The 70,585-nt window shown below is 55.7% G+C and overlaps 1 protein-coding gene across 4 annotated transcripts; it reads right to left on the reverse strand.

Annotated features, from left to right (window-relative positions):
- Positions 1 to 5,061: 5,061 nt before the first annotated feature.
- On the reverse strand, positions 5,062 to 52,941 carry LOC129053148 (serine/threonine-protein phosphatase 2A regulatory subunit B'' subunit beta). Of its 4 annotated transcripts, none has more exons than XM_024241572.3 (13): positions 52,335 to 52,931; positions 28,793 to 28,978; positions 15,480 to 15,583; positions 15,131 to 15,233; positions 14,444 to 14,518; positions 14,073 to 14,159; positions 13,271 to 13,427; positions 11,821 to 11,869; positions 11,221 to 11,310; positions 10,792 to 10,967; positions 9,610 to 9,728; positions 9,437 to 9,543; positions 5,062 to 5,349 (listed from the first exon to the last, which is right to left on the reverse strand). In XM_024241572.3, the coding sequence occupies exons 1-13, from the start codon at positions 52,656 to 52,658 to the stop codon at positions 5,199 to 5,201; spliced, it is 1,728 nt and encodes a 575-aa protein (XP_024097340.1). In that variant the 5' UTR covers positions 52,659 to 52,931; the 3' UTR covers positions 5,062 to 5,198. The 4 variants fall into 4 exon arrangements, with proteins under 4 accessions (XP_024097340.1, XP_054400242.1, XP_024097341.2 ...); XM_054544267.2 differs by lacking the exon at positions 52,335 to 52,931 and adding an exon at positions 43,676 to 43,783; XM_024241573.3 differs by lacking the exon at positions 52,335 to 52,931 and adding an exon at positions 40,491 to 41,323.
- Between the last annotated feature and the right edge of the window lie 17,644 nt (positions 52,942 to 70,585).

Below are 70,585 nucleotides of genomic sequence, written 5' to 3' on the forward strand. Positions count from 1 at the left end.
CCCCTCCCCGTCCCTCCTCCCCCCCGTCCCTCCTCCCCCCGTCCCTCCTCCCCCCGTCCCTCCTCCCCCCGTCCCTCCTCCCCCGTCCCTCCTCCCTTTCTCTCCCCGTCCCTCCTCCCCGTTCCTCCTCCCTCTCTCCCCGTCCCTCCTCCCCCCCTCTCCCCGTCCCTCCTCCCCTCCCTCCCCGTCCCTCCTCCCCTCCCTCCCCGTCCCTCCTCCCCTCCCTCCCCGTCCCTCCTCCCCCCCTCCCCATCCCTCCTCCCCCTCTCCCCGTCCCTCCTCCCTCTCTCTCCCCGTCCCTCCTCCCCCCTCTCCCCGTCCCTCCTCCCCTCCCTCCCCGTCCCTCCTCCCCCCCTCCCCGTCCCTCCTCCCTCTCTCTCCCCGTCCCTCCTCCCCCCCTCCCCGTCCCTCCTCCCTCTCCCCGTCCCTCCTCCCCCCCCTCCCCGTCCCATTTTTCCCTTGAGTCCTTGGGTGGTCCTGGCCACACACCTACCTGGCTGGCCCCATCCTCTCCTTCAGGGCAGGGACAGCCGATGCCCCGCACCGCCCCCATCGCTTTTCTGCCTCTGCTCCTCCGCACATAGGCCTGGCGTCCCTTGGACTCCTGTAGGCCCAGCCATAGTCTTAAGAAGTCAGTGTGTCCCACAGCCCTAAAAGGTTGGGGTACCCCCCGGCTGTCATGTTCAGGGCACCCTATAGTCCTAAAGGGTCGGGGTACCCCACATCCCTGATGTTCAGGGCACCCCATAGTCCTAAAGGGTTGGGGTACCCTGGATGACGGGTGGTCAGGAGGGTCAGGGCCCGGGTGGACGTCCTGTCATCCCACCCTGTGGGCCATGCCCTGTGTCCCTGACTCTGACATTGGGTGAGGTGAGTACAGAGCAGGTTTCCGTGGCACATTTATTTGAGACAGTGTCTCGCTCTGTTGCCCAGGCTGGAGTCCAGTGGTGCGATCTTGGCTCACTGCAACCTCTGCCTCCCGGGCTCAAGGGATTCTCCTGCCTCAGCCTCCCAAAGTGCTGGGATTACAAGCATTGAGCCACCATGCCTGGTGGGACCCCAGTTTTCTATTTAAAAAAAAAAAAGGCCAGGCGCAGTGGCTCGCATCTGTAATCCCAGCAGTTTGGGGGGCTGACGTGGGTGGATCACTTGAGGTCAGCTGTTTGACACCATCTTGGCCAACATGGTGAAACCCCGTCTCTACTAAAAATACAAAGATTAGCCGGGTGTGGTGGCAGGCGCCTGTAGTCCCAGCTACTCGGGAGGCTGAGGCAGGAGAATCGCGTGAACCCAGGAGGCAGAGGCTGCAGTGAGCCGAGATTGCGCCACTGCACTCCAGCCTGGATGACAAGAGTGAGACTCTCAAAAAAAGAAGAGGCGCAGCATGGAGTCTGCCTTTCTGGAATCGCTGTAGCCAGGTGGCCACCTCCCTAAGCCCCGCTTCCTGCCCTTGGCCTCTGAGTCTCCTGCGAGGTTTGTGTGAGTTCTTGGGGGCCGAGGCCCTGGCGAGGAGGACGGGGGCTCAGGGGCCTCTGTGACCCGGGGGAGGGGGTGCTGCGTCCCCCTGTGGCCGCACCTGTGGGCTGTCGGCCGTAGGTACTGCTCAGGCCCGTCTTGGTTGCAGGGCAAGGGCCTGTGTGCTGGGGGCTGAGGGACCAGGTGCGGAAGCCCTGTTGTGGGGAGGCCTGTGGGGGGCTTGTCCAAGTGGGACCTGCTGTGCCTGCACCGCTGGGGTCTTCCTTCCTGACAGGGCCTCACCCCCTCCTCTGGCTGCTCCGTGAGGTCAGGCAGCGCCGCGCTAGGGTAGATGGGGTGGCTCTGTCCCCGCAGAGGGGCTGTTCTCTGGGGCACAGGTGTGCAGGACACCCCCCTTGTGGTCAGACCCACTCGTGGCGGCCAGGGCTGCTGTGGGAGCTGATACTGGGGTGGACACAGCTACGCCACGGTGAGGACACGGTCCGGGGGAGGCTGCAGCCGACGGCCAGGCCCCCGTGCGGAAGACCTGGGGCAGCCCCCGCCCAGGAGCTGCGCAGACACGTCCTGGGGCTGGGGGGTGTGGCAGGGTGCTGTGCCACTGAGACCCGAACAGCTGCTCCCCAGGCTCTGAGTGGCGTGTGTGGCAGCCAAGGCTGAGGGAGCTGTGACTTCTGCACACAGTGCCAGGGTGGGGGGCATCCCTGCCCTCCCAGGGTCTGCCCGTGGGTCATGGGGAATGTGGTTCGAGGCCCCTGTTGTAGCCTCGCGGCAGCGTCTTGCCGAGTGAGTGGCCTTGTCTGCAGGCTTCAGACCCGGCAGGGTCGTTTGTGCCACGTGGGGTCTGCCCCGGCCCAGGGGCCGCATCTCTGTCAGCCGCAAGATGTGTGTCTCAGGGCTGCAGCAGACGGGGCTTCTGTGCCATGTGGGGTCTGACCCCTCGGCCTGGGCAAGGCGGCCCGTGGGCACTGTGCGGAGGAAGACCTCCGGCCTCTGCTCCTTCCTCAGCTCTATGAGTCATGAAGGCCTCCCCCTCCCCCGGGAGCCGTGTCTCCTCTAGAACTGCTGGGCGCGGCTGGGTCTGGCTCTGCCTCATTCCTGCATCTGATGCCCGTCAGTTCTCCCCCCCAACTCCCCCTTCTCCTCCGTCTCCCCCGACCCCTCCGTCTTGTCCATCTCCATGTCCTCCATCTCCCCTTTCTCCGTCTCCTGTCTCGTGGCTGTCCAGGCCCCGTCCCTCTGCAGGCTGGGTCCCCCCTTGTTCTGGGCAGGGCTCTGGGTGCCGGTGTGGTGCCAGTGCTGGGAGCCTGTGGTGCCCGTCACCCCTGCTGCACCTCGAGCAGCTGTGTCCTATCCCACGAGGAGGTGCCCTGGGACCTCAGGGCTTCAGGCCATGGCTGGGTCTGGCTCTGCCTCATTCCTGTATCTGTTGCCCCCCAGTTCTCTCCCATCTCCCCGTCTCCATCTCCTCTGTCCCATGTCTCATGGCGGTCCAGGCCCCGTCCCCCTAGCAGACTGGGTACCCTTATTCTGGGGAGCCCGTCTCTGCCGCCCCTCAGGACAGCGCTCTGGATGCCGGTCTGGTGCCAGGGCTGGGAGCCTGTGGTGCCCGTCATCCCTGCTGCACCTTGAGGAGCTGTGTCCTGTCCCACGAGGCGGCGCCCGGGGACCTCAGGGCCATGGCTGGCGCCTTTCATGGTCCTCCCGGAACAGAGCTCGTGCTGCTGCTTCTGGGTGAACCCGGAGCTGCCCCCGTGAACACTCTTGGGTGTGACAGCAAGGGACCCTGTGAGGGAGGGGTGGGGTGGGGTGGGCTGGGTCCCTGCTCGGGGATCACCAAGGAGTGACAGTCACGAAATGCAGGCGACCCGGGACTGTCATTCAGAGGGTGAGGGGCCGAGCCCTGGAACATCGTGGCTTCCGGCAGGACGCTGGCCCCGGTCAGGGTGACCCGGGTGCTTGTTTTGTGGGGTCCCTGGACCCCCTCACATGTGGGCTCTCGGGGGAATGGGCCCCCAGACCAAGTAGAGGGCACGACTGCTGGGCTCTGGGTCTCCCTGCAGCGCCGCCGTCCACGAAGACCCCACCACACCTTCTCCAGCAAAGGCGTGGGTGTGCACGCCCGGCCCCGGCACAGCTCGGGGCATCTGGGGCCGTGGCTGGGGAAGGACGGGGCGCTTGGGGAATGCGGTGGATACGGGGATGTCGGAGGATGCTCGGGCTGTGCAGGGGCCTCACCAGGGACGTGGGTGGGGGACGCTGTCTTTCATGGCCCCAGGGAGGCCTCTGACGTCTCAGCCTTGAACCCTAACTGGGGGGCTCCTAGTGTCAGTGTGGGAGGCTCAGGGCACCGGTCAAAGGTGAACCCCCCACTTCTGGCCCCTCACTCCTATGCCCATGGGCTCCCACTCATAGGTGTGTGTGATGGGGGGAGGGTGTCGAGGTGGGTGGGGCAGACGTGTTCTCTCAGACGGGCTCCCCGGAGCTCGGGGCAGGGGCAGGCCGTGGCTCCCGGTGTCATTTCCCTGCAGCAGTCACAGACTGCACCTGTCCTGTGGTTGGGGGTCCTGACCCTTCACAGACCGAGGTGGGGGCATCCGGGAATGCAGGGGAGCACCTGGTGACACTGAGGACACCTTGGGGGCAGTGGCCATTCCCCTGGGAGGTGCTGCCGCGTCTACCCACCACCTGGAGCCCCGCCAGTCTCTCCTCAGGGATCCCAGGACCACCCCGTGAGTCCACCTCCTTTACAGCCACGGCTACCGGTGGATGAACGGGGTGTGTGTGCTGCTCTCGGGGTGGTCCCGGCCCTGCCACCTTTCCTGGGGGAGCATTTTGTCTTGTGTGAGGATGGAGTCGTTCCCATAGTCACCACCTGTGACCCTCTCCTGCCTGCAGAGGGAGCAGAGCTGGGCCTGGGCTCATCCGCGTTGGGAGCCCCTGGGGGGCTCGGGGCTCCTCCTGGTGGGGCCTTGGAACCCCCTCATTTAGGTGTCGCTGCATGTGGCTCCCAGGGGTGGACGTCCAACTCCGGCACGGGCTTCCTTCCTTCTGGGCTCGTTTGTGGAATGCGGCCTGGGTCTGGGGCTCTGGGAGGGAACGGCCCGAGGTGGGGAGGCCCCCCCGGCTGGGGAGGAGACCCTGTAGAGAGGCCCAGGCTGCACCCCCATGCGTCTGGCGTGGCCGCGGTCCCCATCCAGTGCCGACGTTTGTAAATCCCGAACGGAGCCCACGCTGAGGCTGAGGGAGCTGAGCCCATGACTGAACATCCGCCAAACATTCAGAAATACAAGCGTGATCGCCAGAAGCGCTTTTGTACATTTATACAAAACATTCACACAGGCTGTGGCGGACGGTCCCGTCCAGGACGGACGAGGCGCCCAGGAGCCGCCGGTCACTGTTGCGCCCACACGGACCCTTTCCTGAGAGATGCTGGCCCCGGAACTGAGGCCAAGTCAACTCGGCAACGGCAAGTGCCGGAGGGTGTCCGTGTGGGAACCCGTCCCGCTCACGAGCGGCCCTACGTGTCCCCCGGGCACGGAGCTGTAGGCAGGTCCAGCTGCCAATCCACAGCAGTAATCAAGACGCTTCTGTGAATAAATAAAAATTTATCATTCCATACAAACGCACTCATTTTCCACAAAAGACAACAGTTTTTACAGGAGTCCTGGTGGTGGCCGTGGCATGTGTGGCGTGGCCCCGTGGCAGCGTTCTCACAGGTGGTGTCACAGTGGCTCCAGGTCCTCGTCCCCGCACGCATACTCGTACAGGTCCATGGCGCCCAGGGGCGAGGGCGCCTCGAAGAAGGTCCTCTGGGCCAGTGGGGACCGCAGCGCACTCAGCTTCTGCTCCACAGGGCTGAGCTCGGCCTCGAACCTGCAACAAGAGGACAGTGAAGACGTGGCCAGCAGCGTCTGGGAAGCTGTGGGGAGTGGGGACCCAGAGGTTGGCTGCCAGGTCGCAGCCACTGTGCAAACGATGACCACGAGGAGGACGGACACACAGGACAGACGGCCCAGGGTGGGCCGCGGGGGCCCCGTGCTGCTTGGCAGGAATCGGACGGGGCGGCTGATGGGGGAGCAGGGGTTAAAATGCACGTCCGTGGAACCTGTGGGTCGGGAACCAAATGGTAACCAGAAAGTATTTTGAGCTGCAGCAAAACGAGAAGGCCGGGCTGCGGTGTCAGTGGCCCAAGTTGCTGCCTGAAGATACTCGAGAGAAGGGAAACAGCAGAACAAAGGGGAGAAAAACCAGTGGTGGTTGTGGTTCCTTGAGAAGTTCAGGGAACCTCACCGTCCCCTCGCCTCACTGACCACACACAGACACGTCGGTATCAGCAGCGTGAGAGACGCCATCACTGCGGACTCTGCAGACGTTAATGTCACAAGCAGGAAATACCAGCAATAACTCACTGATGTGAATGGGCAAGTTTCTGCAACACACAAACCAGCAAAGCTCACTCAAGGCTACGCGGGGCTCAGGCCTGTAATTCCAGCACATTGGGGGACCGAGGTGGGGAGAACCCTTGAGCTCAGGCATCCAAGACCAACCTGGGCAACGTGGCGAAACCCCGTCTCCACAAAAAATTAGCTGGGTGTGGTGGCGGGTGCCTGTAATCCCGGCTACTCGGGGGGCTGAGGTGCGAGGATTCCTTAGGCCCAGCAGGTGGAGGCTGCAGCGAGCTCAGATCGCGCCACTGCACTCCAGCCTGCGTGACACAGCCAGACCCTGTCTCCAAAACTCAACAACGAAGAGAGATGACTTCAGCCAGTTTCTGATAAGGTCACGGGATTTTAGTGAAAAACCTGTCACAAATGGCTTCCCTGGCCAATTGCAAGTAGGTCCACGAAATTCAAGAAAATGCCGCGTACCTGCAGTTCTGGGGGGGACGCAGGGGGAGACAGACACGTGTTAGGGTGATGGTGGTAACGGCTCTGTGGATACGGATGGACGTCAAAGCTCACCAAGCAGCACGCGCCAAACGTGGGTTCCTGTACATCTGTCGTAGCACGATAAAGGCAAACAATAACCACCCAGGCCCCAGCACTGTGAGAGGCCGAGGCGGGCGGATGACCTGAGGTCAGGAGTTCGAGACCAGCCTGGCCAACATGGCGAAACCCCATCTCTACTAAAAACACAAAAATTAGCCAGGCATGGTGGCAGATGCCTGTCATCCCAGCTACTACGGAGGCTGAGGCAGGAGCATCGCTTGAACCCGGGAGGCGGAGGTTGCAGTGAGCCGAGATCACACCACCGCCCTCTAGCCTGGGTGACAGAGCAAGACCCTGTCTCAAAAAAAATAATAAAATACTACAGATGATCTCTGCAAAGACAACCCAATAATATGTAAGGATAACATACGACTCAGATCTATCCTGGGAACACAAGGCTGGCTGAAAATGACTCGCTGTAACTCGCTGTATGGGCAGACACAGGAACCACGGAGCAACAGCATCTGAGAAAACGCGGCCCCCACTGTGGGAAACCCTCCGCAGACCAGGCACAGGCCGGAACATCCTCGCCAATGAGCGTGTTTACCGCTGCGTGAGGGGAGACGTCCCCCAGGACTGGGAACGAGGGCGGCACACAAACCTCACTCAAGGCTCACTCAAGGCTGGGCGTGGTCTGCCCTGACGTCCACATCAGCCTGCGGGTTCCAGGCCGTGCATCGGGCAAGAGAAAGTGACGTACACAGGGGTGAAAAGAAAGTAATGTACACAGGGGTGAAAAGGAAGACGAGAAACAAACCCACTGACAGGCATGGGCTGTCCACGGAGAAAACCCCAAAGAACCGACAGAGAGCTTTGAGATCTAGTAAGTGTGTTTCATAAAGTCGCAAAACACAAGGTCAATAAATTCTATATGCTACCAACGAACAACTGGAAACGGGCACCTTAAAAGTAGCGTTGACCACAGCAAAACCTCAGAAACACTCGAATACAAGTCCCACAACATTCACATCAAGTCTACACAGAAAGCTACAAAAATCCTGCCGAGAAACACGGACGGCGCCTGTGGACTGGGCCTCCCGCGGCTATGAACACGGCAGCTGGGCCCACAGGGATCCATTCGCTCAGCGAGATGTCGTCACAAGTTCAGATTCTGTGTTTTTTTTTTTTTGAGATGGAGTTTCCTTCTTGTTGCCCAGGCTGGAGTGCGGTGGCACGATCTTGGCTCACTGCAACCTCCACCTCCCGAGTAGCTGGGATCACAGGCATGAGCCACCATCCCGGGCCTTTTTTTTTTTTTTTGAGACGGAGTCTCACTCTGTCACCCAGGCTGCAGTGCAGTGGCGTGATCTCGGCTCACTGTAAGCTCCGCCTCCCGGGTTCCCGCCATTCTCCTGCCTCAGCCTCCCGAGTAGCTGGGACTACAGGCGCCCGCCACCACGCCCGGCTCATTTTTCTTTCTTTCTTTTTTTTTTTTTTGTATTTTAGTAGAGACGGGGTTTCACCGTGTTAGCCAGGAAGGTCTCGATCTCCTGACCTTGTGATCCACCCCCCTCGGCCTCCCAAAGTGCTGGGATTACAGGCGTGAGCCACCGCGCCCGGCCAGAAGGAGCTTATTCTTACGTGTTTTCATACAAAGGCAAAGAAACCAGAATAGCCGCCATAGCGCGGGACAGAAGAGCATCGAGAAGCCCAGCACAGGATGGCAAAAGTGACCACATCGCTCCAGCGTGCACCACGGGAGGCTGGTGAGGACCAGAGTCTACGTGGTCACAGGACCAGCGCTCACCACGACGTCACAGTCCAACACACATTCCCACAGGACGGCAGAGCACGGACGGGCTGAGTCTAAGATTCACACAGGCAGCCAAACACCAGAATGGCCCCGACAGTTCCACACGGCACCCAAGTTGGAGGCTTCTCACTGCAGTCAGCTCTGCAGCGGGAACGGACGGACGCGTGCGGCCGTGGAACGGAGGAAGGTTCAGGAACGGAGCCCGCACACGGCACAATCACGGTGCCGAGGCGACGCTGCAGCCTTGCAAAGCTGGTGCTGGGACAGTCGGACACACCCACCTACAAGGGGAACCTGAATCCGAGCTTCACACCTCACAGGAAGGTTACTCAAGCACACCCCAGACCAAAATGCAAAACATCGCGGAGGAAAATCTTTGTGGCTTTGGATTCAGGAATGAATTCTTAGACACGACACCAAAAACACAGCTGTAAAAATAACCAGTCAGCGTGTCTTCCTCTAAATTCAGAACATCTCTGAGACACGACGTGAAGAGGGTGAAAACATACGTCACAAACTGGGAAAAGGCGAACACGTCGCAAATAAAGGGCCTGTATCCTGAAGACCCGAAGAACCCTCACACTCCGTGAGAAAGCAACCAGCCCATTGCCTCTTGGGGCCTCCGAGGCTGGAAGGCCGAAGTGGGCCCCGGAATGGCCACGGGCCCTGCAGCCTCCCCAGCAGGTGGCAGCCGTGGGCTAAGGACAGACATTGCTGGCGAAATGCGTCTTGACTCGGCCTCCCCATGCTTGGCCTGATGTGCGAAGCCTCGGACCCAGGATCACAAAACCCCACGCAGGGGGCGATGGGCGGGGGGCTCCCGGGTCCCGCCACCGAGCTGCGGTAAACAGGTGGTGCCGCAGGGAGGCTGCACCGAGGCCCGCCCCTGTCATCGGCTGTCCTTACTCACCGGCCCCGTGTCAGGTCTCACCCCACCCTGCCGTGTCCACGCGCCCCACCTGACTGGCCCTGCATCCCCCCAGCTGCACATTCACCCGTCCCCGCACTCACCCGTCCCCGCACTCACCCGTCCCCGCACTCACCCGTCCCCGCACTCACCCGTCCCCGCACTCACCCGTCCCCGCACTCACCCGTCCCCGCACTCACCCGTCCCCCCACTCACCCGTCCCCCCACTCACCCGTCCCCCCACTCACCCGTCCCCGCACTCACCCGTCCCCGCACTCACCCGTCCCCGCACTCACCCGTCTCCCCACTCACCCGTCCTCCCAGGGCTCTCCCGCAGTCTCCTCAGCCACCAGGATGTCGTACTCCTCGGCCGCGTACTTCTCCCAGTCCGAGAGCTCGGGGCCGCTGCTGTCACCGTCCTGGAGGAAGCACACAGGTTACGTACGCAGCAGGTGCGGCCCCGCCCGCGTGCCCACCGCACTCACCCTGAGCAGGGAGATCTGCTCTTTCTGCTCATGGTCGAGGTACTTCTCGATGTTGAAGAAGGTGTCGAAGAAGACGTTGGCCAGCTTGCAGCGCTTCAGGTCCCGCAGCGTGATCTTCCCTGCGGGGAGGGGAGCGCGTCCAAGGCGTGTGAGCCCGGCCTCACCTTCGGGGCCTGGGTGTGAGGTGGGGGGTGCGTGCGTCCGGTCACACGTGCTTAAGGACGTGGCACGAAGCTCCGGGCTCTCACGCCACGTGTCTGACGTGAAAAGTGGACACACGAGCATCCTGGTTCTGCGTGGGGACTGAGGCATGGGAGGCCGTGTCGCGGAGGCAGTTAGGGGCCACCTGTGCCCCAAGGACGCGTGGACTGGGACGTGGCGCAGGGAGGCGCGGCCAGCAGGGGCACCCCTGGATCTGAAATTACAGAGACCAGAGCTCCCCGTGCAGACAGAGACCAGAGAGTGTCCTGGGGACACTGAGCAGCAGGAGGAGCCCCACGGCCAGGGAGGGGCAGGACTGCAGGGTGCTGCCCGGGCTCCAGAGCCATTTCCAAAGTGAAAGCCCCAGAGCTGGATTCTGAGATGCAGAAGGAAACTAGGCAGCGTGGACGCTGAGGCTCCCCTTTGCCTTAGAGGGCACCAGGGGTGGGTGGGAGGAGCTGGGGCAATGGTGCGGGGGGAACAGGGGTGAGGGGAGGAGACGGGGGTGAGAGGGGAGGAGACGGGGGTGAGAGGGGAGGAGACGGGGGTGAGAGGGGAGGAGACGGGTGGTGAGAGGGGAGGACCGCCCTGTGCAGCATCAGCACGAACGTGGCAACTGGTCCCTCAGCCCGGTGCCGACATCCCCAGTGAGCCCCGGCCCTGGGTTCCCCAGGTCACCCTCGGGGAGTGTCGACGCCCCGAATAGGAGGTTCTTGCACCGTGAGACTGGGCACCTGTGCTGCTGGCCCTCGTCACAAACTCAGAGTAGGAGTGGCCCTTTCCCAGTGTCCCCTCGCAGCAGGACAGCGCCTCACAAGGGGACGTCACCTCACAGGGGGATGTCCCCTCACCCTGGGCCGTCCTCTCTCCCGTCCGTCCCCTCACCCTGGGCCATTTTTTCTCCTGTCTGTTCCCTCACGCTGGGCTGGCCTCTCGCCCATCCATCCCCTCACCCCGGGCCGTGCCCTCACGGGGCATCACCTTCGGTCCTCGGCTTGACCAGGTCCAGCATCTGGCAGAGGCAGTCCTGGAAGGGCAGGGCCTCGATGGCCATGCTGTCCAGCCTTCGGCACTGCTCCTCGTAGAAGTACTCGAGCTCGAACATGGACAGGGCGCCGTCCCCATCTAGGTCCATGCAGCGGAACCAGTACTCGATGCTGTGGCACGGCAAGCTCTGTCAGCCCCTGCCCTGGGCCCTCCCAGCCCGTGACCTGCAGCTCCTGGGGCAGCCCCCCACCAGGCGTGTGCACGCGTCCCCCTGTGCCCTGCAGCCCCCCACCAGGCGTGCACGCGTCCGCCTATCCCAAACAGCCCCCACCAGGCGTGCACACATCTGCCTGGGGACACACGTCACATGGGTGGCTCCCGGCTCCTCCACCGGAACAAACGCACGCCGCAGCAGGAACCCACCTGGTTGGTGTTTTTTTGTCTTCCTCAGAGATCAAAAACCAGACAAAGTCGGCGTAGCTGATCCTCCCTTCCTTCTGCACTTTTCTGCCTCTAGATCCAAGGCCAGGATGGAGAGGCGAAGATGCACATCAGGGAGAACTTCACAGGAATGGAGCCCCTGCCCACCTGCCTCGGTGAGAGGAGCCCCCCGGGGCCCGGCCCTCCTCCTGCCCCTCCAGGGAGGAGGTGGAGGCCACGTGGCCAGAGGGCTTCCCCCAGATCCAGGCGGGGTCAGGAGCGCACCTTCATTACTGCTCACTCAGGCCCAGCGCCCGACAAGAACCCCTGACCTGGCGCCTGGGTCACCCCCTTCCTCAGACCTCACGTGACACAGAGTCTTGTGCCACCACCCCCCCCATAGGGTTTCACGTCACAGAGACACGTGCCCCCCTCCTCGGGGCCTGGGGTGACAGGCACTCGTTGTCGTGGCCCCCTCCTCGGGGCCTGGGGTGACAGCCACTCGCTGTCGGGACACGACAAGCTCATGTCAGGAAACGATGAGGAGATGGAGCTGGGTCCTCGCAGGGAATGGCTGCCGTCAGGTGCCTGAGCCGTACGTACCGTGTGACTGCTCCTGAGAAGATCCTGTCGATCATCTTGGTAGAAATGGCTGGAAAGGAAGGGGTTGATGGGCAGCCCGCACCATGCCTCGGCCCCGACATCACCACCCCCTCCCTAGAGCCGAGCCTGGATGCAGCGGGGACTGAAATGCTGAGAGGAGGCCTGGCTCTGGGAGAACCCCGGGGCCCCGATGCCCCTGCACAGGCCCCTCCTGAGTGCCCGCCACGCTTTCCCATCGAGCGGAGCCAAGTCCAGTGTGAAATCCACAGAGCGCAAAGCTGACCGCGGTTCCAAGACCCACTTGTAAAGAGCAGAACATTCAGGCCGCAAAGGTTCAGCTTCCAGAGGGAGAGAGAGACCTCGAGCGCGATCACGAAAACAAACACGTTTCAACCAAAACTTCACTAACAAGAGGCAAGAGTGAAGGCACCGTCGCCGTCAGCTGAGGTCCTGGGCGGCCATCCCTGCGGTCACGGGTGTCCCTGGGATGCACGGGGCCAAGGTATCCCCCACTTCAGGCCGCAGTGCGTGAGAAACAGCCCAGCCCGGCCGCACACCATCCTGCCCTGGGACTGAGTGGGCTCCACGGGAACACGGAAAGCTGGGGCCGGGCCGGGGGTTCACAGGGACAGTGAGAGCCTGGTTCTGGGCCGATTCCCAGCTGTGCAGGTGCTGGCTTAGGCTACACGGCCGGTGCTGTGGAGCTGTGCTCTTCTTGTGGCTAGTTAGGGGCCCAGGGCGTAGGTGGCTCCCCGAACTGAGTGCAGGACAAATCCAGGGAATGCCACCTCTGCCCAGGTGCGCGTCCGATGCACGCAAGACGGGGATCTACTGCAGCCACGCGTGCAACCAGGCAGGTAAGTCGACCACACGCAACAGATGCCCCCGTAATTCGGAAATCCTCTTGGTCATACGGTTTTCTTGGGGGGAAAAGCACACTTAAAGGGATCCTTTAGAAAACTGAAGCCCCACAGGCCACAGGCCGGTTTGAGTTCCCGGAAGTGTTGATGACTCTTAGAGGAGCCGGGAGGCAGTGGCTGCTGTGAGGACACCTGGGCGGCACCAGCTCCCGGGCAGGTATTGGAACGACCTGTAAGCCTGGGGCTCCACCTAGCCCGGGATTGGATGGAAACTGCTCCAGGCCTTGGGGGCTGGAACCTGGAGCCCCTGAGGGAAGGCGTCTGGTCTGCACGCCCTTGCTCGGGTGTTAACAGCGAAGCCCCACAGCGCTGCTGGCCCTGGGGCCGGGTGCAGCTGTGGGAGCTTCAGGACCAGCGGCCCACACTGACCCTGTGGACGCCCGCAGGCAGAGGCCTCAGCAGAAGCGCACTCGGGGACCCAGACACGGGGCAGCGACCGGGGAAGGAGAGGCAGCTGCAGACCCAAGAGGCCCTGAGAGAAGGGTGCGCTCGGTGTCCCCGCGCCCCGCCCGCCCCTCTGCCCTGCGCACCGTGGTCATTGTGCCGCGCCAGGTCGTCCGCGTCGATGAGCAGGTCGTGGTCCGTGTCCAGCTCCCAGAACTTGCAGTAGATGACGTAGAAGTGCTCGTAGGAGAAGAATTCGGTCAGCTGGTTGATGTCGGCCTCCTCCTCCAGCAGCGCCACGTTCTGCCAAAGGACCCAGGCGGCCTGAGCGCGGGGCCTCTGCGGGGACGCCCCAAGTCCGCGTGGCTGCGGGCGGGGGCAGGGAAGGCGGGGCGGGGCCGGGCCACTCCGTGGGTGGGGGGGACTGGGCAGCTGGGGCTGGGGGCGCTCCGAGTGGGGGCAACTCAGCGGTGGGGGGAGCCCCAGCATGGGGGCGGCTCCCTAGGCGGGCGTGGGGGTGGGGGGCAGCTCTGGGGCAATCAGGGCTCGGCTCCCCCTGAGGGTGGTGCCCAGTACGGCCCACCCGCCTCCTAGATCAACCATAGGGACCCCCAACCGCAGGCGGCGCGGTCCCAGTGCTCGCAGGCCTGAGGGTGCGCTGGGAACATGGTGGAGGTGGGGGTGGGGGGGGGAGGGGGAGGGGGGGAGGGGGAGGGGGGAGGAGGGGGGAGGGAGGGGGAGGGAGGGGGAGGGAAGGGAGTGGAGGTGGGCGGGGTGGAGCAGGGCCGGGGCCGGGGGAAGGGGGGAGGGGGAAGGAGGGGGGAGGGGAAGGAGGGAGGAAGGAGAGAAGGGGGAGGGAGGGGGAGGGAGGGGGAGGGAAGGGAGTGGAGGTGGGCGGGGCGGGGCTGGGGTGGGGCGGGGTGGGGCCGGGGCAGGGCCGCTGCGCACCTGCAGGAAGGAGCTCCTCCGCAGCTCGGCGCAGGTGATCCTGCCGGACCAGGACCGGTTCACGGCGTAGAAGATCCGCTGGATGACCTGCGGGGGCGCCGTCAGTGCGGTGGGTGCGCGGACCCCCAGGAGCCTCGCGCCGCACGGAGACCGGGAGCCGGGAGAGGGGCGCGGCCACCCCGGAGAACCAGAGTCCCCCCAACACCGGGCTCCCGGGCGGGTGGAGACCCTCCCACGGCGCGGCCGCCTCCTCCAGAAGCTCAGGACCCCCGGGCCCCGCCCGCCCCGCTCCGCAGAAGCCCCCGCGGCGGCCGCTGCAGAAACACCCCCGCCCCGCGCTGGAACCCACGGCCCCTCCGCTGCGGACCCACCGTGGTGATGTAGCGCGAGTGGAACTCGGACGCCTCCTTCAGGAACGACAGCCCCGGGTGCGTGTTCACCACGTCCTGCGGGTGGGAAGACACGAGGCGCGCCGTGTAGACGCGGGCCCTCCCGTGAGGTGTGCGGTGTAGACGCCAGTCCCCCTCCCCCCCACCGTGAGGGATGAAGCGTGCGGTGTGGACGCCGGCTGTCCCGTGATGTGTGCGGTGTAGACGCTGTAGACGCGGGCCCTCCCGTGAGAGATGAGGCGTGCGGTGTAGACACTGGCCCTCCCGTGATGTGTGCAGTGTGGACGCGGACCCTCCCGTGACGGATGAGGCATGCGGTGTGGATGCCGGCCCTCCCGTGAGGGATAAGGTGTGTGGTGTAGACGCCAGCCCTCCCGTGACGGATGTGTGGTGTAGACGCGGGCCCTCCCGTGAGGTGTGCGGTGTGGACGCGGGCCCTCCCGTGACGGATGAGGCGTGCGGTGTAGACACTGGCCCTCCCGTGACGGATGAGGTGTGTGGTGTAGACGTGGGCCCTCCCGTGAGGGATAAGGTGTGCGGTGTAGACGCGGGCCCTCCCGTGAGGGATGAGGCATACAGTGTAGACACTTGCCCTCCCGTAAGGTGTGTGGTATAGACGCGGGCCCTCCCGTGAGGGATAAGGCGTGCGGTGTAGACGCAGGCTCTCACCTGCAAGAAGGGGACAAAGTCCTCCTGCACCAGGTAGTTGCAGCCGGGGCTCATGAGCAGATGGAGGAACTTGGCCGCGTCGTCGTGGCAGTTCTGGAGGATTCTGGAAGGACAGGATGACTGGGCGCCACCCTCACAGAGGGGTGGCTTTCGACCCCGCAGACGCAGGGTGAAACACGTGCGTGGAGTTCCACGTGGTGCGTGGCAGGTGGCCACGGCCAGGCCTGTGCCCATACGCGGGTTTCTCCTCTCACTGCGGCAGCCGCAGGCGGCACCCGTCCTGGCGCCACGGGGACCCGGGGACGCCTCCGTCCTCCCGACACAGCCCCCTGCCCAGCCCAGGACTCACTTTCTCCACATGGCGACGAACTTGTGGACGGACACGGAGCCCGTGCGCTCCCCGCCGGCGCCATAGAAGAGCGGCCCCTTCCAGTAGAGGGGGCAGCCGCAGGCCTGGGGCAGACAGGGCAGGAGTGGGCAGTCAGCGGGGCCTGGACGCCTGCACTCCTGCTGCGCATCTCACGCCTGACCGACCGACGCTGCCCAGAGACCCTCTGCTGCAGAAAGACACAGCACGCTCAGCGAGCCCGTCTGGACGTCTGCAAACTCCACGTGGCTTTCGCTCCGGCCTTCGAACTCATGAGAGCTGAGCGCGGGAGTGCCGGGCACGCGGCCTCCCCTGACCAGAGACCACGCATGGGCACCGCAACCAGAGGCGGCTGCAACCCCAACGTCTGGAAATCAAGCAGCGCATACTAAGAACCAGTAGGTACGGGAATAAATGGCCCCGTCAGCCAGGCGACGTGGTGAATCGGACAGTGACAGAAACACCTACAGCAGCGACCCATGGCAGGTTCACAGCCTTAAATACACGCGTGAGGAAGGAAAGTTTAAAATCGATCATCTACACTTCTACCTCAAAGGAACAAATACATGGCAGAAATGGAACATAAATAGTAACAGAAAATCAACAAAATCAAAACTCGATGATTTGAAAGATTTCTTTGGCTCATGCCTGTCATCCCAGCACTTTGGGAGGCCGAGGCAGGTGGATCACGAGGTCAGGAGATTGAGACTATCCTGGTAATATGGTGAAACCCCGTCTCTACTAAAAACACAAAAATTAGCCAGGCGTGGTGGTGGGCGCCTGTAATCCCAACTACTCGGGAGGCTGAGGCAGAAGAATCACTTGATCCTGGGAGGTGGAGGTTGCAGTGAGCCACGATCATACCACTGCACTCCAGCCTGGGTGACAGACACTGTCTCAAAAAAAAAAAAGAGCAAACACAGATTAGCCATGTCAGCTGTAACTACAGATCCTGCAAACATCAGATAGTGGATGCTCACGAATCACTTTATGCCTATAAGTCAGATGACTGTTGACACAGACTCCCTGATGAACGAGTCAAAAAATAAACTACAATAGAAAATCTGAAAGAGCTGTTTCTGCAAGAAATTGTGTCCATAATTTAAAACTGTCTCACCAAGAAAATTCCAGCCCCCAAAGGCTGCTCCCATGAGTCAACCAAACATTTAAGGAAGAAATCACACACGCGTTCCCCCGGAGAAGAAAAACGAGGGGCGTTTCCCAGTGCCTGTTCTGAGGCTGGCACAGCCTGGACACGGTCAAGGACACAGGAAGTCACAGGCCAGTTACCACTGGAGAGCAGGGACAGAAATCCCACGCAGAACACACAGTACCAAGTCCAACTCGGCAACAACTGAAAAATCATAATAATAATAGGCCAGGAAACCAGAATCAGGAGGGACACTCTTATTCTAATAAAGGGTGCTATGGCCTGAATGCCTGGGTCCCCAAGATCCACGTGTTGAAATCTTCTCCCCCGAGGCGATGGTGTTGGGAGGTGAGGCCTCATGAATGCGATGAGTCCCCTCCTAAGCGACCCCAGAGAGCTCCCTCACCCCTTCCACCCTGTGAGGACACAGCGGGAAGGCGCCGTCGATGAACCAGGCACCACTTTGCCACACCGTCATCTTCCAGCCCGCAGACCTGTGAACAGTAAATGTCTTGCTGGTGACGAGCTGCCCGGGCTATGGTGTTTCGTGACAGCAGCCTGAATGCTCTGAGACAAAGGGCCTCTACGAAACACCCCAGCTGCTAAGACAGCGATGACACACGAACACTTCCTCCCTGTGCTGGGAACAAGAGGACAGTGTCACCGCCAAGGCCGCCTGGACAGCCGAGCCAGGGCAGCAGGCAAGAGAGGGGCTGAAAGATGCCACGACGGGGAGGAAGAGGCAGAACTGTCATAATTCACAAGCAACACACTGTGTAGACAATCCAAACGTTTACCAAATATGGGAATTAATACGTATCTTCAGCAAAGTTGCTGGATCCAAGGACAATATGCAAAAATAAATTATTTCAATATACTGGCAACAAACAACTAGAAAATAAAATGTTCAATAATGCCATCTATCAAGAGCATTAAAAAAAAATCAACCTACGAAGAAATGGAACAAAAATCACACACAGTGTCTACAAAGCAAACTGCAGGGCACGGCTGGGTGAAATCAAAGACGACCTAAACGTGGTGAGGTGGACCTCACTGCTGAGTTCACAGACTGCAATTTCCTCCAGACGACTCTGTTGACCCAGAGTCCACGCGATCCCCACCCACAGAGTCCAGCAATCGCCATCCACATGCACCGAGGCCTGTTGTTTTGGGGTTTGTAGTATGCACGGACAGGCTCACGTGAAAACTTACCAGGGAACACAAAAGAACTCACAGGGGGACCAAGTTGTGGATGTAAGTCCCACCACCCGGTTTCAACCGTTCCTGGAAAGTCAGAGTAATGAAGACTGAGTCTCCGTCAGGCACCGGTGGTCTAAGAGAGCGAGGGAAGGAAGTGAGTTGGGACAGAGCCCCGTGGAATACCCACAGGGAAACCCACTTCACACAAACTGAATACATGAAAGGCCAAACAGCAGCCCTCCTGGAAAGACACGAGGGACGCTGCACGGCTCTGCTGAGGCCAAGGTTTCTTTCACGGGACACACGTGCACTCCCTGAAGGAAGAGAGCGGCGCGCTGCACCGCCCCAGCACAGGACTCAGGGTCAGCTACCGGCCCCGTGAACACAATGACAGGACAAGACACAGAGGGAGAAATGTCTCTGCAAGGCGAGATTCTGACGAGGGACTCAGAGGCAGAATTTCAAGCATCAGTGGGAACGAGGCCCAAACACAACCCAGTCTGGACGTGCACTGCCCTCCAGAGAGGGGCGCACGACGGCCGTAGACAAGGGGAAGCACCCAGCACTGGCGCTGGCGAGGGCAGGGTTCACGGGGCACCGAGAGGTGGCAACAAGAACATGACACGCGCGGCTGAGACAAAAAGGACTGAAGACACCAGGTGCCACAAGGCTGCCAGGCAGCTGGGTGTCCTCTGCGTTGCTGGGGGAACTGGGACGCCGCGCAGCTGCCGGGAAAGCGGCCCACGGGGCGGCTGAGCATAAAGCTCCATGGCCCGGCCAGGACATCCATCCTCCCAGAAGCACACCAGTGGGAAGAGGGCCCCTGCCCATGAGAGCCTGCACGGATGGGGACGTCGGCTGCTTGATTCACGGCGCCCCAGGGGAGAGGAGCCGGACGCCAGAGCAGGGACTGGAGGAATAAACTGTGGCAGAGTCGTCCTCACAGGTGCAGGGCGGGAGTGACCACGGGGGGCGTGGGGGGACTGTGGAGGGGGCTGCGCGCCACAGCGGGGATTGCCGTGCAGCTATGGGAAAGGATGCTCTCCGGCTGTTGCACCTGTGGATGACTCGAAGGCAGCCGTGTGGAGCTGGAGGGACCAGGCCCTGCAGGACGCACGGGCACGTGCCGGCTCCCATGACGAGGATCCTGACGGAGCTCAGTCCTGCCCACCTGGAAGGGTGTCCTGGTGCGGTGGGAGGGAACGAACTGGGTGCAGCACTGGGCCCTCGGGCTGGTGCTAGTCTCACGCTTTTGACCTCATCAGACCGTTCTGGCTCACGGGCCATGCAGATTTCAGACCCCAAGCACTCAACACCCAGGGATGGGGGGATGTGTGAGCCTTCAACCTGTGCTCCTCACTGTGTGCAAGACACACCGTAATGACCCAGTGGCAGGGATGGAGCATCAAATCTATCCAGTCCTACAGGCTAGCGTCAAATCTACCCAGTCCTACAGGCTAGAGTCAAATCTATCCAGTCCCACAGGCTAGCGTCAAATCTATCCAGTCCTACAGACTAGAGTCAAATCTATCCAGTCCTACAGGCTAGCGCCAAGTCTACCCAGTCCTACAGGTTAGCTACAGGGTGATCCCTTTTTTGTTTTTCAGTCACGGTCTTGCTGTTGCCCAGGCTGGAGTGTAGTGTGTGATCATAGCTCAGTGCAGTCTCAACTTCACGGGCTCAAGCAATCCTCCCACCTTAGCCTCCCAAGTAGCTGGGACCACAGGTGCGCGCTATGATGCCTGGGTAATTTTTTAAATTTCTATAGTGAAGTCTCACTATGTTCCCCAGGCTGGTCTGGAACCCTTGGCCTCAAGCCATCCTCTTGCCTTAGCCTCTCAAAGTGCTGGGACTACGGTATGACACGCAACCAGAGACAGCTGCATCCCTAGTGTCTGGGTGATTGCGCAGGCTGGTCTGGAACCCTTACCCTCAAGCCATCCTCTTGCCTTAGCCTCTCAAAGTGCTGGGACTACGGTATGACACGCAACCAGAGACAGCTGCATCCCCGGCATCTGGGGGATGAGAACTGAGCGTGGGAGTGCTGCGCACACAGTTCCCCCACCACACCAAACCCGAAAATTACCTCAAAATGAATTAGCTCATAATTTTAAAAAATTCTGAAGTAAATGGAGATAATCAACTCTAAAATGCAAAAGATACAAAGGAAAGCAGTTTTACCTGAATGTTACAAAATCCTTATCGGAAAGGGAATAAAACATCAGATAACCTGATTTGATTTTTAAAAGTCTTTTCATGATTGACACACAGAAAGACCGACTCCTCGTGGGGCCCGGCAACGCAGCGGCACGCCCACCCGCACAGCCAGGACAGGGAACGAGGCCGCCAGCCCTGACAGTCCCTTCCGCCTGTCTGCACCCCGCTACGGCGACGGCCCCCAGGCCTCCTCCCCGTGGCTCTGGTTCACCTTTTCCAGGACACGGCAACGGGACCCGGCCATCTGCAGACTTTTAGGCCTGGCTTCCCTCGCTCAGCACACGCGTGTGGGACTCACACACCTTGCTCTGTGTGGACCGTCTGCCCCTGTACTGCTGAACCCTATTCCATTATGGCTCTGCTGGCCTCAAAGTAGCTCCCTAAGCAGGAAACACCACCGGCCCCAAGGCCCACATGATGGTGCTGCTGCGGGGGGACTCGCGAGGCGGACAAAGGCCCGAGCATCTACATTTGCACAGGGCACGCCGACACCGACCGACGGGTGTGACAGGAGAAAGGAGGACGCCACAACCACAGCTGGCAAGTTCAGCATGAGTTCCTTGGCGGGTGACGGAACAAGAGGACGATCTGCAGAAACGTAAAGATGTGAAAACGCTGCCGAGCTATGTGAGCAAATGACATCGCGGAGCCGGAGGAGTCTTCAGGGTCACGTGAACCAGCGGTGGGCTTTGGCTCGGAGCCCCCACCCAAGTCTCATGGGGAACTGTGATCCTGAGTGTTGGAGCAGGGCTCTGCTGGGGGGTGACTGGGTGATGAGGGTGGACAGCCCCCTTGCTGCTCTCGTAATACTGAGTTCTTGTGAGATCTGATGGTTTAAAAGTGGATGGCAGTGGCCGGGCGCAGTGGCTCACGCCTGTCATCCCAGCAGTTTGAGACGCCGAGGCGGGCAGATCACCTGAGGTCAAGAGTTCGAGACCAGCATGGCCAACATGGTGAAACCCTGTCTCTCCTAAAAATACACAAATTAGCTGGGCGTGGTGGCCCATGCCTGTAATCCCAGCTACTCGGGAGGCTGAGGCAGGAGAATTGCTTGAACCCGGGAGGTGGAGGTTGCAGTGAGCTGAGATGGTGCCACTGCACTCCAGCCTGGGCAACAGAGCAAGACTCTGTCTCAAAAAAAAAAGAAAGAAAAAAGAAGATAGACAGCCTGTGTCTATTGAAACAATTCATGCTGTCTTTAAAAAACCTTCCCACAGAGAAAACTCTGTCCCAAATGGTTTCACTGATGAGTTCTACCAAACATTCAAATAAAAATAACACCCATTCTAAACAAATGGCTCCAGAAAAGTGAATTCTAAAGGACATTTTCCAAGCAACTCCCCAAGGCCAGCATCCCCCTGATGCTAAACCAGACCAAGCTATCACAAGAAAAGGAGACAGCAGGCCAGTCCTTCATGAGCGCAGACGCCAACGCCTGTGAGGCCTGGCCATGTGGACCCAACACATAGGAGAAGTGTGACACCGTGTGGTGGACCAGGGACAGGGGGCTGGGGGCTCACCCAAAGACCAGGGGCTCACCCAGGGACCGCGCTCACCCAGGGACCAGGGGCTCACCCAAAGACCAGGGGCTCACCCAGGGACCAGGGGCTCACCCAGGGACCAGGGGCTCACTCAAAGACCGGGGGCTCACCCAGGGACCGGGGCTCACCCAGGGACCCGGGCTGCCTTCACACTCAGACGTCAGTCACCTAGGTCAAGACCAGTCCTTCATGACTGCAGACGCAACCCCTGCATGGCCGGGCAATGCACAGCTAATGCATAGGAGAAGCGTGACATGCTGCGGTGGACCACGGACCGGGCGCTCACCCAAGGACCAGGGCTGCCTTCACACTCAGACGTCAGTCAGGTCCATTCACCTTTTACAGGACCAAAGGAAAACCTCACTGCCCCCTCAATACAGGTAGAAATACACGTCTAGAATACTGGACAAACTTCAAGGCACATTTATAATTTTAAAAAGTAAAACTGAGGCTAGGCGTGGTGGCTCATGCCTGTCATCATCCCAGCACTTTGAGGCTGAGGCAAGAGGACCCTTCCAGCCCAGGAGTTCCAGACCAGCCTGGGCAACACAGCAGAACCCTGTCTCTACAAAAAAAGAAAAAAAAATCAGCCAGGTGTGGTGGCGGGTGCCAAGTAGTCACGGCTACTTGGGAGGGCTGAGGTGGGTGGATCACTGGAGCCCAGGAGGTCGAGGCTGCAGTGAGCTGAGATCATGCCACTGCACACCAGCCCGGGGGCAGAGTGAGAACCTGTCTCAAAAAAAAGCAAGAGCTCCCAGCAAACAAGGAACCAAAAGGGAAGGGGCCTCCTGAGTCTGATGAAGGACGCCAGCCAGGGGCGCTGTGTCAGGGACGACTTGAGCCCGAGGCGGGAAGGGGCGTGCTCTCCATGGCTCTCCAGCACTCACTGGCGGGCCGAGCCGTGCAGAAAGTCAGGGAAGAGACACAGATGCAGACGAGAAGAGAAAGGCTGAACTGTGCTCACCTGAAGATGACCTGACCGTGCGTCACAGACTCTGCCGACTTAAAGGTTGAGCTGCTAGAGCCGATGACTGAGTTAAACTCGGTCAGAAAATGCAAAGTCCGCATATAAAAACTAATAGTGCTTCTGAACACTCGCCATCGACAATCATATTAAAGTAAAAAATGCCACATACAGTGTCATCAGAAATAGGAAATGCTTGGGTATCATGTGATGAACCGTGAACAAGACCAAACTACCAGGCGTAGAAGTGAAAGGTGCCTGAAATAAGGGAGAGCTGGACTGCGTTCCTGAGACGGAAGCCTCAGTATGGTCAAGATTCTTCCAAGTTACTCTACAGTCAACAGGATGCTGACGCAATCCCAGCAGGCTGTGGTAGCAATGGAGGGGCGGGTTCTAAAATTCACACGGTGGGAACGAACAACGGTGCAGCCACTCGGGAAGACGGCGTGCAGGTTCCCCAGAAAGCCGGAAGTGGAACGGCACACGCACGGAACGCCACGTGATCCGGCCCTGTGCACACACGCACGAAACGCCATGCGATCCGGCCCTCTGCACACACGCACGAAACGCCACGCAATCTGGCCCTGTGCACACACACGGAACGCCACGCGATCCGGCCCTCTGCACACACGCACGGAACGCCATGCGATCCGGCCCTCTGCACACACGCACGAAACGCCACGCAATCTGGCCCTGTGCACACATACAAGGAATGCCACGCGATCCGGCCCTCCCACCGGGGGTGTGTGTGTGTAGAGGGCCCTGATGCCCGCTACAGCGTGGAGAACCTCGAGCACCACACGCCAAGTGAGAGTGAACAGACACGGAGTCACCCAGCATAGGCCTCCCTTTACAAGCACGAAAAATCCAGAGCAGACCAATTTAGAGACACAAAGCAGGCTGGCGGCTGCCGGGGGCTGGGGAGGGAAACAGGGAGCGACCGTTTCAGGGGGATGCAGCCTCCTCTTAAGGCAATGAGAATGTTCTGGAACTGGATGGTAGTGGTCGCACTGTGCTGTATATGTAACAAACGTCTCCGAGTTCTGTACTCAAAATGGTTACAATCGTGAATTCTGTTATGAGAACTTTACCATAATAAAAAAAGTGCCTGCTGTCTGATTCTGTTTACATAAAATTCTAGAAAATTCCGGCAAATCTATATTGACAGAAAATAGGCCTGAGGTAGCGTGGGATGAGGGCGGGGGGCGCGTCAGAAAGCAGCAGAGAAAAGTCCAGCGTACGTTCCGGCTCAAGCGCAAGGATGCAGGGGCGCCTATCGTCTTGGTGGTGTGGATGGTTTCATGGGTGGGTACGGACATGGAAGCTCACTGAACTGTACCTCAACACGCGCCATGTATCCCACATCAGTTACATCTCAGCAGAGCTGCCCCAAAATGAAAAAAAGACAAACTGATGAGAAAGAAACACATAAGGTGGTCAACACGTCCATCAGGGAAATGAGGAGCGCAGCCAGGACGGGACGCCTGCACATGCGCAGAACGGCTAAAAGCAAAGCGTGTGGCCACGTGCCCACAGGGGTCAATACTGCTGCCTGGAAACGTGTCACTCAGGGCCACCCCGGAAGCAGGGTTTTTTGTTTGTTTTTTTTTTGTTTTTTTTGCCTAGAGACAGAGTCTTGCTTAGTTACCCAGGCTGCAGTGCACTCTGGTGCGATCTCAGCTCACTGCAACCTCCACCTCCCGGGTTCAAGCGATTCTCCTGTCTCAGCCTCCCGAGCAGCTGGAATTACAGGCGCCTGCCACCACACCCAGCTAATTTTTGTATTTTTAGTAGAGATGGGGGTTTCACCATGTTGGCCAGGCTGGCCTCGAACTCCTGACCTCAGGTGATCTGCCGGCCTCGGCCTCCCAAAGTGCTGGGATTAGTGGAATGAGCCACCGCACCCAGACCCTGGAAGCAGTTTTACAGCTTCTTACAAAACTAAACATGTGGACACCAGATGAGGCAGAGCTCACCTCTGCGGTATTAATCACCTCAGGAAAACCCAAGCACGTCTGCGTAAATCAGTGCACAGACACACAGCAGCTTTACTCACAAGAGGCAAAAACCAAAACAACCAGATGTCTATCGACCCCAGAACAGGGTAGAGATGGAGCACACACACAGCAGAAGCTACTCGGTGATAGAAAGAACAAACTGCCCATACGGCCAGGGACAGACAGCCAGCCCCACAGTATCCACGCCCTGGCCAGTCACACGTGAGTGCAACAGTATCCACACCCTGCCAGCCCCGTGGTAACCACACCCTGCCAGCCACACAGTGAACCCCACAGACACCATGCCCCAGTCAGCCACACGGCGAGCCCCACAGTAACCATGCCCTGGCCAGCCACACGCAAGCTCCACAGTATCCACACTCCGCCAGCCACACGCAAGCTCCACAGTATCCACACCCCACCAGCCACACAGCAAGCTCCACAGTATCCACACCCCGCCAGCCACACACAAGCTCCACAGTATCCACACCCCGCCAGCCACACGCAAGCTCCACAGTATCCACACCCCGCCAGCCACACGCAAGCTCCACAGTATCCACACCCCGCCAGCCACACGCAAGCTCCACAGTATCCACACCCCGCCAGCCACACGCAAGCTCCACAGTATCCACACCCCGCCAGCCACACAGCGAGCCCCACGGTAATCACACCCCACCAGCCACACACAAGCTCCACAGTATCCACACCCCACCAGCCACACAGCGAGCCCCACGGTAATCACACCCCACCAGCCACACAGCGAGCTCCACAGTATCCACACCACAGGATTTAATCAATCCTCAACACACACATAGCAAAACATCTCGCTGTACCCTATATGTACAAATATTACTTGTCCATTCAAAATAAAATTTAAAATAAAAAAAAAGATGCTGCCAGGAAGAAGTCAGAAACCACAGACAAAATACTCCAAGAGTCCTCATGTGAAATTCTGAGAGAGGCACAACTACAGCGAACGGAAGCACATCTGTGGGTGGCCCCCGGGCCAGGAGAAAAGAGGGGGACTGATGACGCACAAAAGGAGGCACGGGGGAAACCCAGGGCAGGCGACAAGTGGCCGGTCCTGCCTGTGGGGGTGGATACCCAGGTGTGTGCTTTACCAAAACGGGTCAAATTGTACACTTAAAATCGGTGAATCTTAGTGTGTGTAATTATATCTGAATACAGCTCACAAAACAACATATTCAACAAACTAGAAAAAAATGACAGAAGGAAGTGTATGTAAAAAAGATAACCATAGAAATTCATGAGAGAAAGAACTGGAATAATCTGTAACACTGACAGCTGCTTACTGAAAGAGATATACTAATATTAGTCTGCAGCATGACGGATCAAGAAAGGAACCAGAAACAGATAATTCTGTCAAGAAAGTGTCTACATGATGCAGATACGATAAAGATTTTTTAAATCGTACAAGACAAAGAAAAGCTTTAGAGCAATAAATTTCTAAGTTATGCAAAAAATTGTTTTAGAAAAAATGTAAATCATCAAAATAGTCTCAATAAATGAAAACCTTGAATTAGCCAACAAAGTTTGAAGGAAATTAACAAAGAGAAAAAAGTGTGTTTTCCTGCGGGGGCAGCTGAGGGGTGGAGTTTGGTGGAGGTGAAGGAGCTGATGATCCTCAAACGGCTTCAGAGAAAACACAGAGGAGTGAAAATGATGAAAGGGAGGAAATAATGTATGAGATCAGCCCTGACTCACACAGACAGGAACAGCCGGGCTAGGAGAAGGCACACACGGACCTCACTGCACAGCCACGGCTAAGATCCACGGGGGGAACCCCCTTCATCAAGTACAAACTCAAAGTCCCCTCAGACGTGAGTTCTCAAGCAGCCGCCGGGCAAACTCCACACGCCTGACAACACGCCGTGGGCTGTGACTCCAGGCCCTCACTCACTCACTCACTCACGCGACGGGGAGAAGTTGAAACGGCGCAGGCCTCACGTGGGGAAGCCTGATGATGCCAGCGACACCCCTACTTGTTCGTCCCCTGGGCCGGGGGCCCAGCTCACAGAAAACCGTCCCAAAGGCACACGATGGAGACATAGACGGACACCTGCACCTGGCAGCGAGCTGGGCGCCACCGAGACAGGCTCAGCAGCCTTTCGGGGGAGCTGAAGTTTGCCTGCGGCCCCCACACATGCTGGACGCTCACAGGGTCACCCTGCAGGGCCGGGTCGGTGCGTGCACGGACAGTGGGGCCTGTGGAGGTGTCCCTCGGACTCCCAGCAGTGCAGACACTGCAAGCAACACAACTTCAGTCTCAGAGCTCTCTCCTGCCCCGCTGGGTCACACTCAGGTCACCCTGCTTCTCTGGGGCATCAAAGACAACGAGAAAACTTGCTTTTTACCACCAAAAGTGACATCCAGCCAACGGACCAAGTTCTTTCAAGTCTTAAAGCCCTTACTACCTTAGACGGCCACGAAGGCCACCGCCACTGCACGTGGAAGCAAGGTCACGCCAAGAACTGAGTCCTGGAAGGAAAACGACATGAAGCGCGCACGTGAGAACCAGGCGCCATGGTGGGGAAGCACTGCGGGGGGTGGTGGGGGGGGTGCCAAGGCAAGGAAGCACCGCATGGTGGGGTGACGTGGCAGGAAAGCACCGTGGGGTGGCACCGTGGCGGGGAAGCACCGCGGGGGGTGGGGGGTAGAAACAGCACAAACAGGGACAGACAGAACCTGGACTTATCTGAATGTGTCTGGTTTGTTAGTGTTCACTTTGTAACCATGGAGGTTTTTACATATTTATAAAACAAAACTGTTTAAAATACTTTGAAAACACAATCCCTAATAGAAAAAGGGCGGGGACACTTCTTAATGTGTTCTTTCAGACCCCTATTGCCCTAAAACCAAAACCAGACAAAGGACTCACAAGAAAACTACCAAGCAGTGTCTTCTCTGTGAATCCAGTTGCAAAAATTATTGGAATCCAGCAACATATAAAAAAGATGAGACACAGCGACCATGTGGAATTTATGCCAGGAATGCAAGGTTGGTTTAACATCCAAAACTCAACTCATTTAATAGACTGTATTAATAAGTTAAAAAAACAAAAACCGGCCAGGCGCAGTGGCTCACGCCTGTAATCCCAGCACTTTGGGAGGCCGAGGCAGGTGGATCACTTGAAGTCAGGAGTTCAAGACCAGCCTGGCCAATATGGTGAAACCCCATCTCTACTAAAAATATAAAAATTAGCCGGGCATGGTGGTGCATGCCTATAGTCCCAGCTATTTGGGAGGCTGTGGCAGGAGAATCACTTGAACCCAGAAGGTGGAGGTTGCAGTGAGCCGAGATTACACCACTGCACTCCAGCCTGGGCGACAGAGCAAGACTTCGTCTCAAAACAAACAAGCAAACCCCAAAAACAAAAACCTGCCCACTCCCGAGGATCCCCTTCACAGCTGCAGAGCTGGAGAGGGCTGGGGGGCAGGGGTCTCACCCTGAGGGGCTCACCTGTACCGTGCACCAAGGCTCTGGGGCTCTGACCTGGAGGGGTGGGAGCATCCGCTGCCCAGCAACTCCACCTGGAGGGTAGGAGGCTGGAGACGAGGGCACAGGTCCCTGGAAACACAACCGCCCACCAGGGGTCCAGACACACATCCCTGGTGTAGGTCTTGCCCCGGTAACGCACAGACAACTAAACTGAGCATGCTCGATCTGCGGGCATCCACGCGGTCAGCCTGGAAAGCATGCAGCTGAGAAGGAAAGCAGGCGACGAATGACACACGCAGTGCCACAGCACTCAGGGTGAGTCTAGAAATGGGCCCATAGGGCTGCTGCTGGGGGACAGGGGTCCACAGCCGCCCAGCCTGGGACGGCTGCTCCTCGGGCAGAAAGGGGCACGGCCAGGAAGGTGCAGAATGGCCTCCGAGAGCCCCAAGAGCCAGTGCCACTGGCCCCGGAGGGGAGAGGAGGGGAGGGTGGCACATGACCTCAGGATGAGAATGCAGATGGAATTCCCACTTGCGTTTCAGATGCTTAAGAATTCACACAGCAGCAACCAGACAGCAAACCTCAGACAACAACTATAACCTCAGAGGAAACCTGGGCCACTCCCGCACACGTGTGACACGTACCCGCCTCGGCCGCTCTGCCTCACTCATGCTCGTGTGACACGCACCCGCCTCGGCCGCTCGGCCTCACCCTCACGTGCCCGCAGTACCACCTCGGCTGCTCCACGTCACACGCGTGACACGCACCTTGGCCACCAGGCCCATGTCGTCCATGGTGGCCCTCTCGTGGGGGAACTGGGCGAAGGTGCTCTCGATCTTGCTGATGACGGCATCCACATTGACGGAGTCCTGCGGGCGTCCTCTGGGGAAGTAGAAGGTCGGAATGCTTTGGCTCGTGGCTGGGGACAGAGGCTCTTCTTTCCGCGTCTGAACCTGAAGAGTCGACAGACAGCGCTCAGTTAGAACCTGGGAGCATCGAACGCCTTCTTCACCTGGACAACACAAGGGGCTCTCTAGGGCCGACGGTGCTGAGGCCACCTGACCCCAGCCGGGAGAGGACACACTGCAGTCCCTGCGGGGGACCACACACATACTCCACTGCAGGATCCACCTTCACCCAGGAGGCCACACGATGCAGCCACGGACCCCACTCTGGGAGGCTGCTCTGCGCCACTGAGCCCCCACCACACTGAGCAGGGCCCTGGGGACAAGGGCAGCTACGTGCCCCAGACGCCTGAGAGCCCAGCCAGGACCCACTCCCGATTCCCATGGGCCACACCACTGACCCCACCACACCTGGCAGGGCCCCGGGGAAAAGGGCAGCCGTGCACCCCAGACGCCTGAGAGCTCAGACATGGAGAGGCACAGGCGCCGTCCACAGGCAGCCCTGTCCCTGGAGCCCGGAAGACTCACATTCTGAGAGGCAGAGGCAGGGCAGGCAACCACACAGCCAGGCGAAGGGGTCGACCACCAGGTACTGCTGCGGACACGTCTCAGCCCCTCACCCAGTGCACAGCCCACGCGAACGGGCTCTTGGCCCCACTCAGCACCAGCACCCCCCTCACCCAGTATATCCACAGGCCTCAGAACACCACTCACTCAAGGGTCTCCTGCTTGCATCTCTACACAACCTGCGAGGTGGACATTTGATCTCATCCCGTGATGTTAAAACACCGCCTGAAACGGTTAACGGCATCTGCAACCGTACTGCATCCTCCTCCATCAACTGCCCAAGGGACGGTGCTGCGTCCTCCGCCACCATCAACTACTGAAGGGACGGGGCTGCATCCTCCTCCATCAGCTGCATCCTCCTCCTCCTCAACTACCGAGGGGATGGGGCCACGTCCTCCTCCATCAACTACCCAGGGGACGGGCTGCGTCCTCCTCCATCAACTACCCAGGGGACGGGCTGTGTCCTCCTCCATCAACTACCCAGGGGATGGGGCTGCATCCTCCCCCATCAACTACCCAGGGGACGGGCTGCGTCCTCCTCCATCAACTACCCAGGGGACTGAGTGTGTCCTCCTCCGTCAACTACCCAGGGGATGGGGCTGCATCCTCCCCCATCAACTACCCAGGGGACAGGCTGTGTCCTCCTCCGTCAACTACCCAGGGGATGGGGCTGCGTCCTCCTCCATCAACTACCCAGGGGATGGGGCTGCATCCTCCCCCATCAACTACCCAGGGGACGGGCTGTGTCCTCCTCCATCAACTACCCAGGGGACGGGCTGTGTCCTCCTCCGTCAACTACCCAGGGGACGGGCTGTGTCCTCCTCCGTCAACTACCCAGGGGACGGGGCTGCATCCTCCCCCATCAACTACCCAGGGGACGGGGCTGCATCCTCCCCCATCAACTACCCAGGGGACGGGGCTGCGTCCTCCCCCATCAACTACCCAGGGGACGGGCTGTGTCCTCCTCTGTCAACTACCCAGGGGACATCTGTCAACTACCCAGGGGACAGGGCCGCATCCTACCCCGTCAACTACCCAGGGGACGGGGCTGCATCCTCCCCCATCAACTACCCAGGGGATGGGGCTGCGTCCTCCCCCATCAACTACCCAGGGGACAGGCTGTGTCCTCCTCTGTCAACTACCCAGGGGACGGACTGTGTCCTCCTCCGTCAACTACCCAGGGGATGGGGCTGCATCCTCCCCCATCAACTACCCAGGGGACGGGCTGTGTCCTCCTCCATCACCTACCCAGGGGACAGGGCTGTGTCCTCCTCCATCAACTACCCAGGGGACGGGCTGTGTCCTCCTCCATCACCTACCCAGGGGACGGGCTGTGTCCTCCTCTGTCAACTACCCAGGGGACGGGCTGTGTCCTCCCCCGTCAACTACCCAGGGGATGGGGCTGCGCCCTCCCCCATCAACTACCCAGGGGACGGGCTGTGTCCTCCTCCGTCAACTACCCAGGGGATGGGGCTGCGCCCTCCCCCATCAACTACCCAGGGGACGGGCTGTGTCCTCCTCCGTCAACTACCCAGGGGACGGGGCCGCGTCCTCCCCCGTCAACTACCCAGGGGACGGGCTGTGTCCTCCTCCGTCAACTACCCAGGGGACGGGGCCGCGTCCTCCCCCGTCAACTACCCAGGGGACGGGCTGTGTCCTCCTCCGTCAACTACCCAGGGGACGGACTGTGTCCTCCTCCGTCAACTACCCAGGGGAAGGGGCTGCGTCCTCCCCCATCAACTACCCAGGGGACGGGCTGTGTCCTCCTCCGTCAACTACCCAGGGGATGGGGCTGCGTCCTCCCCCGTCAACTACCCAGGGGACGGGCTGTGTCCTCCTCCATCACCTACCCAGGGGACAGGGCTGTGTCCTCCTCCACCAACTACCCAGGGGACGGGCTGTGTCCTCCCCTGTCAACTACCCAGGGGACGGGGCCGCGTCCTCCCCCGTCAACTACCCAGGGGACGGGCTGTGTCCTCCCCCGTCAACTACCCAGGGGATGGGGCTGTATCCCCCTCCATCAACTACCCATGGGACGGGGCTGCGTCCTCCTCCACCAACTGCCATGGAGGAGGGGTCTGGGGAGAAAGTCCCCATACCAGTGGACCGCAGCTCAGGGCCTTTGCACCCATCATTCTGACTGCCTGGATCAATCCAGGACTGGGTCCAAGCTCCAGTGTCCTCACAGAGAAAACAGCCCACCCTGCTACTCCCACAGGACCCTCACCCCAGGTCACAAGGGTCCCAAAGACAGCGCCCCAACTGTCCCCACCCTGCTGTCCCTACAGGACCCTCACCCAAGGTGAGACTCAGTTGTTTTTCTCTGATCCCCATCTAGGGGAACAGAGGCCGCATCTGTGACCTGCTGCAGAGCAGACTCCCCGCAGTAGGTGCCGACTGAGTGCTCCTTCAGCACAGCTTTACCTGAAGGGCACACCCCTTCCCTGTGAATCAGAACGTAACCTCTGTGTCCTGGGGCAGTAGGTCCCTGCATCTCCCCGAGCCCACGATCCCACAACGCATCTCCCCGAGCCCACGATCCCACAACGCATCTCCCCGAGCCCACGATCCCACAGTGCATCTCCCTGACTCCAAATGCATCTCCCCGAGCCCACAACGCGTTCCCGCAGCAGTGCCTTCCCGTCTCTTGCTGTGGGGGTCCCACTGTGGAGCCTGTGGCTCTCCCCCCTTCATCACGCTGGGTTCACACAGCTCTGCTATTTGGGGTATGGAACTGACCCCGCGAATATTCTGCAGTGAGTCTCGGGCTCGTGTGTTTGGCAATGTAACAATGACCTGGGCACAAAACCAACCTTCCTGCTGAAAACTGCCAAGAACCCTGGACAGAATAGTTCACACACGTCTTCTAGACGGCACCCACAGGCTGGCAGGAAAGAAGGACACCTCAGGCCACAGCTGCCTGGAAGGAGGAACCCGGGGAAGCCCGTGGAGCCTGAACAGGCTCTGCCTTCAGAAGCGTGGGCCGAGCGGGCTCACCTGAAATCTCTCACAGCCTTGCAGAGCTCTGGGGAAGAGGAGGCAAAATGCAGGGTCCTCTGGGGAAGCTCCCAGAACACGTCACCTTCAGTGGGAAGAATGAGCTCCAAGTAAATCCCCAGCGCGCCTCCGGCCCCAGGAATGAAAGGAAAGTTGTAGCCTTCACCTGGAGCTGCTCGTAGAGCTGGGCAGGGGGAAGTTCTCCCCCGAGAACTGACGGCTACAGGTGACTCTCCTGCAGGTTTGCAAACCAAACTTACGTCACCAGGATGATGCGAAAACCCTCACACTGGCCGGGCACAGTGGCTCATGCCTGCAATCCTGGCGCTTTGGGAGGCTGAAGGGGGCAGGCTGCCTGAGCTGACGAGTTCGAGACCAGCCTGGGCAACATGGCAAAACTTAATCTCCACTATAAAAAAAAAGAAAATTGAAAAAATTAGCTGGGTGTGGTGGCGCATGCCTGTAATCCCAGCTACTCAGGAGGCTGAGGCAAGAGAATCGCTTCAACCCAGGAGGCAGAGGCTGAGGTGAGCTGAGATCGTGCCACTGTAGCACTTCAGGCTGGGCAACAGAGTGAGACTGTCTCAAAACAAAACAAAAAATTAACCAGATGTGGTGGCAGGCACCTGTAATCCCAGCTACTTGAGAGGCTGAGGCAGGAGAATCGCTTAAACCCGGGAGGCAGAGGCTGCAGTGAGCCGAGACAGCACCACTGAACTACAACCTGAACAACAGAGCAAGAGTCCGTCTCCAAAAAAAAAACCCCTCCAGCCAAAAATGCAAAGTTATTCCCATGCGGGCAGCACCTGGAAGCAGCAAGTTCTTGAGGAAACCCACGACTCAAGAAACCTCCCAAACTCCCAAGAAAAAATGAGCAGTTGACAGTCAAAAAATCACCAAAATGCCCACAGAAATAAGGCACAATGAATAACAGTCACCAGAAACGGTCCGCAGGGGCTTCCGACTCTGACACTGTTGGGATAGAAAACAAGTGTGCCTCGTGCATTTTAAGAAATGAAAGAGAAGGTTGAAACTACGAGCAAAAAACAAGTAAATTCTAGAGGTTTAACATACGTGAACAGAACCCACACTGGGAGGGGTTACAGAGCAGACGTCATGCAACTTCAGAGAGATGTGCCGAAGTGGGAGAGAGAAGTTAACTGAGTGTTTACTCTGCAGCCCTAAGACCTGGAGAGACGCCAAGGCCTGAGGACCCCCATGAACCCCAGCAAAAGAGGAAAAGAAACCCACTCCTTCACACACAGCAATGAGATTGGAGACCAAAAACAGACCAAATACAACCAACCAACCAAAAAGAAGGGCGACCAGCCAGGTGTGAAGCCTCACGCCTGTCATCCTAGCACTTTGGGAGGCTGAGGTGGGAGGATCACTTGAGGTCAGGAGTTCAAGACCAGCCTGGCCAAACCCCGTCTCTACTAAAAATATAAAAATTAGCCGGGCGTGGTGGTGGGTGCCTGTCATCCCAGCTACTTGAGAGGCTGAGGCAGGAGAATGGCTTAAACCCGGGACGCGGAGGGTGCGGTGAGCTGAGGTCGCACTACTGCACTCCAGCCTGGGCAACACAGTTAGACTCTGTCTCAGAACAAAACAATAAAAAAAATTAACCAGGCATGGTGGCGGGCGCCTGTCATCCCAGCTACTTGAGAGGCTGAGGCAGGAGAATCACTTAAACCCGGGAGGCGGAGGGTGCGGTGAGCTGAGGTCGCACTACTGCACTCCAGCCTGGGCAACAGAGTTAGACTCTGTCTCAGAACAAAACAATAAAAAAAATTAACCAGGCATGGTGGCGGGCGCCTATGATCCCAGCTACTTGAGAGGCTGAGGCAGGAGAATGGCTTAAACCCGGGAGGCGGAGGGTGCGGTGAGCTGAGGTCGCACTACTGTACTCCAGCCTGGGTGACAGAGTGAGACTCTGTCTCAAAAAATAAAAAAAGAGTGAGATGAATACTTGGACATTTTTAGCCCCAAATTTACAGAGAGCATGCACCCCATTAACAGACACTCTATGGGGCAAAAGCTGAGGAAACGCAGCAGGGAGAAGCCAAGAGCTCCCAAAGGGAAGGTTGGAATTGAACGAAGGGATGAAGAGCAGGTCAGCGGTAATGAGTGGGAGAACCTCGGTAGCTGAACACATAAATCAGTGATAACAACGTATGTTCAATTTAAAAAAAAAAACTCAATACAACAACAGCCTGTCAGTGACACGGTGACTGGACGAGTGTGAGACGGTTTGTGAGTTGGCGGAAAAGATACTGATTAATATTGGGCTTTGAAAAATTTGGTTGCTGTTCCTTTTTTTTTTTTCTTTAAAGAGACGGGGTCTCGCTATGTTGCTCCGGCTGGTCTTGAACTCCTGGCCTCCAGCGATTCTCCTGCCTCAGCCTCCCAAGGCGCTGGGATCACAGGTGTGAGGCCCCGTGCCCGGCCAGCCGTTGACATTTGTAGGATAAACAGTGAGCTAGTAGAAAGCGTGTACTCCAAATGAGAGAAAAGGTGACCGAGCTGAAACAGCGGGAGACAGACGGTCGAGTCCATCACACGGATGAGCAGGCAACATCGACCTCAATGCACCGAGTGTTCTAGTTACAAGACAAAGGTCTGACTGCAGAAAGAAAACAGCATTCACGTACACGGGAGACACAGAGGACAGAAAGACATGGGAGATATATGTGACTTAAGGACACAGAGGCTACACTTTTTTTTTTTTTTTTGAGATGGAAAAAGATAGAGGAGGCAGACAGTAGAGAAAGCTGGTGTCGCTGTATTAACATCCATGAAGTGACACAGGTGATGGATAGACCTGGAGACAGACAGGCCACCAAGGAACGCCGAAGAGGTCAGTCAGGGGAGGACAGGATGACGCTAACTTTATCCGTGCCTGACAACACAGCCTCAGCACTGATCACGTAAACACCACTGGACACAAACTCAGCCCACCAGGAAAGGCAGAGCCCACCCACCTCGGGCACAGATACGGGGAAGGCCGGTACCAGCCACCAACACTGGGAAGGCCAGGACCACCCACCCTGGGCACTGACATGGGGACGGCTGAGCCCACCCACCCCGGGCACTGACGAGGGGAAGGCCAGGACCACCCACCCTGGGCACCGACACAGGACGGCCGGGACCACCCACCCCGGGCACTGACGAGGGGAAGGCCGGGACCACCCACCCTGGGCACCGACACAGGACGGCCGAGCCCACCCACCCCGGGCACCGACGGGGGGAAGGCTGGGACCACCCACCCGGGCACCGACACAGGACGGCCGCGACCACCCACCCCGGGCACCGACAGGAGGAAGGCCAGGACCACCCACCCTGGGGGAAGCTGGGCCCACCCACCCCGGGCACTAATAGACGAGAGACGGAACAAACAACACAACCACCCCATGCGGGCACAGGAGATTTACAAGTTTAATCTCACGGACAGAAATAGACTCGGCCCCAGCACAGCTGCAGAGCACACATTCTTTTCAACACACACAGCTCACTTGGGAACTGGCCACCTCTCGGGCCGAGCAGCAGGTCGCAGGGGATTCTGAAGGAATCACAGGGACTGCTGCCCCGCCCCGAACGTAGCCGGTGAGGCCAGGCATCAACAGTAAACACAGAAGGAGCAAAAACAGCTGCGTGTGTGTGGAAGAAGAATTCTAAAGCCAGCCGCCTGTTCATTAAAAAGTTCAGACAAACCAGAGAGGCCTGTGGCGGCCAGGTCATCCACTTTAAATCCTCCTCAGTACGTGTACTTTAAAAAGTACTTCGTAAAGCGCCCGTCACCCAAAGCACACTGATAAAGGTGACACCTTGCCTCCCAACAAGCTATTTCTGTTGAGGGCACTGAGAAGGCAGCTCCCTGACTCATCACAATTCCAGAAGTCACAGATACATGTGTTGCCCTTCCAGAGTACACCCACACTTTTGCAAAACACGTCCATATACGACCAAAAACAAAGGCTGAGCCTAACACTGAGGCTGCCCGTTTTTGCGTAGAAGTGCGTGTGCTTGATGGGTGCAGGTGAGTGTACCCCGAGAACACAGGCCACGTGCACCGTGACACATCCTCTCGTGACACCAGCCTCGGGCAGACCCCCGCATGTGCAGCGGGTGCGCACAGCAGGCAGGGCGCGGTGATCAGCAGAAATGACCCTCGCTCCAACGGACACCACGATGAAAGCCACAGAGGAGGTGCCGGAGTAGCAGGGAGCCGGCGGCAGGCACGTTCAGTACAGGCGGCAACGCACAGCCGTGTCTCCAGGAGCCCCCACTCTGCCGCGGGAGGGGGAAACACGGGAGGCTGTCGTATGGGATCAGGGACGGGGGGTTCGGCCGGGACCCACACTCATGGATTCCAGCTGAGCCCCTCGCCCACCCAGATGACAGCCACCCCCTGGAAGGCAGGGCCTGCTGCAAGCTCTGAGCATTCTTCTCGGCCCAGCACTCGACTTCCAGGGACCCTCCGTGAAGGCTGGTAGAGGGCTGTCCGCTATACCTGCAAACCACACGCTGGACGGCTAAACACAGGAGTCAAAAAGGTCAGTGTTTACACAGAGGAGCCGAACATGGACATGAGAGGCCCCGCGTGTGGGTTTAAAAATCCCCTCTCCAGCAAAGAGGGAGAACTGGTGTGGAGGGCTCAACACGGAAATGCAGCAGGTCCAGGTGTCTGAGTCGGCCAGAGCTCACGTGGGCTAACATTCACTCAGACACATGACTGCAGCCGAGCAAGGGGGCCTCGACGGACGCTGAGAGACGTCGGCTGCCCTGGCGCCTGCACCCACGGCTGCAGCGAGGTGTGAGTCTCCACAGAGCTCGGAAGGCTGGGCTGGGGGACGTGGGGATCATTCTGTCCACCAGCCAAGGGGTGACGGTGGATGCCGGGCAACACAGCGAGGGGAGGATCCGGCACCCTCCCTGCGTCCATAAGCCCCTGGCGGATGCTCTTGAGCTTGGTCTTCTGTGTGGACACTCCCACCCGGGCTTCTGTTTCCCGTTAACCCCTCTTGCTGCAGCTCCCTGCCAGGTGGGGAACCCAAGCCCTACCTTCTCCCTGCCACTGCCCAGGGAGTGGCATCCTGGGCAGCGTCCTGGCCAAACCAAAGGCTGCAAGGGTTTTGGTGACCACTGGCCTTGGGAGGGGAACGGCACGTGCCCTGGCGGTGAGAGCAGGAGGTGCGTCAGGGACGCCCAGAGCCCAGGCTGTCACCACGCTGCGGTCAGTTCCAAGTACAGCGGGGCTGCCGCGTAGGGGACGGCGCTTTCAGTCATGCGTGGTGCTGTGCAGGGTCTGTGCGTCCACCCAAAGGACCCCGTGGGGACGCTGGACAGTGTCTGTGTGACCAGGACAGGTGAAGAGGAGCCTGTGTGTGCTGAGTCAGTGTGTGGGGAGCGGGAGAGTCACTCTCCAGGCGGGGAGGGCCAGGCTAGGGCAGCACAGCTGTCCTGGGCTGGGAACAAGGTCTGAGCTGTCCTGCTGTTGCCCGGGGATAGAAGGCCCAAGAATCCCTGGGCAGGAGGCGCAGGCAGTGGCTCCAGCAAGAAAAGCTGGGCCAAGCAGCTGCACGGCTCCGCTCCAGGTACATGCTGGGTCCTACAGTGAGAGCATGAGCCGCGTAACACGCCATCGTCACACGGGAGCCTCCCCGGACCCACGGCGAGAGTACGTGTAACACATTATTGTCACACAGGAGCCTCCCAGGACCCACGGCGTGAATGCGTGCTGTTCCGTTCCCAAGGCCAGCGGTCGCTGAACACCCCCCACCCCCCGAGTTTGGTTTGTCAAGGGAAGTGAGCAGTGGCAGGGAGGAGGGGGAGCTTGGGTTCACCACTTGGGCAGGCAGCACCCACCAGGGGGTTAGTGGGAACAGAAGCCCAGGCGGGACGTTGCACAGTGAGAAGACCAAGCTCAGGAGCACCCGCCAGGGGCTCGTGGGCGTGGCCAACGTTAGTCGCGGAAGGCTGTGCCCGTCAGAGGACCCCTGAAAACAGCACCGTGCTGCCCGGCCGGGAGCGTCCGAGGGCGGAGGCGCGGCACCCCGACACGTCCAGTGGCTCCAACACGGGTGCTCCCTGACAACCCTCCTGAGGGTGTGTCCAAGTGGGGTGGACCCAACAGACAGAGCCCACACTCATGCACGGAGTGAAAGCAGCCAGGAAACGTCCGCTTCTCCCCCAACACCACCCCCACAAATACCCCAAAATACGCCTGTGATTCCTCCACCACCCCTCAGACAACATGCATTTCACACATCTGTCCTCACTCCCTAAAAACGTGGAAACCCATTTTCTGTAAAATGAAGCAAACTTCTGTAAACAGAATTCATGATTTCCCAAAAAGTGACTTTTAAAAAATAAACAGTCCTGTTAAAACAATGCAGACTTTGGTGAATGGGCTCAGCCTCCCGGAGGTGCACACACAGGTGCATGGTCACCACAGCCCCCCCCCCCCCCAGAAGAGCCAGGGCCCCGCTGCAGGGCTGAAGGGCTTCCTCATCCAGCCACGTGCGAGCTAATCACCTAATTGAGTCTGCAACCAGCGAGCACGCATCTCCCAGCACCTCCCACCATCTAGAGCAAATCCCGCACAAGGCTGATCTCACTCTTCGCAGGTTAAGAGGATTTTAAAGAAACCAGCCTCGCCCTTACCCACTTACAGGCAAAATGTCAAAACCTGGAAGACAGAGATCAAAAACTCCGAAGGAGTGCAAAAGTTGACATGATCTTACAGAAAAAATTTCAATTAAAATATTAACAGAAAGAAGTGGGTCTTCCTCCCCCTTCAAGCAGGATGCCTTGGTTCAGCTTGATGTTTAGGCCACTAGTTCCAGACTTCTGGAACTGAGTTTGAAAAGTGTGTCTGATGTGCCACGTGGGTGTAAGGCGCCTGCCATGCACACCCTGCCTGGATGAGATTCGGATCAGATTCGGGCGCAGCCAAACCCTAAATTCTCAAATTATACCTGGATTGTCACAGGAAGAGTCTTACACGTTTAAATCACATGGTACTCGTAAAACTAACTTATACAATATACACGGGGTACAGACACACATTTTACTTCCCTGAGCACTTATGAGAACTGAGATTAAATTTCAAAGCCAGCTGGGGTGGAGGCTCACGCCCCTACTCCCAGCACTTTGGAAGGCCCAGGTGGGCGATCACCTGAGGTCAGGAGTTCAAGCCCAGCCTGGCCAACATGGTGAAACCCCGTCTCTACTAAAAATGCAAAAATTAGCTGGTCATGGTGGTGCACGCCTGTAATCCCAGCTACACGGGAGGCTGAGGCAGGAGAATCACTTGAACCCAGGAGGTGGAGGTTGCAGTAAGCCGAGATAGTGCCGCTGCACTCCAGCCTGGGCAACAGAGAGGCTCCGTCTCAAATAAATAAATATAAATAAATTTCAAAGCCAGTGAGTTACTGAATAAAACCACGCTGCATAAATAGTCCGGTATGTGAGTGATATCTCAACCGACTCTTAAGTTAGCCAGTGGGAAGGAATGCTGGGTATTGCAATAACGCTGGAGAAGTTTCACCCACCCGACGCCTTTACGAAGGGTGAAGGAGTTTCCCGATGTTTATTACCAGCAATGCAAGATATTATTTAAATTAAAAATCTGTCTGCAGCGAACCCTCCCAGGCGCTGACGGCTCTCACCCCCCTTGGTTGATCACAGCAAGGCGCGCACTCACAGCCAAAACTCCCGGGAAAGGAGCGGGTGCTGTTTTCAAAGCCCGGTTTTCCTAACAAGCTTGGCACCGCTTCCCACAGAGCAGCACCCGGTTTTCGGCGGCGTGCGGCCCGAGCGGGTCCCCTGCGCCCACAACTGGCCCTGAAAATCTGGCGTTTGGGCCCCGCCACGCGACAACGGATGCACGACCAGCAGCGGCGAGCGGGAGCCCGCGCGGGGCCGGGAGGGCAGGGCTCGCCGGGCCGGGAGGCCTCGCCCGGTGTCGGGCAGCCGCGGCGCGCGCGGGGCTGACCTGCTGGAAGGCCTTCAGCCGCTTCTTGAACCGAGAGGGCAGCACGAAGTCGCAGCCGCGGGCCAGCGAGGCCAGCTCCTGGCGCAGGTCGGGGTCCTGGCGCAGCGAGCGCTCGCGGAGCCGCATGCCGTCGGCGCGCAGGGCTCTCCGCGGGCCAGGCCGGGCGCCGCGCTCTCGAGGCAGGGCCGGGCCGGGGCCGGCGGGGCGCTGCAGGCGTGGCCCGGGCTCAGCGCGCTCCATGCGTCGCCCGCCAGGCGCTCTGGGGCCGGGGCCCGCGCCGCGCGCATTCCTCAAGCTGAGGAGGGCGCCTGGCGCCGGGGGTGGGGGCGGCCGCCCCTCCCGACCCGCGACTGTGCAGAACCGGCTGCTCTTCTCTCCTCCTTCTCCGCTCCCCGCACTGCCCTCCGCTCCCTCTCGTCCTCTTCTCTCCTCTCCTCTCCCTGTTCGCTCCGGGCTGGGCCGTCCGGCCGGGCAAGGGGGCGCTTTCTGCACGGCGGCAGCCGTCACGTGGCTCGCCCTGGAGCGCGCATCAACAGGTCCCCGAGAGGAGAGCCTGGGCGGAGCGCGCATCAACAGGTCCCGGAGAGGAGAGCCTGGGGACGGCCTCGGGGACCCAGGCGAAGGCGCTCCCCGCGAGAAGTGAGGTCCCCCCCACGACAACACCAGAGCTGGCTGCAGGCTCGGTGCCGGCTCCGGCTCGCCCCTCCAGAGCACAGGGCACGCCAGGTGCAGCTGCGCCTCCACAAACACACGCACTGCAGCCCCAGCATCCTGGCAGCCCGGCATCAAAGCGCGCCGGCATCTCCGCCCCTCCCCAAACTTCAGGAGTTTCTAGAATACAGCTAAGCTGCAGTGGGCATCCAGGATCTCGTCTTCTCTGCCACTGCTCACTGTGATAACTGCGCGTGTTTGCAATCGTATTTAGAACAAGAAAAGAGGGGCGGTGGAAAAGGGGGACGGGCAACTTTAAATGAGGATGAGCTGACAGTCCGGGGGCCTGCACCTTCATCCCACCGGGAAGGAGACAGGATACCTTCGGGCTGAGGGTCAGAAACTGGCCACATCCCTGCCAGGCTGGACGCTGTCAGCAGAAGGCCTCCCGGGTCCCCGATCAGGAAGGTCCTGCGTGACCGCCTGCGTCTGTTACAGTCAATGAACCTCCTCGGACGGGTCACTATCGCCCCGAGTCAACAGCGTGCACTGGGCTCTCCCACTGCTGCACGCTCTGTTGAGTCTGGAAAAACGCAGGATGACACGGATCTACCACTGTGGGGTCACGCAGAGGAGTTGCCCTGCCTCGAAAAACGTCTGTGTGGCACCGACGCACCCCTCCCTCCCTCCTAACCCCAGCAAGCCCCGATCTGTTTCCTGTCTCCATCGTTTTCCTTTTTCCGAGTGTCCTAGACTTGGAACCAGCAGTCTGCAGCCATCTCAGAATGGCCCTTTCTTCTCCTGCAACCTTCCACACCACCTCTGCCGCCCACCAGAGCCCCCCACCCGCAAGGCCCCTTCCGACTCTTCTTAGGGGTACGCCCCTCTCCACTTCCTTCTCTTCCACCTCCTTCCCTTCTCCAGCCATCCCCGGATCCCTCCATCCTTCTCACTTCCTTACTGTCCTTGAGGATTCAGAGGTCGGCCTCTGACCCCCTGTAAGTCTCCAAACGGAAGCTTAAAGACAGCACCAGAGACAATGTGCTCAAACCACCAGGAGACGATTTAAACAAGTGCACCCAGTAACCCACGACGCGGGGCGCAAACTCACAGGGCAGAGGTGCCGCCCAGTCACCCACGATGCGGGGCGCAAACTCACAGGGCAGAGGTGCCGCCCCTTCAGTTCAGATCAGCACTACACACGGACGGCCTCCCAAACGCAGCTAGGGGAACCAGATTGGGAGCCAACCTCCTGTGATCTCCCTCCGAAAGTCAAAGATCAAACCCAAAACGCGGGGAAGCGAGCCAAGGGAGGCGCGATCCTCACACTCAGGCAACACGCCCTGTCCTGCCACGCCGGGTGACACACACCCCTGCAGACTTTACTGCCAGGTTTCCTCTTTCCGTACAAGACTTTTGGAACACAGCCAGGCACAGTGGCTCATGCCTGTAATCCCAGCACTTTGGGAGGCTGAGGCGGGCAGATCATGAGGTCAAGAGTTCGAGACCAGCCAGGCCAACATAGTGAAACCCTGTCTCTACTAAAAATACAAAATTAGCTGGGTGTGGTGGCAGGCGCCTGTAATCCCAGCTACTTGGGAGGCTGAGGGAGGAGAGTCGCTTGAACTCGGAAGGCGGAGCTTGCAGTGAGCCAAGATAGCGCCATTGCACTGCAGCCTGGGGGACAAGAGTGAGACTTCGTCTCAAAAAGAAAAAAAAAAAAAAAGGAAGAAAAAAAGACTTTTGGAACACAGCCTCAAAATCCTGAAGTGCACACACACAGAGATGTAAAGACTCTGACCTAGAGCCCTCAAACCACCTCTGGACGCAGCCCCACTGCCTCCCTGGAGCCCCTACGTCCTGTACCGATGCAGAACCCGCACCACCCACCCCCAATGCAGCCACAGGGCTGTCTACACGGGATGGGGGAGGGACAGGGCCGTCCACACTCGACGGAGCCCCCACGGGGCTGTCCATCCACTACCGTGTACAGGGACGGGGCTGTCCACACCCGGTGGGGCCGCCTCGGGGCTGTCTATCCATTACCGTGTATAGGGATGGGCCGTCCACACCCGGTGGGGCCGCCACGGGGCTGTCTATCCACTACCGTGTACAGGGACGGGCCGTCCACACACCCCAAATTCCTACTCTGATGAGACAACATTGCCATCTGGGCCGATGAAGGCCCTCACGGCACCCGAATCTCCACTGTCCTTCTCCCGTCGGGACACAATCATACCATCAACCTCTAAAGCTCCTAAAATGCCCAGAAGACCTTTATGCAAATTTTCATAAAAATCTCTTCACTTTTCATTCTCACTAAACATACATTTGTTCAGACGGCTTGTTTTAGGGTAAAAATGTGTCTTCCATGAGCAAACACAATGGCTTTTGTGAAATCCTAGATTTGAAAGGCTTAGGAAGGCGACCTGCCCTTTGTGAGAAAACGTTTTTCTGAACATCCAAAGCTAAAAGCATAGCTAGTAACAGGCAAACCCATGAGACATGAAGATGGCCCAGAATCCTGTCCTCACCCTGCAGGTGCTGTCTGCAGAGCACGGCTTCCTCCCTGTTTCGAAGGCCCTGAGAGGACAGGCTCCAGCGGATTCAAAACCCGTCCACCTCATCTCAGGAAAACGGCATGGTTCTCTCTGTCAACAGAAGGGGAGGGAGGGAGGAGGCTCTTTACACAGTTTCCATGGTTGCAGATTCTCGGAGGTTCCAAGAAGGGTTCTGGACACCTTCCTTCCTCCTCACAACGAGACTCTCATCGGTGCCCACTATGAAAACGTGAATAGGTTGTTGTTACGAAGGCAGTGAAAACTGAACGCGGACAGGCACGGACCTGATACAAAAGCTACTGTCCCTGGGCAAGCTCACGGCTCCCGCACGAAACCTTCAGAAACCCTGAGCTCCTGCCCTGAGGGTTCTGGGTGCTTTTCTGTCTTACAACATGCTTGTTAAGAAATTCTAATGAAACGTTAAGATAAGCACACCTGTATGTATATGCACCTGTGTGTATGCACCTGTGTGTGTGTATGCACCTATGTGTGTATGTGTGTGTATGCACCTATGTACCCACCTGTGTGTGTATGCACCTATGTATGTGTGTGTGTGGACCTATGTATGTGTATGCACCTATGTGTGTATGTGTGTATGCACCTGTGCGTGTGTATGGACCTAAGTATGTGTGTATGTGTGTGTATGCACCTGTGTATGCACCTGTGTGCATGCACCTATGTATGTGTGTGTATGCACCTATGTGTGTGATGCACACGCACGCACGTGTTTACCTCCAAACACCCTGTTCTAATGCTCTAGAATGCTGGCACCCAGTCTGATAAAAATCACAGGTTAGGTGGATACCAAAACTACCGAGTAGCTTCCAGTAATTAGAGAAGAACTAAATAAACAGATAGAAATTTAATCAAGGAGGTGCAAGACGTGTACCCGGGGAAGTACACAACGTTGCTGAACAAAACCCAAATGAATGGAAAGTCCTTTGTTTGTGGATTGGAAAATACTGTTAAGGTATCAATTATCCTAAATTGATCCACAGATTCAAAGCAATCCCAGTCAAAATTCCAACAGACTTTTATTGCTGGAAAGCAATTTTTAAAGAACAGGCTTGGACTCACAGTATCTACTTTCAAAATCTGCTAGAAAGTTACACTAATCTGGAAAGTGCCATGAAGGTGAGGGGATGCACATACAGCAATGGGATGGAAATAATAATAAACCAGACGTACGTACTCAACTGAATTTCAACAACACAATTCCATGGGGGGAGAAAAGACTGTTCAATATATGGTGCTGGGGTTATCCAGATACCTCACCTCATACCACACAGAAAAACTGACCTGAACTGGATCACAGGCCAAAACGCAATCCTAAAGCCACACAGCTTTCTCAAGATAAATAGTAGAAAATCTTTGACACCTTGCGGTATGCAAACATTTTGTAATAAGACACAAAAAATAAGAGTCATAAAAGAAAAAAGTTGAAAAACTAAACACTTTTGCTCTTTGAAAGACACTGAAGAAAACAAAAAGCAAGCCGGACTCGAGAGAAATAGGCGCACACCACATTGTCTTACCAAGGACTTGCCAACAGTTGTACGTAAAGAGCTCTCGCAACTCAGTGAAAACATAAGGCAATTTAAAATGCAAACACACAACCTGAACAGACGCTTCACAGTGGAAACCACATAAATGGAAAATAAGCACCTGAAGATCCCTCGGCGTTACCAGGCCGCAAGGAAATGCAATCAAAATCATGCAGTACTGGCCGGGTGTGGTTGCCCTCGTCTATCATCCCAGCACTCTGGGAGGCTGGGGCAGGTGGATCACCTGAGGTCAGGAGTTCGAGACCAGCCTGTCCAACATAGTGAAACCCCATCTCTACTAAAAATACAAAATTAGCTGGGCATGGTGGCAGGCGTCTGTCATCCCAGCTACTCAGGAGGCTGAGAGGGGTGGATCACCTGAGGTCAGGAGTTCAAGACTAGCCTGACCAACATAGTGAAACCCCATCTCTACTAAAAATACAAAATTAGCTGGGCGTGGTGGCGGGCGCCTATAATCCCAGCTACTCGGGAGGCTGAGGCAGGAAAATCACTTGAACTGCAGGAGGTGGAGGTTGTAGTGAGCCGAGATCGCACCATTGCACTGTAGCCTGGGCGACAAGAGCGAAACTCCATCTCAAAAAAAAAAAAAAAAAAAAAAAAGCAGCTCATCCACATGAGGTTGTTACTTCCCCTTGTAAGAACTTACTTTAAAGATGAATTTAGGGTACCCCTTAGCAGAAGCACCCTGGCTTGCAGCATCAGCCCATCAATACTGGCATTTTCTTTCTTTCTTTTCTTTCTTTTTTTTTTTTAGAGACAGGGTTTCACTTTGTTGCCCTGGCAGGAGTGCAGTGGCACAAACACAGCTCACTGCAGCCTCGAACTCCTGGGATCCTCCTGCCTCAGCCTCACAAGCAGGTGGGACTTCAGGTAGTAACCACTATGCCTGGCTGATTTTACTATTTCATATAGATGGGGGAGTCTCGCTATGTTGCCCAGGCTGGGCTCAAACTCCTGGCCTCAAGTGATCCTCCCTCCTCGGCCTCCCGAAGTGCTGGGATTGAGCCACTGCAGCCAGCCAATGCTCACATTTTCTAATTTGTACCAGTTTCTCTTCCCCAAAGACAGGAGGGAGCCACTGCAAGCACCTCTTTCAAACACAGAATGCAATGTCTCTGCTCAGTAACGATGAAGGCATAGGTAACGTAAAACAGCCACAGCAGCGCTGGTTACGTCTGCTTTGGATGCACTACGTGATGTTTTCACAATGGGCATGCCGTTCCTTTCACCCTTGGCTGGGGAGTTCAATGGACCTAGCGTGAACCCTCCTGACAGCTCATACTCCATTCTGTACATGTGTGGGTGAGAAAAAGCTGCTTTATTTGTGAAAATGTCTTCCTCTGACCCCAGCATCGCCCCTCCCCAGCCAGAGTTTGTAGCGTGGAACTGCATCCTTCACTGTTAACGTGGTCTCGCGTATTCTGTATACGGAATGGACAGGAACAAGCTCGTCTTTTTTTTTTTTTTTTTTGAGACGGAGTCTCGCTCTGTCGCCCAGGCTGGAGTGCAGTGGTACCATCTCGGCTCACTGCAAGCTCCGCTACCCGGGTTCACACCATTCTCCTGCCTCAGCCTCCGGAGTAGCTGGGACTGCAGGCGCCCAACACCGCGCCCAGCTAATTTTTTGTATCTTTAGTAGAGACGGGGTTTCACTGTGTTAGCCAGGATGGTCTCGATCTCCTGACCTTGTGATCTGCCCGCCTCGGCCTCCCAAAGTGCTGGGATTACAGCGTGAGCCAACGCGCCTGGCCCAAGCTCATCTTTTTTGTCCCAATGAACAGACATATCCTTCTAAGTTATTCACTTCTTGAGACTCAGCTGAAGTAAGCCATAGGTTCCAAACACGTAGACATGTTTAAGGCAAACTTTCAGTCCCAAACAAGGTCAGTCACTGCTTTTTGAAAACTCTTGGCATCTCCTAAGTGCAGAATCCTGCACCCTGCACACCCCAGCCGCCACGCCATGGTCCACAAGCGTCCTTCCTTCTGCTTCTCCCGTCAGACCACTCCAGTCGCTCAACGTGACCTGAACATCTTATCCTTTTTCTTTTCTTTCTTTTTTTTTTTTTTTTTTTTTTTTTGAGACACAGTCTCACTCTGTTGTCCAGGCTGGAGTGCAGTGGCACAATCTCGGCTCACTGCAACCTCCGCCTCCCAGGTTCAAGTGACTCTCCTGCCTCAGCCTCCCGAGTGGCGGGGATTACAGGCATGTACCACCACATCAGCTAATTTTTGTATTTTTACTAGAGACGGGGTTTCACCATGTTGGCCAGGTTGATCTCGAACTCCTGACCTCAGGTGATCCACCTGTCTTGGCCTCCCAAAGTGCTGGGATTACAGGTGTGATCGACTGAGCCTGGTCTCATTTTCACACTCTGCCTGTCATCCCTCCCGGAATGGCCTCCCTTGGTCCTGCCCCCCATACTCAATAAACTCAGTGCATTTCCCAAGTTGCACTACTCACTTCCTCCTCAAAACTTTCTCCAGGAGAGAAATGACGTCTCTCTGCTTTCAACACCTTTGGAACTTAATTTCCACTTGTTAGAGGCTTATTGCCTGATTTACAGAATATATCATCCTCTCACGCGCACCCAAACGGCCTTGTCTGCACAGACCTGACCTTCCATCAATATTCCCAACCCTAGGAGAATTCATGCAAAGTCACACAATTCAAGCATTTACCTTAGTGTCTGGCTGTCATTCAACACGTTTAAGGACAAAATGGCAGGTCATTAGCGATCCCACTGAGAAAGCAAGCCATGGAGGGAAACCATCATTACTAGCGCACGCTTCTTGAGTCCTGGCCCTCCTCTCACATACAATCTCCTCAGTAAATGAGGCATTTGGGCAAGAGTTCCTAAGGTGCTTCAGGTTTGGCAGCTCACTGGGAAAGTGCATTGGGCCGGAGCTCAAGAGATGCGTCCTGGGGCCCTGAGTCCCCTCCTGGATCGGGGTCTGGAGGGCCTGAGCCAGACGGTCTCCAAGCTGCCTCCAGCTCTAGTTCACATTTTCATCAACACGTACTTTTGGAAAACGTTCTAGATCCATCAGAACACGTCGGACAACCACCGGTAATTTAGAACGCAAGGAGCTCACCTCAGATTGCCACCCACCTCTCACTCAGCAAGTAGAGAGGCTGGTCCATTTTGGCTGGAAAACTGGTGCTACATAAATATCACTTCGTGACATGCTTATTAGTGCTGCTGATGGAAGGCTGGTGTTCAGCTGAAAAATTTCAAATGGTATAAACAAGTTCCAAGGGAACATTCTGAATATTTCAGGCTTCTTGGGACACCAGACGCACCCGCCATACGTGTTTCTATAACATCTGGAAGCAATGTTTTATCGCTTTAAACTGCACAGTATAAGACGACAGAAAGCATTTTTAAAAATACATAGCTGTCGGCGGGCGCGGTGGCTCACGCCTGTAATCCCAAAACTTTGGGAGGCCGAGACAGGCGGATCACGAGGTCAGGAGACTGACACCATCCTGGCTAACACGGTGAAACACTGTCTCCATTAAAAATACAAAAAAATTAGCCGCGCATGGTGGCGGGCGCCTGTAGTCCCAGCTACTCAGGAGGCTGAGGCAGGAGAACAGCGTCAACCCGGGAGGTGGAGCTTGCAGTGAGCTGAGATGGCGCCACTGCACTCCAGCCTGGGCAACAGAGCGAGACTCGGTCTCAAAAAAAAAAAAAAAAAAAAAAAATACTGTTGTCCACTTGTAATTACTGGAGATTTACTACCAGATAAAGCAAGAATAAAACCCTTAGGCTCATTAACTAAGCTGAGCAGAAGAGATTGCCAACAAGTGGGTAACAGAAACCAACCTAGAGAACTCGAAACAAACTCTAACAGTGAGACCAACTCAGGACTATAACTGTGTAAATTAAAAGTAAAATCTGAAGGCCCACAACCGACTGAACAGACCCCCCATTCTTGGCCAAGAGAAACCTTTTTTTTTTGAGACAGAGTCTCACTCTATCGCCCCAGCTGGAGTGCAGTGACGAGATCCTGGCTCATTGCAACCTCTGCCTCCCCGGTTCAAGCAGTTCTCGTGCCTCAGCCTCCCGAGTAGTTGGGACTACAGGCACCCGCCACCACGCCCGGCTAGTTTTTGTATTTTCAGTAGAAATGGGGTTTCACCATGATGGCCAGGCTGGCCTTGAACTTCTAACCTGAAGTGATCCGCCCACTTCAGGCTCCCAAAGTGCTTGGATTACAGGTGTCAGCTACTGGGCCCAGCCCCAAGAGAAACCTTAAAAACTAAGTTCAGGCTGGCGCGCGGGCTCACACCTGTAATCTTATTTTTGTGGGAGGCCAAGGCAGGCGGATCACCTGAGGTCGGGAATTCGAGACCAGCCTGGCCAACATGGAGAAACCCCGTCTCTACTAAAAAAATACAAAATTACCGAGGTGTGGTGGTGGGTGCCTGTAATCTCAGCTACTCAGGAGGCTGAGGCAGGAGAATCACTTGAACCTGGGAGGTGGAGGTTGCAGTTACCCGAGATCGCAACGTTGCACTCCAGCCTGGGCAACAAGAGCAAAAGTCGGTCTCAAAAAAAAAAAACAAAAAAACAACTAAGTTCCCAGCCATGACTAGATGGGAGTTTGGACACACCTCCTTATACCCCTCCTGCTTCGGCAGTTTAAACACAACCAACCAGCAAAAAGGTTAAAATCGACATCGTAAGACTGACAGAACAGACACTGTGGCAAAGAAGACCAAGGGCCACCTGAGGTGAGGGTCAAGTCACACACCGCCTACACTTACAGAATAAACTACAGTTCCAACTGCCAAAGCATTTCTTTTTCTCCAGCAGCTAAATGTCCTTTTAGCTTATTCACTAGAGACAAAGGTCTCTTTGCAGAGACCTCTGCAGAAACTCGTTTTTGAGTTTCAAGAATAAAGGATGTTTTTCTTTCTCTCTATTGCTTATCTTGGCCTCAAGCTCACACGCCCAAGACTCTCTCTCTCTCTCTGTCTAGATATATATAATTTTTTTTTTTTTTTAGACAGGGTCTTCCTCTGTTGCTCAGGCTGGAGGGCAGTGGTGCAATCTCAGCTCACAGTAATCTCGGACTCCCAGCTTCAAGCATTTCTCCTGCCTCAGCCTCCTGAGTAGCTGAGACTGCAGGTGCGCCATCACGCCTGGCTAATTTGTGTATTTTTAGCAGAGACGGGGTTTCGCCATGTTGCCCAGGCTGGTCTCGAACTCCTGAACTCAAGTGATCTGCTTGCCTCCAACTCGCAAAGTGCTGGGATCACAGGCATGAGCCACCATGCCTGACCAATATAAACAATATTAAAACATCTGCAGCTTCCTGTCAGATCCTGATGAACAGACCCCTCTGTTCCACCAGCCGTAACTACAGCTTTGACTGGGAAAAGACTGATTCCAGACCAGGTGTGGTGGCTCACGCCTGTCATCCCAGCACTTTGAGAGGCTGAGGCAGGTGGATCACCTGAGGTCAGGAGTTTGAGACCAGTCTAGCTAACATGGTGAAAGTCCGCCTCTACTAAAAATACAAAAATTAGCCGGGCGTGGTGGTGCACACCTGTAATCCCAGCTACTCGGGAGGCTGAGGCAGGAGAATTGCTTGAACCCGGGGGGCGGGGGTTGCAGTGAGCTGAGATTGCACCACTGCACTGCAGCCTGGGTGACAGAGTGAGAATCTGTCTCAAAAAAAAAAAAAAAAAAGACTGATTCCAATCACTTTATCCTGATAACTAGTCACCACGGACTGGTTCTGGCCGGTTGACAAAGGCTGCAAACTTGCTTAACCTTTTGACCTAGGGGGCCTAACCGTAATGCATTTAAATGTTAAGTCTCAGCTCCAAGGTGAACTTGGGAGTAGGTAACATGCATGTTTGTTCAATACCCATGGGTCAGGACACCCTTGGTGAATATCCATAGCTCTTCCTATAACTTCTTGAATATATACACTTGGCCAACCCACTCAGCATAAATTCCTCTCATCTTTTTTCCCCTAAGTGCTTGTTTTTAGTTTTTTTTTTTTGTTTTTTTTTTTGAGATAGAGTCTTGCTTTGCTGCCCAGGCTGGAGTGCAGCCTCTGCCTCCCGGGTTCCAGTGATCCTCCTGCCTCAGCCTCCCGGGTAGCTGAGATTACAGGTACATTAGCCAGAGGGTGCGCTTCTCACCTGCACTGAATAATCACCTTCTATGAAATAAATGGCGCTTCTTCTTCTAAGAAATACAGTGGGATTTTGGGAGGCTGAGATGGGAGGATTGCTTGGACCCGGGAATTCCAGAACACTCTGGGTAACACAGCAAGACCTCATCTCTGCAGAACAAACAAACAAACAAAAACAAAAATTAGCCTGGCGTCATGGTGCACGCCTGTAATCCCAGCTACTGGGGAGGCTGAGGCAGGAAGTCCAGCTGTGTTTGCGCCACTGCACTCCAGCCTAGGAGACAGAGCAAGACCCTGTCTCCAAAGAATTTTAAAATAAATAAAAAAAGGGACCGGGCGCAGTGACTCGCGTCTGTAATCCCAGCACTTTGGGAGGCCGAGGCGGGTGGATCACTTGAGGTCAGGAGTTCGAGACCAGCCCGGCCAATATGGGGAAACCCAGTCTCTACTAAAAATACAAAATTAGCCGGGCGTGGTGGCGCGTGCCTGTAGTCCCAGCTCCTCGGGAGGCTGACGCAGGAGAATCGCTTGAACCTGGGAGGCAGAGGTTGCAGTGAGCCAAGATCGCACCATTGCACTACAGCCTGGGCAACAGAGCAAAACTCCGTCTCAAAATAAAATAAAATAATATAAAATAACATAAAATAAAATAAAATAGGAAGAAAGCCTTTCTACCTTTATAAATTGTGTGATTTTTAGGTTAATAACTGTCAATGACGGAATGTTCAATTCGTGGGACTTTCTTGTCTGTGTGTGTGTGTGTTGGGGGAGGGGGTCGGGGCGGGGAACAGACTCAATATGAAACCGTTTTGGGGTCTGACGCTCTCCCACCAGCCTCCACCATGCAGCCACACGTCCGCTATGCGACCAGAGCCACCTGCGCAGGTGTTAGCAGAAGGAAGAGTAACTTACTACTCTCGTCCCTGCGGATCTACGGGTGCCTCGAGCGTGGGGCGCGTTCCTGGGGCTGGAGGCGGCGCCCAGGGGCAGCGCAGGGCCCGGACCGGGGGTTCCCGGGGGTTCGAGCCCGCTGGGCCTGGGGGCGGCGAGCGTGGCTGCTGGCCAGGCCCCGGGCAGCTCCCCGTCCCCCGCGGTCGGCTGGTCCCGCCCGGGCGCCTTGATCCGGCGCAGGCAGTCCTGCAGCATCCGCTGCGTGCTGGCCTCGCTGAGCCAGTACAGGAACAGCTCATCCACCTTCATCTTCAGGACCGGCTGCAGTACCTTGCCGGGAGGCATGGCGGGGGCTGAGCCCGGGGCGCCTACGGACGCCCGCGCCCCGCCCCGCCCCGCCCCGGGGGCTTCGGTCCGGCGCGGACCGACCTCGGTGATGCGAGCACGGCCCGCTGAGGGGGCGAGGCGCAGGGAGCAGGGCCCGCGCCTTGGGAACTGCGCGGACTCGCGGGGCGCGGGGACCAAGCAGGGGGCGCGGTCCGGCCCGCGCTGCTCAGGACAGCTTCAAAACGGGCGCGCCGGCCGCGCTCCCAAACAAGAGCGCCCGCGTTCACGTCACTGAGCCGCGTCATAGCGATGATGTCATCACGAGGCGACGCCGCCGCTGGCCACGCGCACCCCGCGGCCCTCGGAGCCTTTGCAGGAGGCTTTGGTGGGGCCAAGTGGCTGCGCTGAGGACGGGGGAGAGGTTGTGGCGGCCCTCCCGCCCGAGATTTTTCTGCGTTTAGGATTTTTAGAGGCCCGGCCCATGGTGGCGAGGAGGCCTTAGAGCTGCGGAGACGCGAGCATGCGCACTGCCTGCCTGCCAGAGCGAGGGGAGGGGGAAACCTCCGCATAGAGCATGCGCCTTGCCTACCGGTGGAGGAGCGGAGTGCGGGAGGCCGGTCGGTTGAGCATGCGCGGTGCCTGCCCGTGGGGCGCGAGCCAGCGGCGGGGAGGTGTGTGAGCGGGTGGGGCTGGGGGACGGGAGTGCGCCTGCGCAAAGGGAGGCACTGGGAACGAGCGAGTATGAGGGGTGCGCGCCCGCCGAGCTCGGGAGCGAGCGTGCGTCCTGCGGGAGCGCGCGAGGAAAAGATCAAACTTCTCAAAAACAGAGGGCTACGTGGGACCCAAAGGGCCCCGTTTACTTTAGCTTTGCTTATCAAACAGTAGAGACAGGTTGGAGGAGTTGGACCCCTTTAAACGTTGGTGTTCTGGGATGAGCGTGAAGTGCTTTGAAAATTGCAAAAATCATCCACGTCCAGGGAGGTGACATTAGTTAAATAACTTTACCCAATGGTTGTTTTTGTTTCTGCTTTTAACAGTATCCATAAAAACACTGCATTATCATCTGTCTGGCACACATGCACCTGTTTCCTTTACATCTTGCCCCGCTTTTTATTCATTTTTTATCAAAATAGGGTTTCACCTGGTGTTGCACCCGGTTAGAGAGTAATTTCAAGGTCTTTTATGAGCCAGGTTCTCCTACTTCTGAGCTGCATAAATCGAGCTAGAGTCAATAAGTAACTCTTGGCCGGGCGCGGTGGCTCACGTCTGTAATCCCAGCACTTTGGGAGGCTGAGGTGGGAAGATCACGAGGTCAGGAGTTCGAGACCAGCCTGGCCAGCATAGTGAAACCCCATCTCTACTAAAAATACAAAAATTAGCCGGGCATGGTGGCGTGTGGCTGTAGTCCCAGCTACTCAGGAGGCTGAGGCAGGAGAATTGCTTGAACCCAGGAGGTGGAGGTTGCAGTGAGCCGAGATCACACCACTGCACTCCAGCCTGGGCGACAGAGCCAGACTCTGTCTCAAAAAAAAAAAAAAAGTAACTCTTTTTTTAGTTTTATTTTTTTTTTTGAGTTGGAGTCTCGCTCTGTCGCCCAGGCTGGAGTGCAATGGCAAGATCTCAGCTCACTGCAACCTCTGCCTCCCGGGTTCAAGGGATCCTCCTGCCTCAGCCTCCCGAGTAGATGGGATTACAGTCGCCCGCCACCACGCCTGGCTAATTTTTGTATTTTTGGTAGAGACAGGGTTTCACCGTGTTAGCCAGGATGGTCTCGAACTCCTGACCTCAAATGATCCACCCGCCTTGGCCTCCCAAAGTTCTGGGATTACAGGCGTGAGCTACCACGCCCGGCCTAAATAACTCTTTTTGTTCGTTTGAGACAGGGTTTTGCTCTGTCAGCCAGGCTGCGATCTTAGCTCAGTGCAGCTTTGATCTCCTGGCTCAAGGGATCCTCCCACCTCAGCCTTCCAAGCAGCTGGGACAACAGGCACGTGCCAACATGCCTGGCTAATTTTTAATTTTATTGTTTATAGAGATGAGGTCTTGCTGGTCTCACACTCCTGGCCTCAAGCAATCTTCTTGCCTTTGCCTCTGTCTCTGCCTCCCAAAGTGTTGGGATTACAGGCATGAGCCACCGCACCCAGTTTAAATAGCTCATAAACGATAGTTTTGTGTTGTGTACATAATGATTTGAATTTCAGTTTGTGTTCCATGATTGGATATAAAAATCCGAGTGTACTTGGTCACAAGAGCGCCATCACACAGGAATTCTGTGAAGTTATTTTTCCTAATTGGGAAGCAAACGTTTGTGTGTGTGTGTGCTCGATGCTGTGATTTCTGGAGGGAAGTGAATATATTAATACAGTTCTCTGTTTGAGTGTTTATCGGACACAGACGTCTTTTCAAGGAACAAACGTGCTTTTCATTCTGGGTGTTTCGATGAGCTGCGAGTCACTGTTTGAAGCATCGCTGTGGTTTTGAGGGGAAAGGGCTTCCTTTGAATGCCTGCACAAGAGGGCTTTCTCTGCCAGGTTAGTGGGGCACAGTGGTGAGGCCCAGGGCCAACAGGACAGAAACCAACTCAGGGCAGAAACAGAATGCACCTTCAGTCTGCGCTGGGGCCCGGGGGCCCACTCGGTGCAGGCTCTGCTGTGGGAGAACAAAGAGGTGCTGTCGGGTCCCCAAGGCTGGCAGGGCCTGAGGTGTTGCAGAGTTTGCTGGGATGTAGCCAGGTGCAATTAGCCAAGCTGCTCCACAGCCGGATGGACGCCCTGCCTGTTCGGGTCTGTCCGTCTTGCAGGGATGGTGGGTGGCCACCAGAATTGTCCTGGGGAGAGAAAGGTGAGGGCAGGCCGGGTGCAATGGCTCATGCCTGTCATCCCAGCACTTTGGGAGGCTGAGGCGGTGGATCACCTGAGGTCAGGAGTTCAAGACCAGCCTGGCCAACATGGTGAAGCCCCGTCTCTACAAAAATACAAAAATTAGCCAGGCATGGTGGCTCACACCTGTCATCCCAGCACTTTGGGAGGCCGAGGCAGGAGGATTGTTTGAGCCCAGGAGTTCAAGACCAGCCTAGGCAACATGGCGAGACCCCATCTCTAGAGAATATTTAAAAATTAGCTGGGCATCCTGGCATGCGCCTGTGGTCTCAGCTACTCGGGAGGGTGAGGTGGGAGGACCATTTGAGCCTGGAAGGTTGAGGCGTCAGTGAGCCAAGATCTCACCACCACACTCCAGCCTAGGCAGGAATGAAAGACTCTGTCCCTAAAAACATTAAATTTTAAAAAGCAGCCAGATATCGTGGCTCACATTTGTCATCCCAGCACTCTGGGAAGCCGAGATGGTGGATCGCCTGAGGTCAGGAGTTCGAGACCAGCCTGGCCAACAAGGTGAAAGCCCGTCTCTACAGAAATACAAAAATTAGTTGGGCATTGATGACAGGTGCCTGTAATCCCAGCTACTTGGGAGACTGAGGCAGGAGAATTGCTTGAACCCGGGAGGCAGACATTGCAGTGAGCCGAGATCGCAGCATTGCACTCCAGCCTGGGCAGCAGAGCGAGACTCCCTCTCAAAAAAAATAAATAAAAATAAAAATAAAATAAAAAGCGAGAATGGGGAGGCAAGAGTAGTGAGGAAGATTCCGGAAGACTCTGCTCCTCTGTGGGATGTAGGTCCAGGAACAAAGAGCTGGGTCAGCGCTTCCCGGGGAGGTGAGGAAGGAGGGAGCCAGGATGATTGTAGAGGGAGAGCAGCTCCTTCCTTCATCCACCTGAGTCCAGGTCTCCTGTGTGGCCACAGCCTCTGCAGCCCAAAGGGCCCGACTTTGTGAGGTTCACACACCGGCAGCCTCTGCCCCACCTGCAGCTGCTCAGAAATGCAAACTCACCCACTGTATGACATACTCTGGATCTCAGTCGGCCTTCGCACCGCAGACCTGGGTGGTTGATTGAACGCTAAAGCTCCAGACCTGGAGATGCCTCAGAGGAAGCACCTGGCAAGTAGGATCTCCCTGGTCCTGCGCCGACCCAAAGCTCCCAGCTAGGTGCGTGCAATGAGACGTCAAAGAGGGATCAAGTTTATTATCTGCCGCTTGCATTCCCATGATGACATAAAACAAAACAAAAAACAAAACAAAACAAAAAAACCCAGCGAGGCGCGATGGCTCACGCCTGTCATCCCAGCACTTTGGGAGGCTGACGCAGGTGGATCACGAGGTCAAGAGATTGAGACTAGCCTGGCCAACGTGGTGAAACCCCGTCTCTACTAAAAATACAAATATTAGCTGGGCGTGGTGGCGGGCACCTGTAATCCCAGCAACTCGGGAGGCTGAGGCAGGAGAATCGCTTGAACCCGGGAGGTGGAGATTACAGTCAGCAGAGATCACACCCCTGCACTCCAGCCTGGCGACAGAGCGAGACTCTGTCTCAAAATGAATAAATCAATAGGAAAGTAGTGTGGGTCTGCATTCTGCAGGTTTTGGAAACACATTTCTGATGCATATTTCAGGTGAGGAGAGGTGGGGACTCCAGGCAGTGAGCACAGTTAAGACCCTAACTGTGGGCTGGGCGCGGTGGCTCACTCCTACAATCCCAGCACTTTGGGAGGGCGAGGTGGGTGGATCACAAGGTCAGGAGTTCGAGACCAGCCTGGCCAACATGGTGAAACCCTGTCTGTACTAAAAATCCAAAAATTAGCTGGATATGGTGGCGGGCACCTGTCATCCCAGTTACTCGGGAAGCTGAGGCAGGAGAATGGCTTGAACCCGGTGGGGGCGGAGGTTGCAGTGAGCTGAGATCGTGCTGCCGTACTCCAGCCTGGGCGACAGAGCGAGACTCCCTCCAAAAAACAAACAAACAAAAAAACCCCCACCATAACTGTGGCAGGAAAAGGCCAGGAACTCTCACGGATACCTCCTCCAAAACCGGCAAAGGAGAGGATGGAACATTTGCTCTGTATCACGGGGTTTTCCGGGTAAGTCTGCAAGGGGTTGGCGGGGGGGGCTTTTATGAGCTCCCTGGAGACACAGCCCCGGTGGAGGTTTTCCTGCCTCTTCATAACTCCTTGAGGCTGTGTCCTCATCCGTCTTCCAGAAACCAAAAACCCTTCACACATCGCCCCTTTTGTCCCGAGCGGCGCCCGCTGCCACCTGCTTGGCAAAATAAAACATAAGTGGAAAAATGCTCCCTTTTCCATTTTCATCTCTAATTGAATTTTCTCCTGACCTCTTGGTTCCCCACGGCTGTGTTTCAGGTTTTGATGATAAGGAAAAGAACTCTGTATTTGGATAATACAATTTTCAGCAACCTTCAACTCAATTTCCTCTCCCCAGAGACAGTGTATCTTATAGGACAGAATGAAATCCCTTATTCATAGGGAAAAAGTTCCAATTTAATCTGAATATTCAGCGTGCCGCCGTGGCCGGGGTGATGGATGGCGTATGGAAATAGCACGGTTCAAGCAATCAGATGTCAGAATGCACTCTGCTACTGGAAGAAATAATGACGCCTATTCAATATTCTATAAGGCGCAGAAATGCATGTTGCATCGTGAGGACCCCGGCTTTCTCCTATTACCTTACTAATCACATCTCCATTTAAAAGCAGAACAAAAAAGGAAGCGTGGTCACAAATTAAGAATTCATGGAAGTGAGACTCTGCAATGGATTCGGGGCCGAGGGCCAAAGGCGGTCGCCACGTGCTGCTATTTACATGAAGTCACACAGATTACGGGGACGAGCGGGGTCCCCTTGTCAGAAGCTGCTGGGCCAGATGAACCTGACAACTATCTCCTAAGAAGGATTTAGAAAAGGGGAAGATTAAATCTTTGGAGGTAATGGAGAATTAGAAGCACATCGTTACCTATAAATCCTGCAGCTCTGCACGCACTGTTGACAGCCCGGAAGATGAGGCTTCTGACTTCGAGGGCGCAGGCAGGACTTAGAACCTGCGGCCAAAAGGAAACAGATTCTGAGCCTGGGACAAGCGGACCCAGATTCTAGGTGGCCAGGCTGTGTGGTTGCTTTTATCATTCTAGGAGACTTTCGGGAGGAAATGTTTGCAAAGAGCACACAGACGGCATTTTCTTTTCTCTCTCCTCTTTTTTTTTTTTTTTGAGATGTAGTTTTTGCTTTTGTCGCCCAGGCTGGAGCACAGTGGTGCCATCTTGGCTCACCGCAAGCGCTGCCTCCCGGGTTCAAGTGATTCTCCTGCCTCAGCCTCCCAAGTAGCTGGGATTACAGGCACCTGCCACCACGCCCGGCTACCTTCTATATTTGTAGTAGAGATGGGGTTTTGTCGTGTTGGCCAGTCTGGTCTCGAACTCCTGACCTCAGGAGATCTGCCCACCTCAGCCTCCAAAAGTGCTGGGATTACAGATGTGAGCCACCGCCCCTGGCTAGCATTTTCTATCACCCACTAACTGCATCTATTTTGGTGTCGTTCATGATAATAATAAATGTCATGCATATCTCTGATTGAACTTGGCCCGTTTTTGAGCTCTTTAGAAACAAGTTTTCCTATGCGCCATCTCTTACTTTTCTTGGTAATGCTTGGAGCTGAGGTTTCTTTCTCTCTCTTTCTGTCTTCCTTCCGAGACAGGGTCTCACTCTGTTACCCAGGCTGGAGTGCAGTTGTACGATTCACAGCTGCAGCCTCGACCTCCCGAGTAGCTGAGACTGCAGGTGTGCACCACTATGCCTACCTAATTTTTTATTTTTTTCTAGAGACTGGGTCTGACTGTGTTGCTCAGGCTGGTCTCAAACTGTTGGCCTCAAGCAATCCTCCTGCCTCGACCTCCCAAAGTGCTGGGATTACAGGCATGAGCCACCGCACACAGCCTTGAATCCTTTTAATAAGTACTTTCCTCTTATCCACGACCCAGAACGTCATCACACTGTAAGCAGTCATTTAGGGTTTTGAAAGATTTATATTTTTAATTTTTTTTTTTTTTTTTGGAGACGGAGTCTCGCTGTGTCGCCCAGGCTGGAGTGCAGTGGCGCGATCTGGGCTCACTGCAAGCTCTGCCTCCCAGGTTCACGCCATTCTCCTGCCTCAGCCTCCCGAGTAGCTGGGACTACAGGTGCGTGCCACCACCGTGCCCAGCTAATTTTTTGTATTTTTAGTAGAGACAGGGTTTCACCATGTTAGTCAGGATGGTCTCGATCTCCTGGCCTTGTGAGCTGCCTGCCTCAGCCTCCAAAGTCCTGGGGATTACAGGCGTGAGCCACCGTGTCCAGCCAGTTTTATTTTGAGATAGGATCTCACTCTGTCACCAGGTTGGAGTGCAGTGGTGCGATCTCAGCTCACTGCAACGTCTGCCTACCAGGCTCAAGCGATCCTCCCACTTCAGCCTTCCAATTAGCTGGGACCACAGGCACGTGCCACCACACCTGGCTAATTTTTTTGTAGAGATGGGGTTTTGACATGTTGTCCAGGCTGGTCTCGAACTCCTGAGCTCAAGCGATCTACTGGTCTCGGCCTCCCAAAGTGCTGAGATGACCACCATGAGCGACCGTGCCAGGCCTCTGTTTTTAATTTTGTAATTGAGATACATTTCACATAACATAAAATGAACCATTTTAAAGTGAACAGGGGCATTTAAAACATCCACAATGTCATACCACCACCTCTGTCTAGTTCCGGAACACTTGGGCCAGGCATGGTGGCTCACGCCTGTAATCCCAGCACTTTGGGAGGCCGAGGCGGGCGGATCACCTGAGGTCAGGAGTTCAAGACCAGCCTGGCCAACATGGCAAAACCCTGTCTCTACTAAAAATACAAAAATTAGCCAGGTTTGGTGGTACGTGCCTGTAATCCCAGATACTCGGGAGGCTGAGGCAGGAGAATCGCTTGAGCCTGGGAGGCGGAGGTTGCAGTGAGCTGAGATCGTGCCACTGTGCTCTAGGCTGGGCCACAGAGCCGACCTGGTCTCAAAAACAAACAAACCAGCAACAACAAAAGTTCTGGAACATTTTCTTCACCCCAAAAGGAAACCCCGTCCCCGTTAACAGTCACTTGTCCCACTCCCCAACCCCTGGCAACCACCCATCCTTTCTGCCTCTGTGGATTTGCCTGTTCTGGACCTTTCCTAGAAATGGAATCTTACTCTATGTGGCCTTTTGTCTCTGGCTTCTCTCACTGAGTGTGATGTCCTCAAGGCTCATCTACATTGCAGCCTGTGTCAGAGCCTCGTTCCTTTTCATGGCTGCGTACTATTCCACCATGTGGATCAACCACATTGTGCTGATCCACCCATCCACTGGTGAACCCTGGGTGGTTTCTGCTTACTCTATGTGGCCTTTTGTGTCTGGCTTCTCTCCCTGAGTGTCATGTCCTCAAGGCTTATCCTCATTGCAGCCTGTGTCAGAGCCTCATTCCTTTTCATGGCTGCATACTATTCCACCATGTGGATCAACCACATTGTGCTGATCCACCCATCCACTGGTGAACCCTGGGTGGTTTCTGCTTACTCTATGTAGCGTTTTGTGTCTGGCTTTTCTCACTGAGTGTCACGTCCTCAAGGCTCATCCTCATTGCAGTCTGTGTCAGAGACTCATTCGTTTTCATGGCTGCATACTATTCCACCATGTGGATGGACCACATTGTGCTCATCCACCCATCCACTGGTGGACCCTTGAGTGGTTTCTGCTTACTCTCTGTGGCCTTTTGTGTCTGGCTTGTCTCACTGAGTGTCACGTCCTCAAGGCTCATCCTCATTGCAGCCTGTGTCAGAGACTCGTTCCTTTTCATGGCTGCGTACTATTCCACCATGTGGGTGGACTATATTGTGCTGATCCACCCATGCACTGGTGGACCCTCTGGTGGTTTCTGCTTACTCTATGTGGCCTTCTATCTCGGGCTTCTCTCACTGAGTGTGATGTCCTCAAGGCTCATCCACATTGCAGCCTGTGTCAGAACCTCATTCCTTTTTATGGCTGCATACTATTCCACCATGTGGGTCAACCACATTGTGCTCATCTACCCATCCACTGGTGGACCCTTGAGTGGTTTCTGCTTACTCTCTGTGGCCTTTTTTGTCTGGCTTCTCTCATTGAGTGTCACGTCCTCAAGGCTCATCCTCATTGCAGTCTGTGTCACAGACTCATTCCTTTTCATGGCTGCATACTATTCCACCATGTGGATGGACCACATTGTGCTCATCCACCCATCCACTGGTGGACCCTTGAGTGGTTTCTGCTTACTCTCTGTGGCCTTTTGTGTCTGGCTTGTCTCACTGAGTGTCATGTCCTCAAGGCTCATCCTCATTGCAGCCTGTGTCAGAGACTCGTTCCTTTTCATGGCTGCATACTATTCCACCTTGTGGGTCAACCACATTGTGCTCATCCACCCATCCACTGGTGGACACCTGGGTGGTTTCTGCCTACTCTATGTGGACTTTTGTGTCTGGCTTCTCTCACTGAGTGTCATGTCCTCAAGGCTCATCCACATTGCAGCCTGTGTCAGAACCTCATTCCTTTTTATGGCTGCATACTATTCCACCATGTGGGTCAACCACATTGTGCTCATCCACCCATCCACTGGTGGACCCTTGAGTGGTTTCTGCTTACTTTATGTGGCCTTTCGTGTCTGGCTTCTGTCACTGAGTGTAGTGTCCTCAAGCCTCATCCACATTGCAGCCTGTGTCAGAGCCTCGTTCCTTTTCATGGCTACATACTATTCCACCATGTGGGTGGACCACATTGTGCTCATCCACCCATCCACTGGTGGACACTTGAGTGGTTTCTGCTTTTGGGCCATTACAAAATCGAGCTGCTGTGAAACAGTTCACTTTTATTTTATTTGATTTATTTATTTTTTTGAGACAGAGTCTCGCTCTCTCGCCTGTGCTAGAATATAGTGGAACAATCTCGGCTCACTTCAAGCTCCGCCTCCCAGGTTCAAGCAACTCTCCTGCCTCAGCCTCCCGAGTAGCTGGGATTACAGTCGCCCACCACCACGCCCGGCTAATTTTTGTATTTTTATTAGAGACGGGGTTTCACCATGTTGGCCAGGCTGGTCTCGAACTCCTGACCTCAGGTGATCCACCCGTCTCGGTCTCCCAAAGTGCTGGGATGTTACAGGCATGAGCCACCACACCCGGCCTCTAGGTGATTCTTTAACTAGAACGTTAGATATAGGACTTTTGCTATGGGGTGGCTTTTCCTCCTAACCTGAAATGAGGCAAAGAGTCTTAGCATGTCAGATGTGATGCCTTCTTTTATTTCACTCAGCACAATTTTAAGCAAATTGAGAATGGAGCCTGGGTACCCATTTCGGTAAAAGGTGTTTTTTTTTGTTTGTTTTTTTTGTTTTTTTTCTGTGTAAAACCTACATTTGACTCAGAGTGTAGTTGGTGAAATGCACATTTTTCTTAATGACAGAAGGACGTATTTCTTTTTTTTTTTTTTTTTTGAGATGGAGTCTCGCTCTGTCGCCCAGGCTGGAGTGCAGTGGTGTGATCTCGGCTCACTGCAAGCTCCGCCTCCTGGGTTCACGCCATTCTCCTGCCTCAGCCTCCTGAGTAGCTGGGACTACAGGCGCCTGCCACCACACCCGGCTAATTTTTTGTATTTTTAGTAGAGACGGGGTTTCACTGTGTTAGCCAGGATGGTCTAGATCTCCTGACCTCGTGATCCACCTGCCTCGGCCTCCCAAAGTGCTGGGATTACAGGCGTGAGCCACCGTGCCAATCCAGAAGGACGTATTTCTGATAGGCAGGGGTAGTGATTTACAGCACTGTAGTACAAAAAACTGTTTTTTTTCTTTTGTAAGAGGAATAGTTGCTGATTGGAGAAAACTTGGGAAGTAGAGAGAGAGTATTCAAAAATCAGGGCTGGACTTTGGGTGGCCGAGGCAGGCGGATCACGAGGTCAGGACTTCGAGACCAGCCTGACCAACATGGTGAAACCCCGTCTCTACTAAAAATACAAAAATAGCCGGGTGTGGTGGCGGGCACCTGTAATCCCAGCTACTAGGAGGCTGAGGCAGGAGAATCACTTGAACCCAGGGGGCGGAGGTTGCAATGAGCCGAGATCGCACCACTGCACTCCAGCCTAGGCGACAGAGCAAGATGCCATCTGAAAAAAAAAAAAAAGCAGGGCCAGATGGCTCATGCCTGCAATCCCAGTACTTTGGGAGGCTGAGGTGAGAGGATCACTGGAGCCTAGGAGTTTGAGATGAGCCTGGGCAACATAGCAAGGCCCCGTCTCTACCAAAAAGCAAAATTAGCAGGGCATGGTGGTGCGTGCTATAGTCCCAGCTACTTGGGAGGCTGAGGTGGGCAGATTGCTTGATCCCAGGAGTTTGAAACCAGTCTGGGCAACGTAGTGAGACGCCATCTCTACCCTCCAAAAAAAAAAAAAAAAATAGCCCAGCATGGTGGTGTGCACCTGTAGTCCTAGCTACTCGGGAGGCTGAGGTGGGAGGATCACGTGAGCCCAGGAGGTCAAGGCTGCAGTGAGCCGAGATCACACCATTGCATTCCAGCCTGGGCAACAGAGCAAGACCCTGTCTCACATAAAATAAAATAAATAGGCCGGGCGCAGTGGGTCGCGTCTGTCATCCCAGCACTTTGGGAGGCCGAGGCAGGCGGATCACCCGAAGTCAGGAGTTTGAGACCATCCTGGCCAACATGGTGAAACCCCGTCTCTACTAAAAATACAAAAAAAAAAAAAAAAAAAAAAAAAGCCAGGCGCGGTGGCAGGTGCATGTAGTCCCAGCTACTTGGGAGGCTGAGGCAGGAGAATGGCATGAACCTGGGAGGCGGAGCTTGCAGTGAGCTGAGATTGAGCCACTGCACTCCAGTCTGGGCGACAGCGCAAGACCCCGTCTCAAAAAGAAAAAGAAAAAAAAGAAAAAGAGGCCGGGCGCAGTGGCTCACGCCTGTAATCCCAGCACTTTGGGAGGCCGAGGTGGGCGGATCACAAGGTCAAGAGATTGAGACCATCCTGGCTAACACGGTGAAACCCTGTCTCTACTAAAAATACAAAAAAAAAAAAAAAAAAAAAAATAGCCGGGCGTGGTGGCGGGCGCCTGTAGTCCCAGCTACTCGGGAGGTTGAGGCAGGAGAATGGTGTGAACCCGGGAGGCCGAGCTTGCAGTGAGTGGAGATTGCACCACTGCACTCCAGCCTGGGCGACAGAGCGAGACTCCGTCTCAAAAAAAAAAAAAAAAAAAGTCCAGACGTTGTTGTTCAATAGCACAGAGGGACGTCTTGCTGAGAAGTGGCCGGATGAGGCTGCCGCAGACACCACAGCCCTCTCCTCCTGCCCGCCACACCCTCCGAAGGAACCTGTTTGGAAGGAATGCCTCCGGGGAGAACAGCTGACGTCCGGGTGCCGTTGTGGCAGCACGGAACCCGAGTTATTTTCAGATGTCTTGTTCGTGCCCCAGAGGTCAGGGACCAGCAGCTTTCAGGAAGCCTCGTCCACGCACTGCATTAACTCAGCGATGACTTTCTGGCTGCGGAATCCCAAGTATGCAATTCACTCTTAATCCCCAGCTTCAAAGCACTGTCAGGCGTTTCCGTGACAAAAACTCTGTCTCTTTTTTTTTTCTTTACTTCTTTTTTTTTTTGAGATGGAGTCTTGCTCTGTCACCCAGGCTGGAGGGCAGTGGTGTTATCTCTGCTCACTGCAACCTCTGTCTCCTGGGTTCAAGCGATTCTCCTGCCTCAGCCTCCCGAGTAGCTGGGACTACAGGCGCCCGCCACCATGCCCAGCTAATTTTTTGTATTCTTTGTAGAGATGGGGTTTTACCATCTCTACGCTATTTCCAAATAAGGTCCCAGGCCGGGGGCGGTGGCTCACACCTATAATGTTGGCCGGGCTGGTCTCGAACTCCTGACCTTAAGTGATCCACCCGCCTCGGCCTCCCAAAGTGCCGGGATGACGGGCATGAGCCACTGCGCCCGGCCGGAAATGCACTATTTTCTGCACTGTTTTTCCAGGTCCAGGCAGACGCGGGTCCCTATGGTTTCAGAGCACAAGTGGTGTTTATGGAATCATCTTCTCTGTGGCAACACACTATGGTAGATGGGATAGGCTGGGTGTTGGTGGTGAGGAAGAGGTCGTGCCCGTCCGTAGATGAGATGGCAAGCTGTGTGTGTGAGGGTAGGTGTGAGTGCGTGTGTGATCGTATGAGCTGAGTGCATGTATGATCCTGTGAGCACGTGGCTGTGTGTGTGTGTGTGTGTGTACGTGTGACTGCGTGAGCCTGTGACTGTATGAGCACGTGGTTCTGTGTGTGCGTGTGTGTCCTTGCAGCCGGCAGGAGGGGCTTGCCCAGGGAAGAACTGGGGGAAGCAGCTTTCTCCCCACTCAGGAGAGGGCCCGCACAGGTGAGCGCCCACCCAGGCGGCGCAGGAGCTTGGCCTCCTGACTTGGAATCCCTGGCAGGAACCTGATGCTGGAGTGAAGAATATGCCTTGTTTAGGGGGGCACCCTGGTTCCCACTTCCCAGCTGAGGAAGCCCCTTGGAGAAGGTGGGGCTTTGTCCCCCACATGGGGTGGGGCTGAGATTCAGAGCCCGCCCTGGGACCCACAGTCAGATTGTTGCTCTCCTTATGAGACCTGCTGAGCTCCCATTTTCCCTTCTCTGCCACAGTTGCCACCTGCATGCTGGGGCGGCAAAGCGTAAAGGCTGGCAGGTCTTTCCTGAACCCAGGAAGTTGGGAACCACAGCACGGTCATTGCCGGCGTAAAACCCCAGGGCCGTCAGGTGCTGTGTGCAGATCGAACAGCTTCATGCTTCTACCCTCATCTGCAAAGGAATAGGTTGGCGCCTGGGACCACATTGTGAAATGCAATCTGAGCATTCTCTGGGGAATTAACGTGCAACCTGGACAGGCTCGGGGGGTCCCCAGCGTAGACATTGCACCTCCTCTTTGTCATTTTCCTAAAGGTTGGAAGCACAAATCGTCCTAAATCATAGCCATGCAATTTCTTTCCGGAAAGGACAATGTTTGGGTAATGTAGGGTTCCCGTCTGCAAACTCTGAACTTCTTTTTTTGTTTTTTCCTTTTCTTTCTTTTTTTTTCTTTTTTTTGAGATGGAGTCTTGTGCTGTTGCCCAGGCTGGAGTGCAGTGGCACCATCTCGGCTCACCGCAACCTCCGCCTCCCAGTTCAAGCGATTCTCCTGCCTCAGCCTCCCGAGTAGCTGGGATTACAGGCGTGCACCATCACGCCTGGCTAATTTTTGTATTTTTAGTAGAGACGGGGTTTCACCGTGTTGGCCAGGCTGGTCTCGAACTCCTGACCTCAGGTGATCCACCCACCTCGGCCTCCCAAAGTGCTGGGATTACAGGCATGAGCCACCGTGTCCGGCCACTTCTGCACTTCTGTGTGTCCTTTCTTTCAAGGAAAGGACACAATGCTGGAATTATAGGAAAGGACACGATGTTGGAGTTATTGAATAAGTCCTCTTTGAGATAAACGGGAATGATTCGTGTCTTGACAGTCAGCACTTGCAGTAGAAATCACGCACACTCAGCAGAGGGCTGCACAACGCCAGGTGTGCTCCACCTGCCCCCCCAAAAAAATCAGCCTCCACACCTGCCGTGGCCATTTCATTACATCTCAAAACAACGTCAACTTATTTAATAAATAGAAGAATTTTTAAATCAAGTCCTGAGGCAAGATGTATAAACTTTAGTATTGATTATGCGTCCCTAAAAGCGCTCTCAGTAAAGGGACCTTGCTTCCTTTTCCTCAGGTTCCCATGAGGTCGTTTAATCTGTCCAACTCTTATTTTATGTTGTTTTCGCCGTTTTTATTACTTTCTATGACAGTACATCTTTGTGGCCACAAACTGAATAGCATAATTGTGCTTTTTTTTTTTTCCTGAGACAACAATGTGCTTTTTGTTCGAGGAGGTAATAATTCTTGACAAAATCTGTTTTAATGTCATACCAGAAAAAAAAAAAAGAAAAAAACCCACAAAACCCTTAATGGACATTTGTAGTCCCCATTTGATCTAAAACACTGTGATATTGTTTGTGTAATCTGCTTTTAAAGTCACCAAAAGTGCTTTGTTGTAAATACTCTGTGATAACATTTGCTTTGTTACGTATTTTAAATGAAATATAGTTATAATTTCCCTCATGACATTTTCATTTAAATATATATAATTTAAATGTCATGAGGGAAATTATAATTTAATTTAAAAAATGATTTAAATTTATTTAATAAATTTAATAAATAATAATATATAATAATAAATAATCACATTTATTTAAATTTATTTAAATTTATTTATTATTTATATATTTATTTAGATATTATTTATTTAAATTTATTATTATTTATTTTTATTTTATTTCATTGTATTTATTTTATTTTATTTTATTTTAGAGACAGGGTCTCCTTCTGTTGCCCAGCTTGGAGCGCACCTGTGTGATCTCAGCTCACTGAAACCTCCGCCTCCCAAGTAGCTGGGAACACAGGTGCACGCACCACCACGCCTGGCTCATATTTTTTAGACATTTTAATTTTATTCAGAGTCACAAAGTTACTTTTTTTTTTTTTTTTTGAGACCGAGTCTCGTTCTGTCGCCCAGGCTAGAGTGCAGTGGTGCAATCTCGGCTCACTGCAAGCTCCGCCTCCCAGGTTCAGGCAATTCTCCTGTGTTAGCCACCCGAGTAGCTGGGATTACAGGCACCCGCCACCACGCCTGGCTAATTTTTGTATTTTTAGTGGAGACGCGGTTTCACCATGTTGACCAGGCTGGTCTCGAACTCCCGACCTCGAGTGATCCACCCGCTTCGGCCTCCCAAAGTGCTGGGCTGACAGGCGTGAGCCACCGCGCCCGGCTACACAGTTACCTTTTTATGTGATGCGCATCATGTAGATGGAAGAGAAATCAAACGGCGCCGTCTGCCAGGGTGGGATTGCAGCCTGTTCCAATGTCTCATTTATTCCCTGGGTCCTGGGAGTCTCTGGGATGACAAGACTGATGGTTCCTAACCCAGGCCGGGGCAATGCATGACTTTTGATGCCTCGGAGAAGCCCTTCCTTCCTGGACTGTATTCTGACACGGAGTGCGTGTCACATTTTACCCGACGGCGCCCAGAGCAACCTTTATCGCGGCCACAGGCCAGGGCCGTCTTCTGGATCTTCATCAGCTTGAGGAACTTTCTGTCCCCTTCTGGGTTGATTGAATTTTTATTGTGAAAAGGCACTGCCTTTGCTCAAATGCTTTTCCTGCATTTCTGGAAATGATTATGTGAGTTTGGCCCCTTAGCCATGAATACAGTTCGTCACTTTCACTGGTTTTCCAGAAAAGAGCTGTATAGAGAGATAATTTACACAGCCGACAATGTATCCATTTAAACTCTTCCAACCCGTGGCTTTCTGTATGCAGAGACTTGTGCCACCATCACTACAGTCTATTTTATTTCTTTATTTATATTTGTATTTTTTTTTTAGAGACAGGGTCTCACTCCTGTAGCCTTGGACTCTCAGGCTCAAGGGATCCTCCCTCCTCAGCTCCCCAAGTAGCCGGGCGACGCGGTTCCTCCCGAGTAGGTGGGTGATGCTGTTTCTCCCGAGGAGGTGGGTGATGCTGTTTCTCCCGAGTAGCTCGGTTGAGTAGCTGGGTGACACTGTTTCTCCCGAGTAGCTGGGTGACACTGTTTCTCCCGAGTAGCTGGGTGACACGGTTTCTCCCGAGTAGCTGGGTGACGAGCTTTCTCCCGAGTAGCTGGGTGACACGGTTTCTCCCGAGTAGCTGGGTGACGCAGTTTCTCCCGAGTACCTGAGTGACGCGGTTTCTCCCGAGTGGCTGGGTTACACGGTTTCTCCTGAGTACCTGGGTGACACGGTTTCTCCAGAGTACCTGGGTGACATGATTTCTCCAGAGTACCTGGGTGACGCGTTTTCTCCCGAGTACCTGGGTGACACGATTTCTCCCGAGTAGCTGAGTGACGCGGTTTCTCCCGAGTAGCTGGGTGACACGATTTCTCCAGAGTAGCTGGGTGACACGATTTCTCCAGAGTAGCTGAGTGACGCGGTTTCTCCCGAGTACCTGGGTGACATGGTTTGGCTGTGTCCCCTCCCAAAGTTTACCGTGAACGGTGATCATCCCCACATGTCAAGGGCTGGGCCAGGTGGAGAGAGTTGAATCATAGGGTCAGTTTCCCTCCAGACTTTTCTCGTGGTAGTGAATAGGTGTCATGAGATCTGATGGTTTTTTTTTTTTTTTTTGAGACAGAGTCTCACTCTTGTCACCCAGGCTGGAGTGCAATGGCATGATCTTGGCTCACTGCAACCTCAGCCTCCCAAGTAGCTGGGATTACAGGCGTCCGCCACCACACCTGGCTAATTTTTTGTACTTTTAATAGAAACGAGGTTTCACCATGTTGGCCACGTTGGTCTCGAACTCCTCACCTCAGGTAATCCACCCGCCTCGGCCTCCCAAAGTGCTGGGATGACAGGCGTGAGCCACCGTGCCCGGCCGAGATCTGATGGTTTTATAAATGGGAGCACCCCTCTATACCATGTAAGATGTGACTTTGCTCTTTCTTCGTCTTCTGCCACGATTGTGAGGTCTCCCGAGCCACGTGGAACTGTGAGTCCATTAAACCTCTTTCCTTTATAAATTACCCCATCTTGGTTATGCCTTTATTAGCAGCGTGAGAACAGACTAGTACACTTGGACTATAGGTGCGCAACACCATCCCCAGGTACGGTTTTTTGCTTTGTTTTTTTGTAGAGAGAGGCTCCCCCTATATGCCTAGGCTGGTCTTGAACTCCTGGCCTCAAGTGATCCTCCTGTCCCAGCCTCCCAAAGTGCTGGGATTATGGGTATAAACCATGGTGTCCAGCCATCAGAATACATTTTATTTTATTTTTGTTTTATTTTATTTTTTTAAGGCAGTCTCACTCTGTCGCCCAGGCTGGAGTGCAGTGGCATGATCTTGGCTCACTGCAACCTCTGCCTCCCAGGTTCAA

Source organism: Pongo abelii, chromosome X (assembly GCF_028885655.2).
Source record: "Pongo abelii isolate AG06213 chromosome X, NHGRI_mPonAbe1-v2.0_pri, whole genome shotgun sequence".
NCBI lineage: Eukaryota > Metazoa > Chordata > Mammalia > Primates > Hominidae > Pongo > Pongo abelii.

Coding starts and splice junctions, on each gene's coding strand:
- LOC129053148 (XM_024241573.3), bottom strand. CDS start 41,276: ATGCCGGGCTGCCAGGATGCTGGGGCTGCAGTGCGTGTGTTTGTGGAG. Junction 14,160..14,443: donor ACTCGCGCTACATCACCACG/GTGGGTCCGCAG, acceptor GCGCCCCCGCAG/GTCATCCAGCGGATCTTCTA. Junction 5,350..9,436: donor GGAGAGCCCTGGGAGGACGG/GTGAGTGGGGAG, acceptor CTCTTGTTGCAG/GTTCGAGGCCGAGCTCAGCC.